The sequence below is a fragment of the Zootoca vivipara genome, chromosome Z2 (genome assembly GCF_965207765.1).
Source record: "Zootoca vivipara chromosome Z2, rZooViv2.hap1.1, whole genome shotgun sequence".
NCBI classification, from domain to species: Eukaryota; Metazoa; Chordata; class Lepidosauria; order Squamata; family Lacertidae; genus Zootoca; species Zootoca vivipara.
Genome location: NC_142585.1, coordinates 9,122,930 through 9,183,877, shown reverse-complemented (window position 1 = coordinate 9,183,877; position 60,948 = coordinate 9,122,930). Strand labels below are relative to the sequence as shown.

Genomic DNA, 60,948 nt, shown 5'->3' with positions numbered 1-60,948 from the left:
AGTACAGCCGAGGAGGCAAAGAGAGAGAGAGAGCGCTTAATCACACCTCCTAAGGATTCAGTGTGTTTTCCCGCGCTCTGGCAGTCGAAGTGTTACACGGCATAAGAGCCCCGTGCCCATTCCGAAACGGAGACTGGGCAGCACGCACGCGCGCCCAGGGGAATCAGCTGCGACTCGTGGTACTACAGTACATGCAACTTTTCTCCTGTCTTTCTTCTCTTTTAGTCGCATGCTGGTTGTGATGTCTAGAGAGGCAGAGCGCTGGAGCGATCCTTCTCTCTCGTTCCTCTCACCGCCTCGTGGTTAGGAGGAGGAGGAGGAGGAGGAGGAGGAAAAAGAAGATGCAGACTTTGGTCTCCCCAGTGGCCAAGGCGATCTTCGTGGCTGTCTTCCTCTTTGCTATCTTACTCATTCTCTGTGTGATCCTCTGGTACATTTGCAGGGACCCAGACCACGGCGACTTCTGAATCGATGAGGGACAGAGGAGCGCCTCGCTTTCTTGCAAGGTAATGACGCGCTGCGCGTCTCCTCCACAAGGGCAGAAGGGCAATTGGCAAGGTGACAAGCAGGGGCATAGGAGCCGGGGCCGAGGGGTCTTCAGCCCCCCTCCATAAAATATTTCACATGAGTCCACCGTGTCATGTGATCGATTATGTAGGACGGGGCCTTACCCCCCATATTTTATTCAAGTTGGCCCAACTGAGCAGGGGGCAACAAGCTCAAATCTTGGACTCCCACAAAAAGTTTTGCATGGATCTATTAACATAGGAGCCAACTCCTAGGGGCCTTCTGCCCGCCCCCCAATAAAATATTTGAGCCCTACCCCACCCCCAAGTTGATGGGTATTGCCATTCAAATGGTGTGTGCGTGCTGTGGCTTGTGATTGATTGTGCAGAGTATGTGTTCAGCGATGTGTTCAGCGATGTGTTCACTGACAGGCAGTTTCTCTCCAGGGTTTCAGAAATGGTCTGTTGGGGACTGAACTTGGGACCTTCTCCATGCAAACATATTACTGCCCCCCCCAATATGTTTGCCATTTTTAATTGAGCCACCTTCTTTACTAAAATAACTTTCAATCCAAACCTCGCTGAAGCTTAAAGGGTAGCATAGCAATATGTGCAGTCTTTTTCTTAGAAAGCCTACTTCATCACATCAGATGCATTGCCTGTGGGAAATGAATGTCACAATGAATTCCTTAGGCTTTAAAGTGCCACTGGTTTTCTTTGCTTTGCTTCCGGAAGGCAAACAACATAATCATTCTTTTTATTCATCTGTGATATCTCTCAGGGGTTAGGAGTGGTGGTGGCCTCAGAGGACTTGATCCCTCTAGCTCACCTTTGCAAACGAGTTCACAGACCCTCTTTCAGACTGCATTGCTTCTGTGTCAAGTGGAACCTGCAAACAAAAAGTTGCAGTGTGGCGTTCTGCTGTTCCAGTAAGTCAGTACCATGTCTTTCTTCAGAATATTCCAGTCATAATTATGTGGTTCACTGGTGTGATTCAGCCACATACTAGCAAATTCAAATTGCACAATTGTAGTTTATTGGGATGTCTTATAACAAACCCACTTCCTCGAAAGATTGGATTTCTTTTTACAATAAGGAAAGTGATGGGGAAATGCGCTGGAAAGTGTGGGATAACACTTGCTTTGATGCAAAGTTATCTAAGTTCCCAAACAAATCATAATCATTAAGTAGCCAATGCTACCTAATCTCACTACAAACAAAGCAAGATGAATGCCCAATAAACTGGTTGTCTGGATGGGACACCATTCCTCATTGGACTGTTTTTTTGGATGTTCCTTTCTCAGGTTTCATTTTTCCTAAGTCTTTTGACTTCCTTTCACTTTTCCCAGTGTGGTTAATTCATCTTCTTTGTGCACGGATGGTACTGTTTAGGCTGTGCAATTGCACTGGCCCCTGAACATTTGAAATAGATGGAGTGATGATTATGTGGCCACACCATCCATCCATTCAGGGACAGGAGCAAAGCAGTTGCTCAGTACCATGTTCCACATCTTCCCATGCTACTGCTTTTGCCCAAAGCCTTTCCAAATTCTCTGTTTCCAAACTCTCTATTTTCCAGGAGCCCTCTCCATATTAACATGTCTTGTTATGAATTCAGAGGCTTCCAGATCACTGAAAAACTGGGTGTTGCCATTTTATTGTTTATACAAAAAAACAATGCAAATAAAGTAACATTCAAACAAACAAAATAACAGAAGATAAAAGGGAAAGTTAAAGGAAGGAAGGAGGACAATGGAAGATTTTGAAGAACAAGCACACTGGATTGATTACTATGATGCATAAATCTCAAGAAAAACTGTTTGTTTGGGCCTGCTATCCATGCTCATGTTGCTTGCCAACCCTACCAAACCACTCAACCAACCACCCCTCTCTTTACACCTCACTCAACTGCCCCATATCCTTACAGCTCTTCTGTGTCCCTCCATCACTGCTTTATTCAAACCTCTGCTGTTGTTTAAAAACTGCAATTTTTAAATTAATTTTTTTAAATTTTCATTCGCTCCCCTCCCCTTCCCCTGACTTCTTACAAATCCAGGATTGTGCTGCAACGCTACATATTTTCTAATGGGCGCTCCCACTTCGCATTGACAGCCTGACATTTGTATGTATATAGGAATATTTATATACTGCTTATAAGCCGAAATGTGTTCTAAGCGGTTTATCCTCTTTCAGTTCTCATTCATATATTGCCAGTTCAAATACAGAAGATTTAAAACCCATTCTTATATGGAAGGTGAAGACTTCTTCCAAGTGGAATGGGTTTAATAACATTCAAGTCTTAATCTGAGCTGAATTTTACCACATCTGGAAATCCTTCCCCTCAGTCTCTCAAGCCTGGTTGCAGTGCCATAATTCTGCTCCTGGATATGACAGTAACAATGGGGGAAAATATTTCTTTTCTTTTTTTTTTAGTGTGTCTGGTCTTTCTTCAGCAAACCTTGGGAATTCTCCCAAACAAGCTGATTCTTCCCTCTTATTTCTAAGTGGTGCTATTTTGGCTACAATCCTTTTGGCACTCATTATCTTAGTTCACTAATAGTGGGAGTGAGAAAGCTTAGTATCCATTCACAGAAGCAGTCATTGGCAATAACACAATATATCTCCCTTTGCCGTGCCAAATTTAACTCTTGTAGAGGAAGAGTAAAGTGCACCATGGTCTTGGTGGGTTGATTAAGGTTGTAAAGGTAAAGGGACCCCTGACCATTAGGTCCAGTCGTGACCGACTCTGGGGTTGCGCGCTCATCTCGCATTACTGGCCGAGGGAGCCGGCGTATAGCTTCCAGGTCATGTGGCCAGCATGACAAAGCCGCTTCTGGCAAACCAGAGCAGCACATGGAAGCGCTGTTTACCTTCCCGCTGTAGCGGTTCCTATTTATCTACTTGCATTTTGACGTGCTTTTGAACTGCTAGGTTGGCAGGAGCTGGGACCAAGCAATGGGAGCTCACCCCGTCACAGGGATTCGAACCGCTGACCTTCTGATCAGCAAGCCCTAGGCTCAGTGGTTTAACCCACAGCGCCACCTGGGTCCCACTGATTAAGGTTGTAGAGTAGACCAATAAACCATGGTATAGCTTTAGGGCCCAGTCAAGACCAATCTCGACTATAAGTGTTAACTAAGGGCTCAACCAGACTTCTTTTGTGCTACATTTCTAGGCACAGGTCTGGACTTTGAAGCTCTGTGTCTAAGAACTTTTTATTCGTCCCAGCTCTTTCTTCAGGAAAACCCACGTTTTATCGCTGAATTGGAGTGAACAGCAACTGGGTTTTCCATGCAAAGCCATTTGCTCTGACTGAGCGGTAAAACACTGTTTTTCTTGGAAAAAGCACCAGGACATTAAAACAACAACAACATGCCATACCCGCCTAACATTTCTCTGAGACATCCCATTGCATAATGATAATTTTATACATCCTACTGGGTTGTCCCAGCCACTCTGGGCAGCTACCAACACATATAAAAGCATAATAAAACATAAAACATTTTTTAAAAACGTCCCTGTACAGGATTGCCATCAGACAGTTCAGGGTTGGATAACTCCATACCCGCCAACATTTCTCTGATGAAAATAGGGACATCCTGCTCCTGCCAACCTAGCAGTTCGAAAGCACGTCAAAGTGCAAGTAGATAAATAGGTACCGCTACAGCAGGAAGGTAAACGGCGTTTCCGTGCGCTGCTCTGGTTCGCCAGAAGCGGCTTAGTCATGCTGGCCACATGACCTGGAAGCTGTACACCAGCTCCCTCGGCCAGTAAAGTGAGATGAGCGCCGCAACCCCAGAGTCGGTCACGACCGGACCTAATGGTCAGGGGTCCCTTTACCTTTACCTTTAAGGAAAAGTGGGACATTCTGGGATTAAATCAGAAACCAGAGTGGCTTCTCCAAATCAGGGATGTCCCTGGAAAATAGGGACACTTTGAGGGTCTGACATGCTAGGACATGGAGTTTTAAAGTGCGGACCAGTGCCTGGGAAACATCGTGCAATAGGAATTCTGGATGAGCCCTTAACGTAGCAAATATGGGAAGACGGTGCTATAATCAGTTGCTGTTTGTGAATGATCGCTGCATTCTTGTGCATGCTGAACTGTTGCACGATACTTTCATTAACTATGCTTGGGTTCTATTGTTTACAACATTTTTCTCGACACCCATTTATTTTATGCTTTTGATCCATATCCTGCCTCCTGCCTCCTGCATGACTTCAGATTCAAGCACAGTCCTGACAAACCCCCTTAATGGAAACACTCATCTACCCAGCAGAGGTTGGTATGTTAGGGCAAATGGGCCGCCAACCTCAGCCTGCCCTTAGCCAGCCCCCACCTGCCGACCTGCCTTACTTGCATCCAGACCAGGGGGTGACCCTAGCTGTCAGTTTCTTCTTCCTTATTCTCAGTGCTGCCCTCATAGAACTCAGGATGAGGATAAAAGGAGAATTAGCGTCCTGTTGTTGGTTCTGGCTCATCTTCCTGGGCTCCCCATCTTAGGCACCACCAGCCCCAATAGGTACCAAGCACCACTACTCAGTTCCTTTGAAATCATTGCATCACCACTGTTCATTCTGTTCAATATAGGAGGTTTTTGTTTGTCATCTGCTGAGCATTTTTTCATTTATTTTTTCCCAAAAGGGTATCTTTTGGCTTTTAAAAATGGTGTTTATCATCTGTCAAGCATCACTAATGCTCTGCCATTTCCTAGGATTTGCATGCATTAGATTTAACATTAATTATGCAAATCTGTTCCCTCCCATACTCTGGTTCTCAGATTATATGTCTGTATGCATTAACACCAAATAAAAAGTTAGGGAAGAAGAGGAAAACTTATTTGTTTGTTTTTTTACAATCACCACCCCACTGCATCTCTCAAAGAGCTTCAGGGTGGTTCTCTCCTTTATTCTTTCTTGTTTTTAGGTTGCTGCTGCAAGGCATTTATTTGTGTTCATTTTTGCTTTTTTGATTGTGTATTTGACAGCACAATCCATATGTTCCCAGAAGTAGTCAGTAGGGCTTGCTCCCTTGTACCTGTATTTAGGATTGCTGCCTCAACCTTAACTGAAATCTGCCTTAAAAAAATAAAAAAGAACGATGTGATATTTAAAGAGAGAGGCAGTGCCGTGTAGTAGAGTGTTGGGCTTGGACCTGAGGCACCAGGGTTCAAATCCCCACTCAACCATGAAGCTTACTGGGTGACCTCAGGGTTGTTGTGGCGAATAAACGAGGAGGAGGAGGAGGAGAATTATGTTTACCACCTTGAGCTCCCTGGCAGAAAGGTGGGATAGAAATGCGAAAAATAAATCTAACAATAACCTGGAGTGGTAGGCTAAGCTAAGGAATAGGGACTGGCTCAAAATTCCCCACTGAAGCTTTCAACTGAGTGGTGACTTGGGCCCAAGCCTGAGTTCAGTGCCATATCATACTATTTCAATGAAACAGAGCCCGTTAAGCTATGAAAGTAAAGAGTAAACGGAGTGGTTTAAAAACAAGAAAAGTCCTGTTGCAGTTTAAAAGGTCTCGCCAAATATTCTCTCAGGGTCAAGGAACCACAGAGGAAGCTTATACCAGCCCCCCACAAGCTTACTTCATTTATAGAATCGTAGAATTGTAGAGTTGGAAGGGACCCCAAGTGTCATCTAGTTCAACTCCTGCAATGCAAGAATCTCAACTAAAGCATCCCTGATAGGTGGCCACCCAACCACTGCTAAAAAGAAGCAGAGTCCACCACCTCTCCTTGGAGTCCATTCCACTGTCAAACAGCTCTTACATACTGTGAGAAGTCCCTTACGTGGACTTGCAATCAGACAAGGAGACACCGAAGTAAGGCTTACCACTTCCTCTTTATTGTAACGCGTTTGCAAAGGCGGGCTCCACGACCTGAGTGGCGAAGAGCCAAGAGCAATGTACAGACATAAGCTTTATATCCATCCCTACTGCTGCCGCCCCTCCTTTAGAGGCTTGGCTTACAATCTACCTGAGTAAGACACATTTCTATACATTAACCAATCTACGCTCGCTATTTTAAAGTTTAACCTTATTAGGAAGCAGGAGCTATACTTCCTTATCTCTACCCTAACTTAGCTGACATAGCACCCTCTATTTTAACTTAGCTGACAGGCATCCTGCCCTAGCATCCTGTCCTATTTTAACTTAGCTGACAGGCATCCTGTCCTAGCATCCTGTCCTATTCTAACTTAGCTGACAGGCATCCTGTCCTATTCTACTGAGTTCGAGACACATCCTGTTTTATCACTCACTCTCACAATCCCTCCTCTTTTTGTATCTCGTCTCGAACTCACACAGTAGTTCGTGGCCTAGTCCACTTTCCTCATCTCCCTCTAGACCTCCTTCTGGCGCACCTGTTGGGAGGGGCTTATAAGCCTGCATTAACATCATTATGTTAACATTAAGATAACTGTCCTATCCATCATTCTTTCCATCATTGACTGTAAGCATTGTAGCAAGCAGGGCATACAAAAGCAGAAAAGGATTAAAGGGTTGCACTTCCCCGTCGAACAATCGGTGGATGCTGCTCCTCTAGTCAAATTTATCCCCTCAGGTCCCTTATAGGTGGGCTGTGTGTGGACTCCCTCCGTATACCAATAATGATAGGAGCCACCACCACCACCCCCACATTGCTGCCCTGGATGTGCTTGAACAGATATTTCCGTTCCTGCAGATAGGACTGTTCCCGTCCATGATTCCCACACCAAACTCCAGCTCTCCCGTTAGGTCCCTGGCCCTTATCTATGGCAGCACAGGCATCAAAGCAAACCACAACCTTGCCCTCTCCCCTCATTGTGTTATGCGCTATATATCCTTGTCGATTCTGGGCTATTTTGAACATGTTACTCCTCTCACTGGCTTTATTGGCGGTCCCGCCCTTGTATCCATATATATATATATATATATACTGGAAGTTATGGGTCCCACAGCCAGGGGCTCATAACACTCTGTCTTATTCCCTTTTACTTTACACCTATGCATCTATAATACTGTGTCTTATTGTGCACACAAGGGTCCAACTGTTGAATACAGTCTGGGGCTACATTATAATACCTCAAGGTCTGTGTGACCTTACTGCCTGTTCGGGTTGCTTGAATGCATTCAGTGCACTGGGGTTCTGATTGAGCGGGGATGGTCGGAAGGAGCAGACAGAACAAAGCCAACATGCCTGGTGGTATTAGGACGCCCCTTCTCCTTCCACATATTCGATCCCTTTCATGCCAACAAAAATAAGTTATCATCCATGTCAACAATCCCGTACATACCACCCCCATCCACCAATACCAATGATTCCAGGGTTCTTCCCACATCCTATTCCCTCTTACTCAGAAAGAATGGGGCCCTTTCGGGGGACAGATACTCCAATGCCTGCCGCACTGTTGGACTCTCTGCCAGCTCACACTGGACCTTTCCTCCTAATGCTATCTTACAATGTTGAAGGATGATGTCTTCTATGAAAACAATGTTACACTTTTCTGTACAATGCACACACAACACACACCCCTCACAATGTGCACAGCAACAGCATTCGAAAAAGCACACACAAGTACAGAACAAACACATTTGCTTTACAGTCTCAGTGTGTCCTGCTGGATCCTGGTTCCTGATTTTGTAAGAGTCACTCTTAGCGGGTTATCTGGACTGGCCGTTGCCGTCCAACTCTCCGGCGGGGCTTTCTTCACCCGGTGGTAGTGGGTCCATCCATGCTCTCTGGTCCGTACTGCTGACTCAGTGGTGAGTAGGACTTGGTATGGGCCCTCCCAACTCGGGGTGAGTTTCTCCGACCGCCACGCTTTTATCAGGACCAGGTCTCCAGGTTGGAAGCTGTGCTGTTGCTCCAAGAGTGGGGGTCTCTGTGCTAGTACGCCTTGCCTGTGAAAGGATAACAGAGACTGGGACAGTGACTGCAAATATTTCCGGGTGAACTGATCCCTAAATTCAATCTGAGGGTTTCCTAGGGGAGCTAGATAGGGGTGGCCCATCATCATTTCAAATGGGGACAGTCCAGTGTCCTTCCGGGGAGCCACCCTCATTCTTAATAAGGCCAGGGGGAGATTCTTTGTCCAGGGCAACCCATTCTCTAGATACAGCTTGGTCAAGTGTTTCTTGATTTCTCCATTTGCCCGTTCCACTTTCCCACTACTCTCAGGATGCCAGGGGGTGTGAAAGTTCCACGTGATTCCCACCGCCCTCATCACCTCTTGCATTGCCAATTGGGTGAAATGGGTCCCCCTATCTGAGTCTATTGCTTCCGTTATCCCATAGCGAGGAAGAATGTGCTCCAGAATGGCTTTTCCAACCACTTGAGCCGTGGCCCTGCGGCTGGGAAAGGCCTCAACCCATCCTGTGAGATGATCCTTAAACACCAACAAATACTTTTGCCCTCCTCTTTCTGGCAACTCAGTAAAATCTACTTGTATCCTTTGGAATGGCCACACCGCTAACAGCCGCCCGCCCCTTTTTAGCTGCTGCACCACACTGCTGACCCATGTCAAGTCTATGGTCCTAAAACTTCATTTTGCTCCTTTCTCTTTCTCTTCAAGCTGACATAGCCTCTGTGCATGTACAGAGTTCATATTTCAGCAAATCTATTGTACCATTTAAAATGCTCTTGGCTAAATCATTATTTGAATAAAGGAAGGGAAAGGTGAGGAATAGATTTTAAAAATAGGGTTAGATTTCAAACAAAAAAACAAAAACCTAGCAAAAAATTTCCAAAGCCAGTTTAAATCCATTTTCCTAGTTTGGAGTCCTAATATAATTTGCTACACTATTTCTTGTTTCTTGCACCAAACAGACATATACACCAGGCAAAGGAAATTGGGATTTATTTTGCCTCCTTTTTCTACAAGTTTTGGGGTACAGATTTCTATTCCAAAATTACACAAATGTGGATTATTATTATTTGTGTGCTCTATTTCTGGTCATTAACAGAAAATCATTCACTCCCTTATGTACAAGTGAAATGACCAGAATTCATATATTTAATAATTACAGCCATGGGCAGACTAAATTCTCTGCCTCCCTTATGCCAAAGCCTAATTATGAATTCGTGTGTGCCTAAACTTTGCAGCTCACAAAAATTGCTGACAACATGGTGAAAACTCTTTGGATACTCATCTCAATGCATGATATACCAACTCCACTTCTTTCTAAACACCATTTCTTAAATTCCATTCCAAACTCTGAAAACCAATGCTTGACCAGATTCAGCCCATTATACTACACCACCAGAATTTAAACTCACTTTTCCTTACTTGCAGACACATTCTCTCTTTCTCCTTCTACCTACCTAGCACCTTCACTGCACATCCAACATACAATCCACCATTTAACTCCCCTACTCAGCAAGAGATTTGTAGGCTTGCAGACACGTTGCCTTCCACCTAGCCATAAACTAACAGAATTGGAAGGGACCTAAGGTCATCCAATCTGACCCTCTAAAACAATGGTTCCCAATCAGGGGTCCGGGGACCCCTGGGGGTCCACGGAGTACACCCAGGTGGTACACGGCCCCATCCCTTGGCTCCCCCCAACTAATTTTTTGTCATTTTTGCATGGTAATAGTACAAATTTTATGGTCTGTTATATCGCTGTGTGGTTTTTCAATAGATTGGCCAGAATCAGTTTTGAAATCTATCGCATTAAAAAAAAACAATTTTTTTTTTTTAAAGCTGCCAATACATAGCAATGTTTCACTCCTCAGGCTGAGGGAAAACAGGGCAGCCAATTGCGAAACCCTGCCTTCCCCTCACACTGACAGATCATCCTCACTTCAAGGCACCATGGCACTACCTTCCCTTCTCACTGAGGCAAAGCAGCCTTTCTTAATCAGCAAGAAAGCAGCAGCAGCCACAGTGGGCATGCATCTTCACTGGCTGCCACCGCTCGCTGCCCTGCTGATGGTGGCTTGAAGTACCGGTACCCCCTCATCCCCTTCCACTCAAACCATGCGGTGGAAGTGACTCTGCTTTCCTCCCCCCCTCATCCGACCTCTGTGGCTGCTCCTTCCCTCAACCCCACTAGGCCTGGCTGATACATTGCCCAGGACCAGCATGAGGGACAGACTGCAACTACGGCTTCACTCAGCGGTGTATCATGGGTGAAACTTCTGCCTCCCGAGTCCCTCTGCACGCAAGCCGGTGTGGGATTGCGGCTGCTCAGCTGGGGAAATGCAAGCTCTGTCCCAGTTCTCCATTGAGAGGCATGCAGTTGCATTCCCCTCAAGTGGGAAGTTTAACCCCCACCTTGCCTCCAGCATGAGCCAGAGGGGGGGGGTGAGGTCTCTGTTAGACTTCCCCCCACCCTCTACCACCGCCTGGTCCATATTTGGGGGGAGCACACATCATGGTTTATCAGGATATCATGATGCTAAGCTGCTGATATACCATGATGTTGAAAACCAGCTATCACCCAGCCCTAGTCTGTTTTTTTTTTTTAGTATCCCTAAAATCCATTGCTTATTAGGAGCTACCCCACATTTTGTTCAAAAACTTGCTTTGCAGAGGTAACTACCATAGAGTTATCAAAAATTTCAAAAGTAGGGGGTCCTCAGTAATTAGCTAATTGGGAACCACTGCTCTAAAATACAGGGTTCACAGCAAGATTTGTGCTACCAGAGAGACACATACATTTAAATACAGACATAAAACTGGGAAAGGAATCCCAGGCTATGCCCTATCATGCAAGCACACAAGTGTACTAGGAAAAAAAGAAGGGGAAGATAAAAATACCAATATTTATATAGAAGCCTTTAACAACCCTTAAGATAAACAGTTCAAGACAGAAGTTACTTCCTTAAACTAAAAAGTCTAAGGAATGCTTATAACACATAAGATACCCAAGTTGGGTGAATTTTCTAGAGAAGAATCATCCTCATTTGCATGGTACGCCTAACGCAAAGGATAGGAGTAACTAAGGGTTAAATAAGCACATACAGAAACTGAGAAGGGGTGAGTACTTTTCACACCAAATGGAGTTCCTAGCAATACTTTCCCCCCTCCCTTTCAGCTTTCCCATGAAAGGAAGCTTACTTGGGAGTAAGTTTACTTATTAGTAAATCCTGGCTGCTCTCACAGAAACTGTAGGAGCCCTTCTGCCCAACTGAACCAAAGCTAAAACTGAACTCAGGTAGACAATTGCTGGCTATGGAGCCTCTACCTTTAATAATATTTTCCTAGAAGGCACGCCGTATTAAAAACATTAGGCTAAATTCACAGCACATTTCAAAGTAGAATAGAACATGACAGTAAATTAGCTCTCTCATAAACTCAATTCCAACTAAACATTCCCCATAAGCTCCAAATTTATTTCCTCTTTAATTGCAAGGGGGGCAATCCCCCTTTCAGAACACAATTTAACACGTACAGGAATTCTTTCCTTTCCTTTCTACCACTTAGAGGAAAACTCTATTTTGGAGCCCTTCTTTTGACAAAACATTTGCACACCTCATTCTTACATTTCCATGTTTAAGATTGATCAGGTCCAACATGGCTTCTTTAAACTAAAATTTTTTAGAGCAAGCTTGCAATTATAACTATTTATGAATATTTATGGATATGCCAAATTTAAACAAATCCCTTGAACATTTTCAGTCTTGAGTACAGCTCTTATTTACTTCAAGAAAAACAGAGATCTCTAACATACAGACTCTCAGGCTGGATTTTTCTCTAATTATTTATGGGTTTCTGTCTGGCCTTTTGACAGAGACACAAAGAACAGACTCACATATACTTAACAAACACACATAACAGACAACATGTAACATATAACCATATATATATATTTTCTTCATTTTAAGTATTCACTGCACTCACACACTCGCACCTGGGTTTCGTGGCCTGGGTGGTCGCCCACGCGCAGGAAACGCACTACTGCCCAGTCCGGTCTCTGCCAAGGCAGAGACCCACACTCAGTTTTGGGTTTCCTCTACGGTCCCCCACTCTTTCACACTCCATGCATATAGGCGCCTCACACAAACAGCCTCCCAACCTAACCTGGTTCCCTTTTACCTTCCCATTTTTATTTTATTTTATTTTTACCTTACGCGTTTTACCTTTACCCTATGGAAGGATGGTTCGGTCACATCTTACCTCTACTGCGTGCCTACTAGACCACTTCCACGAGGCTGATCAGGCCTCTTGCCCCTACCTCTGCTGCGGGGTCCCTTACTCACCCGTCCTGCGGGGTTGAGACAGTCTCTTTCCTTCAGCCGGCTCCATTCCTTGTCACTCCGCTCATCCGCGAAAACAGGCCAACACCTTATTTCCTTAACTACAAAAACACATGTACTCCAAATGCAATACACCCTTCTCCCTTATCTTTCCCTTCTCAGGAAATCACACAATACTCACCCCTTTCAGTCCAGTGCCTCCTTCTCGGTGACTGGTGAACTGGCAGGCGTCCCTGCAGGGCAAAGCAGTCCCTGACTGCAACGGTCCCTGACCGCTTCCTTTCTCTTATTTCCCTTAGACACACTTAAATCGGTTCTCCGTCGTTCAGCCCTCGGGATCTGTCACCACGGGGTCCGGACAGTGGGTCTCTCCGAAAAGAACGGAGTGCCGGCCGACCCTCTTCCGAGATTCCCCGCCGCGCAGACCGTCGAGGGCCCCACGTTGGGCGCCAAAATTGTGAGAAGTCCCTTACGTGGACTTGCAATCAGACAAGGAGACACCGAAGTAAGGCTTACCACTTCCTCTTTATTGTAACGCGTTTGCAAAGGCGGGCTCCACGACCTGAGTGGCGAAGAGCCAAGAGCAATGTACAGACATAAGCTTTATATCCATCCCTACTGCTGCCGCCCCTCCTTTAGAGGCTTGGCTTACAATCTACCTGAGTAAGACACATTTCTATACATTAACCAATCTACGCTCGCTATTTTAAAGTTTAACCTTATTAGGAAGCAGGAGCTATACTTCCTTATCTCTACCCTAACTTAGCTGACATAGCACCCTCTATTTTAACTTAGCTGACAGGCATCCTGTCCTAGCATCCTGTCCTATTTTAACTTAGCTGACAGGCATCCTGTCCTAGCATCCTGTCCTATTCTAACTTAGCTGACAGGCATCCTGTCCTATTCTACTGAGTTCGAGACACATCCTGTTTTATCACTCACTCTCACACATACCCTCCAACATTTCTCCAATGAAAATAGGGACATCCTATTCCATAATAATAATTTTACTATTTCTACTCCGCCCATCTGACAGGGTTGCGCCAGCCACTCCGAGTGACTTCCAACACATATAAAAACATAATAAACCATTAAACATTTTTATAAAGAATCCCTATACAGTCGTACCTCGGTTTATGACCCGCTCGGGTTGCGAACACTTCGGGTTACGAACTCCGCAAACCCAGAAGTGTTTTCGGCGCGCGTGCGTCCCACGCATGCGCAGAAGCGGCACACTGGGTTTGTGACCTTTTCGGGTTACGAACCGCAATCCGGAACGGATTGTGTTCGTAACCCGAGGTACTACTGTACTGCGTTGCCTTCAGACTGGGGGTTAGACAACTCCATATCCTCCAAATTTCTCTGATGAAAATAGGGACATCCTAAGGAAAAGCGGGACATTCCAGGATCAAATCAGAAACTGGGACAGCTTCTGTAAATCTGGAACTCTCCCTGGAAAATAGAGACAGTTGGAGGGTCTGCTACTGTCAGAAAGTTATCCTGATGTTTAGCCAGAATCTCCTTTCTTGTAACTTGAATCCTTTGGTTTTAGTCCTACCCTCTGCAGCTGGAACCTAGTAATTTTGGACCACAAATCTCATCAGCACTGGCTAGCATGCTGAGGCTGAGGCCAATGGGAGTTGTAGTCCAAAACAGGATCCAGATTTGGAAAGGCTGATTATATCATATGTTTGAAGGTGGCCCAAGGCTATAATACTTGTGGTGGTTTTGCTACAACATATTCACAGGCTTAATGCTTCTGAAATTTCATTGACTTTTCAGATTCATTGATGTCAATGATCCAGGGAAGCTGACGAGGTCAGCCATAAACGTTTCTCCTTCAAACAATGATGTGAAATTCCTTTCTGTCATTGTCCATTCAGCTTTGTTTGCAAAGATGTAAGAAGTGACCCAGTCCCACCTGTTAATTTGGAAATAGCTGCATTATGAGTTATACCCAAAGCAGCAGAATTTACAATTGTTTACTATAAGATCATTCACTGACAGTCCAATCCTATCTATGCATGTTGACTCAAAAGCAAATCCTATAATGTTCTATGAGACTTACTCCCAAGAAAGGGGAGTAAACCCTGCACAGCTCCAGAATAGTGTCCCTAAGACAGATGGATGGTGCATTGTTCGCTTCCTTCTGCTAACTCCTGCAGCCATGCTGGTGCCAAACATCTTGTCTGCTTTCCTTTGGACCACATCAGTGAGACCGAGAGGAGGGTCTTGTTGTCAGGGCAGCACAAAACCTCCATATACCCAGGCTTGCACCCCTGAGAGGAGGTACACTCCATTTTCTTTCGAGACAGACAGATACCAACAAAAAAATGTGACATGTAAGATGGAGCAAGCTTGATTTCTCCTGTTCTGGGAAGTTGAACCCAAAGCAATGGCTTCAAGTTACAAGAATGGAGATTTTGACTAAACATCAGAAAGAGCCTTCTGACAGTGAGAACTGTTTGACAGTGGAACAGTCTCCCTCAGAAGGTGGTGGACTCTCCTTTCTTAGAGGTTTTTAAGGAGAGGTTGGATGGCAACTTGTCATGGCTGCTTTAGGGCTACTCTACAATTCTATGATTCTATGAAATAAACACTTATCTCACCAGGAAATGCTGGCTTTTTTGTTTAGAAATTGATCGTTTAGAAATTGCAAAATGTTGGTTGATTCTATAGGACAATAGCCCTCTTCTGTTTGTGATACCCAGGATTGTGTTATTCATGGAATGTTTGCCAAGTCCCAGAAGGCAGAATGTACAAGAAACATAATGTTATAAGATTGGGGTGTTAAGCTGGGTGCCAGACCCCTCTAAGATTTCTCATTATTGAAATAGCCAGGCTAACCCCCTGGTGAGGTGATAAACTGGGTGATGAGCCATTATTGGGGGGGGATTAAGGAGCTTGGTGCAAGATGGCAAATGGGTAGGTGGGGGGCCTCCCTCAACAGATAAAGCCTGAGTTTAGAGAAGATAGTTTGGAGCACTGATGTGACCCAGAAGGAAAGCAGCAAGCTGGTGAGAGAGTCAGAGAGCAATGTTTGACTTCTGTTTGAATCCAGGGCTGAGGCTATGGGAGAAACAAGACCCCTTTAAGGTGTTGATGCTGTGACCCCTCCATTGTAGCCACAGTCTCTGTCGCCCTCATTCCAAAAGAAACCAAACCTTAGGTAAGTGCCTGGAATCCTGGGATCTAGCATGGCTCGGAGACTGGGGGTGGTGTGCAACAACAGGAACATAGGAAGCTGCCTTAAAATGAGTCATACATTTGGTCCATTTAGTTCAGTACTGTCTATACTGACTGCAAGTGGCTTTTCAGGGTTTCAAAGAGGGATCTCTTCCAGCCCTACCTGGAGATGCCGGGCGTCAAATTTGGGACCTTTTGCATGCAAAACGGATGCTCTGCCATTGAGCTAAAGCCCTTTCCTTAAGGGGTACAGCTACAGCATTGTTGTTAACCTGGACAAAACCCAATCACCCAATGTGTCCTTTGCAGGATACAGCATTAGCAAAACTTGTGCTCATTCTTTTTAATTGCCCCACTCCCATGTTATGTATTTATTGTTTATTACAATGACATCCTGCTTTTGCTTCTATGAAACTCAGGGTGGTGTCCATTTATTCATGACCTCCTTGTGCTGCTGCCAATGACTCAAAGATGCATAATAGGACGATGTCGGTAATAACAATGGTGTGTGCAAAACATAAGAATTAATTGGCTTCTGTAGATTATGCATAATATAATTCTGGCAAGGAAAGGCCTAATAAGCAATTATAAAAAGAAGTTATGTTTTTCCCTCCTGTGCTGTTTGCATTATCTTACTGGGACTCTGACTGCATTACAAATCACAGCAGAGTTTAGGTGCCTCTCTTAGCTTTGTTTGTTTTTAAATACACAAAAGTTCCTGTTTAGATTATGTATTTATGCTGGCTGTATTCACAGAAACAGGAGGAAGAGGAGGAGAGTGAGGCAAGATTGCACCTATTGGCCAAAACTCCCCTGCGCATGTTCACAACAACTTCTGAACACAGTGATGCAGTTAGGGTTGGACCCTCAGAGTTTAAGTGCAGGGTCCTGCAGTTCAGGAACCCCCGAAGTGACCACCCAGGGTGTGGCAGGTGATGGGGCATGAAGATGCTGCTGCAAACATGCCAGGGCCCCACAAGACCAGTGTCGCCTCCTTGCTTGCATGCCACAGAAACAGAGCCATGAGCCTGGCACAGGCAGAAGAAAAATGCTGGAATGTGTCTGCATGTTGTGTTTTAATGTATTTTACGACTCCCCCCCCCTCTTGTTGTAAACCGCTTTGAGATAATAAGTGGCCTATAACTTGAATAGATAAAACAATAAATAACAGCACCATCAACTACTACCCTGGAGCATGGTGCTTCTGATTCTGGAGGTAATGTTTTGACACTTTTTCTTTAATATTTGAAAAAAATACACGGAATGTGATTAATAAATAACCACATTATTTGTTTTGTTCTTAAATTCATCTTCTGGTTTTTTCTCTGTGTGTGCCGCTTTTAATCATTTCTATTATATTTTGTCCACTGCCTGGGGACATATGTGGAAGGCAATTAATAAATAACAATAGCAATTCAAAATTCAATTTTTTTTCACAAGTAGCAATGCGTGGCTGAGTCAGGGAAGTTATAATGTCTGATTGTGTGTGTGTGTGTGTGTGTTTTCTTTCTTATATCCTTTTGGAAGCTGCCCAGAGTGGCTGGGGCAAGCCAGTGAGATGGGTGGGGTACATATTATTATTATTATTATTATTATTATTATTATTATTATCTGTCTGCCCTGCTTTGCCGCCTGAGGCAAAACAGGAAGTTGCCATCTCCTACCCTCACTACCAAAGCCTCACTTTCAGGGGTGTGCAGCGACTACTGGAAACTGCAGCAGGGGCAGAGCACCCACAGGAATTCTGCCCTATGGGATTCCGCTGCCTCAGATGGTTCTTATGGGTGGGCCGGCCCTAGGCCAAGTCCAGCTGACATTTTCCACAACGGCCGAGGGTCATGCTCTGTAAGGCGAATTGTGGGTGATAATTATGGCACTTCTAACCAGGGAACTGTGATGATTGCATGCCACCCCCAGCATTTCTCCGATGAAAACAGGGACGCCCTATTCAATTATTATTATTATTATTATTATTATTATTATTATTATTATTATTATTATACCCCACCCATCTGACTGGGTTGTCCTGCCCACTCTGGGCAGTTTCCAACATATATAAAAACATAATAAGAGATTAAACATTAAAAAAAAGAAACTTATACAGGGCTGCCTTCAGATGTCTTCTCAAGGTTGCATAGTTACTTATCTCCTTGGCTCAGGGGTTTGATAACTCCATACCCTCCAACATTTCTCCCGTGAAAATAGGAACATCCTAAGGAACAGCGGGACATTCCCAGATCAAATAAGAAGCCGGAATGGCTTCTGTAAATCCAGGACTGTCCCTGGAAAATAGGGACACTTGGAGGGTCTGTGGTTATGGCTGTTCTAACCAGGCCTGCTTGTTTATTTACCTTTCCATGTACTGGGTTTGGAAAGGTGCTTAGAGCACCACAAAAGTGTACATTTTACACTCCTCATTAAAACCGAAGGAGTCTTGGCTGTGCTTTGCCTTTCAACTTGCACAGAAATACAACTGCTCCACTATGTACGGTAATTTGTTCATTGATATTCCTGTCAGACCCTTTGTTGTAATCACCATTGAACTCTGGGCTGCCAGAATTAGAAGAGCACAGATTTTTGAATTTTCCTTTCCATTCACAGTTTGTTTGGTTACTTAATTTCTCAGACTAAAAAAGCCTATCTAAATTCTAACCACAAGCCAACTGAATTGCCAGCCAGACGGCTTGCCGTCCCTTTACTTAATTTACTCTTGAAAGCTAAATGAGAATGGATTTTTAACCAGAGATACAACCTGACCTATGAGGTACCTGTGCTGTTCCTGAATTGGCAGGCAGGTGCTTAAGCCAAGCTTGTAAAGACCAGGCTTGTAAAGCCTGATGTGTGTGTCTTAGATCTGGCCTTGGAGGAGGATGACAAAAATCAAGGATTCAGAGGTCCGAGTTATTCAGTTTCCTCCTTTCTCGCAAAATTGATCAGGTAGCTGCACCACTTTCATTTCACAGAGACTGCTTAGTATGCACCCTTAGCATTCATTCTAGGAGACTAGAGGCTTGCTTTTTAAAAAGAAAAGAAAGAAAGCTCAGAGTTTGGGATGGGAAGAACCCAAGAAGAGCTATGCTGGCCCAGGGGTGCCACCAGAAGACTGAATGGGTGCCGTAACACCCATGGGCTGGTGACTCCTACTGAATAAACTGGTACCTGTCAGTGATCCAGCTGCAGTATTCTGGAACCAGCTGAACTGTCTCTGTCTGGAAGACCAGGCTGTGGGTGATACCTTCTGATCTAGCAAAGTGGCTTTCAGGTGTTGCTGTGGAGGTTCTATAACGCAGGACGGTTCCCTGGTTCCCCTGTCTGGTGCCCAGGGAGCCTGAAGAAGCAGCCCTCAGGAGGTAATTAATGGAGCAGCTGAATATCATTTAATAATCCTAGGACAAAACGAGAGAGGCTTGCTAATGAATAACTTACACAGAATACTCGCTTCTTAGCCTGGGAAATTGTTACCGTCTTTTGAGATGATGTCTTGCAAAGATTATGTTTGAACCAGGAATATATTATTGAATGCTTTTGCATGTACTTTCCAGGGCTTTGCTCTTGGGAAGCAATCTCTATTTGCGGCGGGGGGGGGGGGGGGGAGAGGGGAGGCAACAGCAAGAGTGCCTTACCATTTAATTATTAGTATGCTAATGAAATGTGGCAAATTTACGCAAATCTGCTTCTCCGCTGAAGCTGTGCCTTTGGCTCAACCTGGGGTGCAGAGGTTTATGAGAATCTTTGCACGCTTCTCCTGCAGTTCTTGAGCTCAGAGCTCATGAATCTTTCAGAAACATTTTTTTTTTTAAGGAAACCACTTTAGGATGTGTCTTAAATAACAAAGACAGCAACGTTTGAGCAGCATGGGTAATGAGTGCCGGTCTTAAAATAAAACAAAAAATTGAGCTGGAAGGATATTCCTTTTTATAGCAAGCAGGGAGGTAACAGGCTGAGGTTGCTGGATCAGACCAATCTGATGGAGCTTCCTGCTTCCTGCAGAAGCCAGTCAAATCATTCTGGGAATCACTGGTATTCTGATCTGGAGCCTTTTCCTCCATGCATCTGCGTAATCCCTTTTAAAAGCTGCCTGTGACCCAACCACATGCTACTCCACTGAGCTAGCAGACCACCCCAAATAAGAAGTTGGCTTACGGAAAGGGTGGGGAACCCCAGGCTTGGGGGATGAATGTGGACAATGAGGTCTCTCCATTCGACCCTTTGAGTCTCTCCAGGTTACATCCCACCCCCAGCTTCACACCCTCACTTAGGGTTTTTTTCCTGGCTGAAATGCGACCTTGGCTCTGATACGGCCAAGGACAGCTCTACTAAAGCTTCAGCTTCAGGGCCCCTAATCCCAGAGGGGCCCTAGAAGCAACTTTAGTCCACATTGCTTAAAGTTTTGGGGTCTAGTAGACCCAATTTGAGGAATCTTTAATGCTCCATTATTGGAGGCAGCTTACTTCTGAGGACTGGTTCCTAGGGATTACAAGTGGGGGAAATGCTGTTGTGCTCAGGTCCTGTTTACATGCTCCTCATAGACATCTGGTTGTCCACTATGAAAGAAGGATGCTAGACTAGGTGGTCCTCTGGCCAACATAACTCTTCCCATCCTGTGTTTGGCCTTTGGGTTCATGCACTTCAAGGGGGAAATAAGATGCGAATTCTTCTGTTGCACTACCCATATCAAGGACCAAGGTTTGGATTTGTAGCAATGGTGCCAAGCTGGCCCTACTATTGGGTGAAATAAGGCAATTGCACCAGGCTGCACAATTCCTGGGCCCTACTCGGCAGAATAAGCAGGAATGTCTTCATGCAGCAATGCCCTAATTTGAAGTATCAGTGCTTCTTGTGGGGTGTTAGGACCATAGTGGGATGTGTCTTGACACCTGAGATACTCCCTGACTGCAGAGTGGAAGGGGAAAACTCCAGTTCTTCTCTGTTCAATTTGTTTCAGAGATGGTGCTTACATTATGGGGGGAACAAATGTGGCCCTTAATGAAACCCACAAACCCTCCCCCTAATTTTGGTCAAAATCACACCCCCTTTCCTTCTAAAAAAAGGGATACTGGAACCCATCTCCCCATTCAAACGGCTGCCTTTTATCAACTAGTAAAAGCCAAGGCCCATTTAGTCCAGCCTCTGGGAAGCCTACAAGCAGGGTACCTGCTGAGCCCAACATCCGGTTCCCAGGAACTGGTATTATTTGATCAAAATCCTTTGCTGGATGCAGCATGAGGCAAACCTGTAAGATCTTGCCTTCCTCTCCTGAGACACAATTGCCTACAAATCAAACCCCCTTCAATGACACGTATGGAAGGCTACAAGTCATAGTTAAATATGAGAGCACATTATGGAGAGAAGGCCTGTTTCTTGGGGCATTGGTGTCACCTGGTGGACAATGCTGGTATGAGGAAAAATGTGTTTCACCTAGGGGGTTTCTGGCTGGCTGCTTCCAAACCCAGATACTGTAGTGCAAAGAGGGCCTGAGGGACTGGAAGACTCTGTTTTACCTTTTTTTATTGGTGGTCTATTTTTTATTTTTAATGCTCGAATTAGTTGTTTTAATTGATTTTACCAAAATTTTTGTTTTATTCTTTTTTCTTTTCTTTTCTTCTTTAAGCCTCCTTTCAGCAACTCCTGGAGCCAAGCTGGTGCCAAGCGTCTTGGTCTTCTTTCCTTTGGACCACTCCAGTGAGGATGAGGGGTTTGTGTGTCTTGATGTCTTGGAAGTCCAGGACCTCTATGCATGCTGCCAAGGCTTGTGCCCCAGGAAGGCCACTGCAGTACTGCTAATGCAGTGGTTTGATTTCACCTGGGAAGGCGCCATGGACGTAGTGAGGATTTTTTGTTGGGGGGGGGCAGGACTTTTGTTAGCGGGGGGTACGGCCGACTTTACTGGTTGGTTAGTTAAGTATTTCTGTTTTTTTACTTCATGGTGGGCAGCTGCCACCCCCCGCCATGCCCAGGGTTGGATTTAGGTTTGATGAGGCCCTCACCTACTGAAGGTAATTTGCCCCTTTATACACCCAGCTGTCCTTTGTCAACAACAAATTGTTGGTGTTTTTTGTGTTGAATATTTGCTATATGTTAATTTATGGACCTAATTGGTATCTAAAGCCATTTGCACATAACAAAATGTGTATTTTTCCCCCAAAGTAATTGTTGAACTGAAATACAATTAGGGAGAAGTATATTAATAGTATATTATAGCCCTAAGCTATAGCTTGTTTAGCTTATATGTAAACCCAGCACTGGCTTTGCCCATGGGAGGCGCATTCCATTGCCTCTTGAGGCAGCCGGATGCCAACAACAAAATATAGCTTAAGAGATATGTTTAAGCACCACTGTTCTCTTGATCTCTTTTAACAGATGTTAACATTGCAGTATTAAGTTGCTATAACCCATGGGGAAGGGTGAGCAAGAAATCTAGTAACAGTTAAAAGTACTACCTATTAATGGGAAGAAGCAGCAGCAATAAATGGGCACAGGTAGGAACCCAGGTGGCACTGTGGGTTAAACCACAGAGTCTAGGGCTTGCTGATCAGAAGGTCGGTGGTTCGAATCCCTGCAATGGGGTGAGCTCCCGTTGCTCGGTCCCAGCTCCTGCCCACCTAGCAGTTCGAAATCACATCAAAGTGCAAGTAGATAAATAGGGACCGCTCTGGCGGGAACGTAAACGGCGTTTCCGTGTGCTGCTGTGATTCGCCAGAAGCAGCTTTGTCATGCTGGTCATATGACCCGGAAGCTGTCTGTGGACAAATGCCAGCTCCCTCGGCCTCATAGCTGTCAACTTTCGGATTTGAAAATAAGGGGTCAGGAGCCTTACCTGTCCACTTTCGGATTTGAAATAAGGGATCAGCAGCCTCACCTGTCCTGGGGACAGTCTACGGTATAACAATCCAGGATAGCAGCGGGAAACAGCGCTGGAATAAGGGAATTTCCAGCAAAAAAAAGGGAAAGTTGACAGCTGTGGCTTGGAATAAGGGAGTTTCCCGCAAAAAAGGGACGGTTGGCAGCTATGCTCGGCCTATAGAGCGAGATGAGCGCCGCGACCCCAGAGTCGGACACGACAGGACCTGATGGTCAGGGGCCCCTTTACCTTTTCCTTAGGAATGGGATAGAGGAGGTGGTTAAACAGGACTTTTAAAAGGGTGACCTACATCATGGGCAGCTTGATCCTGCACTTCTACACTCCCTAGTGAGTCCTGTTGAATTCAATGGGACTTACTCCTAAGAAGGTTTGTATCACGCTGTGCAGGGCTTCTATCCAGCTTTAGAAGCTGCATGCACGATACTTTTATTAACCCCCCCTCCCGCAGTTGATGATCAGTGCAAAAAGGCCGCATTTCATTAGCTTGACCCCAATTAAAGCCACCCAGATGTTCGTCCAACATCTGCTCGCAATGCAACTCGTAAATGCCAAGGAGAACAACGGCGCTGACTCCCAGGGCAGCGCGTAATAGGACGGCGACCTCGCAGTTCGATCCTATGCTCTGCGCGCCGAGGATCGGCAGAAAGGCGCAGGAACCTCAGCTGCGCCATCTCCCGGCCGCCGGCCGCCTAGCCGCTTCTTCCAGATCGCAGGAGGCACCTCCAGAGCCCAGCCTCTTGCGGGGTGGAGCTTCGGAACGCCGCCCCGCGCCCGCTTCCTCCCGTCGGATCGAAGTGGGAGGATCCCGGCAATCCCCATTGCTCCCCTGGTCTCTTTCTGGAAAGAGAGCACAGCTCAGCGCAGCGGCTCCCCGGAGATGGGGCTGGAGTGGCGCGCGCGCGTCGCCGCTGCGTTCTGGCTCCTTTGCGCTGCTGGAGCCGTCGGGGCAGGAAGACCGCCCTCAGGTGCCGCTGGAAAGCTGGGCGGGCAAAAGAGGAAGTTTAGCGGGGTTGGAGGGCGTGATCGTGGAGGGGGCGATCCGAGGCGTCACACGCGGCTGTTGGGGAATGCCCAGAAGCAGAACCTGCCGCTTGCAGATAGATGGGGAGCTGGTAATTCGGGACTGGTACGAGCTTGGGAGCTCGGGATGCTAGCAGTGCCTCTCCACCCCCACCCCCGCAAAAAGAAACCCCAAAACCTGGCTGTCCCTAAAGATATTTTGTACTGAACTGCAACCCCTATCGTTCCTGACCGTTGACGGTGTCCACTGGTGTAGATGGGAGTTGCAGTCCGGTAATTTCTGGAGGGCACCAGGTTGGGAAATCTGCTTGTGAGGAGGTTTCCGGGTGCATCGCTATATGGTGGCTGTTGCAGGGAAAGTGCAAACCAGGTGAGCAGAAGGATCCAGGTCAGTTATTTAATTTCATATTAGCTCAATTGCGAAGATATTTAGGATGGTTTGGAGGTCATCCTCTGAGTGCGCACACACTACGTTGTCATCAGCATACTGAAGCTCTATGGAGGAAGTTACGGTAACCTTACTCTTTCAGCCTGTTCAGATTGAAGAGCTTTCCATCTGTTCGATATATGATTTCTACTCTGGTGGGGAGTTTCCCTTTGACAAAGTGTAGGATCATGGCAATGAAAATGATGAATAGAGTAGGGGCAATAACATAATCCGGTTTAACGCCTGAATGGTTCACTTTGAGAGCCATTGTTATCTGCGATTGTTGCTGTCATATTATCACGGAGGAGCCGAATGGTGTTCACAAATTTATCTGGGCAGTCAAAATTGGCCTCCACAGTCACTTACTTACAGGCTCACTTTTAAAACCGTGTTTATGGAAGACAATCTTACTTGGCTACAAGTGATCACCAAAGAAGAAGAAGAACTCAATTGGCAGAGGTCTTTGTGGGATTTCTGCCTTGTATACCAAAATGACTTGACCTGCTTTGGTTCTCTGCTTGGCCTGGCCCTGGTAACCCCATGCTAAGATGAAATTAGCTTCTGGTTATTAGGTTCTTCTATCCCAATTCCTAATTTGATGCAGTAGTTGCAGGAGTAACCAATATAAAGAATGGAGGCACCTCAATCCCTATAGAAGCTTTTGCCTTGAGCTTCCTTGCACAGTTTTTGTGGATGAGTGCAGATGTGGAGGAGAATGATTATTGGGGTGGTGGTGGTGGTGGTGTTCATTCTTTTTCAAGCCTCTGCAAGATAGTCAATGCATATTTCATGTTTTGATCTGCACACAGGCCCGGCTCTAGGTGTAGTCCCGGTGGCGCGGGGCGCCAGGGCGCCGGGCCGGCAGGGGGGGCGCAATGCGGCGAAGCTGTGCTGCGAGGGCGGGGGCGCCGGAGCGATCTCTGCGCCTCAATGCCAGGGCGCCCGACCTGCTTGAGACGGCCCTGTCTGCACACCAGCTGATCTCAGCCCGATCTCTGCAATTCAATATGGGAATACCAAGGGCTGATTTCTATCTTAATTTTTTTAGAGTCTCTGTGCTCCCCCCCCCCCCCGGCAGTCTCAAAGCAGCCTACAAAACAAAGCAATCAGTTTTGGTAAAGAATATAGGTTTATTAAATTTCTCCCTGCCTTCAAACAAAAAGTGCCCAAGGTGGCTTCCAAAAAATGTAGTTAAAAATACAATACAAAATACTTGTTACCAGGAAATGAAATGAAACTTCTGCAAACTTGCTAGATCAAACAATATTACATGATTCCTAAAAGCAAATACAGATGGAATGGGTTACAGGTAGGTAGCTGTGTTGGTCTGCCACCAAAAAATAAATAAAAATAAAATAGAAAAATTCCTTCCAGTAGCACCTTAGAGACCAACTAAGTTTGTCATTAGTATGAGCTTTTGTGTGCATGCACACTTCTTCAGATACAGATGGTATGAGGTGAGCTTCCTTGGCTAATGCATGCAGCAACCTTTTTACCAGGTGTAATCGGGGAACCAGACCTGAATATGCTCAGTCAGCGTATAAAATAAGATAAGATTATAATAATGCTGAAAATGTGTTATTTAAGCTCAGTGCATTACATTGCAATGGCACCATTTATTTCTTCAATCCTTTTGTAAGAATGCCTAAATATCCCTTAAGTTAGTTTGATGGTGTTAATCCCTTTAAAATGGTATTATTGTACATGGGGCATTGATCTGCTGCTAATTTTTCTAACAGGGTTAAGCAGTTAAAATTAGCCACTGATAAGTTCCACTCTGAGGCATTGACTGAAGGTGCTAACACTTTCCTATTAACTCTTTGGCTTTCAAGATGGCATGAACGTCCTTTTCATCATCGCTGACGATCTGCGGCCTGCGTTGGGCTCTTACGGCGACACATTAGTGAGATCTCCCAACATTGATCAGTTGGCTTCGCGCAGTGTTGTGTTCCAAAATGCTTTTGCACAAGTAAGCAATTCAACGTTATGTAAACTTTTACCACTCCCTCTGTTTCTGGTGCTCAGGTTGTGAGTGCCGTCACTTTGTGTAGACAAAATGTCTACTAATTCATGTGTTGGTAATCTCACGTTTCTCTACTGAAGACAATCTGCAGGGCTATTCACAGTTTTCTCCCTTTTTCTTATGGCAAGTACTGACTAATCCCAAAGGATTAGACGTAGTCATGGAGAATGGAGTTATCCAAGGCTGTTCATGATTTATGCTGCAATGTGCCTTCGTACAAACTGGCTGCGCAAAGGAAAATGTGTCACTTGATGCTTAAATATCAGTTCATTGTGATGTCAGGTAGGAAGCCGTCCCTGTCTGTCAAAGTTAGGCCATAGGGTGGGCGGGTAGGGAAGGCAGGGGTCTGGCCTCTCCATGGGATTGGTTCAGAGATGGTTTGCCACTGAATAGCAATTGCTGGAGTGGGAGAGGCTATTACTGTCATGTCCTTGCGGTGTCTTATCAACCAACAAAGCAGGATGTTGGATGTGGCGACAGATCCAGCATGGTTCTTTGTATGTTCCTGCTTCAAACTGATAATGAAAGCCACTTGCTGAGGGACTGCATGCTGTCCTATGAATCTGCTTGCTCAGATTAGTAGTACCAAAGAGCTACATTACACTGAAGTGGACTGTTTGCCCTTAGAACCCAGTGTTGTCCACTCTGACTCACAGCAGCCCTTGGCCTTATTTCATGCCAGTGGCAAATGAAGGAAAAACTGGGAGGAAAAGGGATGGCAGAGAGAAAGAGAGTGAAGCCCTGGCTGCTTATGGTTCTTTCTCCCATTCACAGTCAGCCTCTAGGTTCCAACAGTTTCTCCTTGACAGAACGTGTTCCTCACCAGAAAACAGTTTCTGTGTCCTTTGGCCTTTGCCTGGGCGATCAGGGACTGAACCAAAGACTTCTTGCATTCAAAGCATGTGCTCTGCCAGTGGTCCAGGGTTGCAGGAGGTCAAAGACTTGTTGCTATTTCTGCAGGAGAGTTTCGATGTCTCCAACATCCCTGAGCCACTCAGCATCAAAGGGATGATTTTTGGCCTCTGTCTGCTCCAAAGGGAAGCATTTAAGAACACCAAAAGCACAAGGGGCTTCCATTCCAAGAGAATGGTGAGCAAGTCTTGTTGCATATAATGCAACTTCAAGGAAAGCACAACTTAAGTCACTCTGAAAGAAGCTACTCAAGTCCTCCAAACCATTTGCCTATGCACATGCATAGAAAACAGCTGAAAGACAATGTATGGGATCTGTGTGGATCATTACAATCCACCCCTCATTGTAAAAACTTCATTATATACACTTAGTAGGGGGTGCAGCTGGGGTGGAGCTGCAACTATCATGAGGGGATCCTGCCCTTCTGAATTTGCCACCGCACTATTGTCTACCACTGAGCTATGGCCTTCCTCTCCTTTTCCCCCCAGCAAGCTGTCTGTGCCCCAAGCAGAGTGTCATTCCTCACTGGGCGGAGACCTGACACCACCAGGCTCTATGATTTTCATTCCTACTGGAGGTTGCATGCGGGAAATTATACCACGTTGCCGCAGTACTTCCAGGAAAATGGCTACATCACCCTCTCTGTAGGGAAGGTGTTTCACCCAGGTAAGCTCTGAATTCGAAGGATGAGATCTCTGCAGAAGCAGCTTTTCTGTAAGCCCAGTGGCTTTTAGAATTTGGAGAATTAATTTGAAAGATTCCCCCACCTCACTCCCGGACATTTATGCCGCTGCTTCTGTTTTCAGGGGTTTCATCAAACCATAACGATGACTATCCGTACAGCTGGACCACCCCTGCTTTTCATCCCTCATCCGAAAAATACGAAAACACAAAGGTGAATGGATGCTATGGCTAATTATTTCTGCCATTATTAACTGGGCTGCACTGTTGGTGTGCGTGGTTGATTCGCAGAGATATGGAGGCTACAGTGCTGTGCCTAGTTAATTTGGGAATTATCTTAATTGAACTTAGTGAGAGACTGCCTTCTAAATAGGTGTGTATGGTTTGTGCTGTTGGACAAATCTTGCTCTCAAGGACTTTGTATTCTAAAGCCAGTAGTACAAATTTTTTATTTAAACCAAACTAGACTTTAATTTTTGTTGGCTTTAGCCAACAATAATTTTTTTTTTGATTTATTTATAACCAGCATTCACATACCCATTGTCGCTTGGGAATTCTAAGAAACAAAGAAACATCAGTTCAGTTTCTAAGTCAGTGGTTAAAATCAGTGGTTAAAATCAGATTGAATTGTTCAATCAGCCACCTTGATTTAAAATGGCATCCAGTTGCATCCAAACATACCGGTCGATAAAAAACATCCTTCTCCTTGAACCCAGGAACCATCGTAAAAAAAATGATGACAATATCTTAAGGAGTTCAAATGCATAGCGAACAAACAACTTTCCAAAATATATAGTAGATTTGTTATAGTGTGTTTATCATTTAAATGTTGTACTGTGCATTATCATTTTTAATGGTTTTAAACTACATAGAGAATTCTTGTTATATGTGTGGTATAAAAATGGAAAAAAGGAATGAAATGATAAGTAAGTAAAGAAAAATAATTTGTATTCTGCCTCTCCCTGAAACATAAATTTATGTTCAAAGTAGTATACAAATTCAAGTCTAATCTAACTGTAAAGTAGAAATATGTTGGAATGAGACGAGGATAAGAAGGGGTGTATGTGTACAATTGCAGCTACAGTTATATAAAGTTTGGAGGTAGCTAGGAATGAAAATTAAGAAGATAAGCCAAAGTCCATGGGGAAAGGGTAGATTTTGAGGACGGCTTTGAAGAAAGAGGGGAGATGAGATATATGGGAAGATGACTTTGACAGGTTGCCGGGACATATTTTTGTTTACTCGCGGAACCATTTAGAAAGTCTTCATACATGAGTAGCAGCAGTCAAAGTGGTGTGGGCAGGGGGAGATGAAGGCCCAAAAGACCCTCCCAGCTGCGCAAGCTACCCATAAGCAATTCACCTTGGGGGTGGCTGGTGCCAGACGTTCAACAGGGAACATGCTTACATTCCATGGGAGGACCACTAACAGTGACTCTGCTGAAGACCTAAGGGATGAGGCAGGCATATCAGGGTATCAGGAGATCCTTAAGGTATCCCATTCCCAAGTTGCTAAGGACTTTGTGAATCAATACAATAGGCTTGTGTTGATTTCACTGGGACTTTTTGCCTTGAGATTTGCTTTTGATCCCAGTGCCCCTCTCAGGAGACTGTTTTCTTCTTCTAAAGGTTTGCAGAGGGAAAGATGGAGAACTTCACACCAACCTTATCTGCCCAGTGGATGTTTCAGAGATGCCTGAGGGGACCTTGCCAGATATCCAGAGCACCGAGGAAGCGATTCGTTTATTGAACATTGTGAAGGAAAGTGAGAGCAAGTTCTTCCTTGCTGTTGGGTACCACAAACCCCATATTCCATTCAGGTACCCCCAGGTAAGGAAGCCTGAATAGAAGAGCCTGCCTGAAAGAAATGCACAGTCCTAGACAGTTGTTCTAGATCAATGAAAATCACATGGGGTTTGGCATTTGGTTGGTCAAAAGTGGTTTGGTTGCTTGACCCTCTAGATCAGGCATCCCCAAACTTCCGCCCTCCAGATGTTTTGGCCTACAACTCCCATGATCCCTAGCTAACAGGACCAGTGGTCGGGGAAGATGGGAATTGTAGTCCAAAACATCTGGAGGGCCAAAGTTTGGGGATGCCTGCTCTAGATCCAAGTATGGGAAACTGTGAGTTGGACAACCAATGGTGACTTATCTCTCCCATTTGACCACCCAAATCAATGCTAGTGAAACTAAACGTGCTACTGTTGGCAATGCAACAGGGGAAATTCCTGAAATTTCTACAACTTGTAGAGAGACTATGCCCCTGCAGACAGAGGCAAATAGAATCAGTTGTGCATGTTCTTTTGCACTGCCCCTGGCATCCGACAATTTGATCAGTTGGTTGTTAGTAGCGAGTAGCATGCAGAGGAATGGAAAGTAGCTTTCCTTACCGTGTTTCTCCAAAAATAAGACACTGTCTTATATTTATTTTTCCTTAAAAAAACACAAAAAAACACGGTGGCTTATTTTCAGGGGATGTCTTATTTTTTATATTAAGTATGGTACAGTTTAACCTAAAATGTTAAACCGCCTATCACTATGGCTTATTTTTGGGGTATGACTTATTTTTGGGGTATGGCTTATTTTTGGGGTATGGCCTTTTTTGGGGTATGGCTTATTTTTGGGGTATGGCTTATTTTCGGAGAAACACGGCATGTTTACTCAGGATGGGGATAAGATGGAGATATTAGCTAGGTTTCTGCAACATGAAGTGAGGATCTGTGAATGTAATACAACATTAACTCAAGTGTTAGATGCAGGTTTTGATGAGTGATTTTATGGTATGTGCCAATAAAGGTTTGAGAATTTGAATTTGTGTAGGGAACTGGATCCGGTCAATGGGTTGGATCCTTATCTTCCCCACACCCACAGGGACCAATTTTCATAGGTGGGTGATGCCGTCAGTGGCTCCCATGGGTGGAGTTGCCATCTAGATGGGGTTCTTCAAAGTTCTCCATAGTCACAATACGGCTGCTGCCACATGCCAAACAGTCTGTGGCCTGGTTGTAAGAACCACTGAAGAACAGCACTAGAAAACCTGCAGCCTATTTTTGCTTGCAAGCCTTGAAATGGCTCTCCTGAAATCTCTGCTCCAGGAATTTCTCAAATTATACCCCTTGGAAAACATCACACTGGCCCCAGATCCTGATGTTCCTAAAGGGCTCCCTTCTGTGGCCTACAATCCCTGGACGGACATCAGGCATAGGGAGGATGTTGCAGCACTGAACATCAGCTTCCCTTATGGGCCAATTCCAGAAGACTTCCAGGTAGGTGACGGATTCCCTTTCACTGCACTTAGCTGAAGTGCAAGTCAATGATCTAGCCGTTCTCTGCTCCAGGTTTTGCAGGTCCCTTGGGCAAGGTGCCATCACTTCTCTGAAGTCTCTCAGCCCCACCCACTTCACAGGGTGTCTGTTGTGGGGGAGGAAGAGAAAGGAGATTGTTAGCGCTTTGAGACTCCTTCGGGTAGTGATAAAGCGGGATATCACATCCAAACTACTCTTCTTCTTCTTCTTCTTCTTCTTCTTCTTCTTCTTCCTCCTCCTCTTCCTCCTCCTCTTCCTCTTCCTCTTCCTCTTCCTCTTCCTCTTCCTCTTCCTCATCACTGCTTCCACCTATTTCCTTGCAAGGTATAGAGCTGCTGAGCAAGCAGGCAGCGACACCCACCTCTCCTGTTCACCAGCACGGTTGTCTGGACCAGAGTGAGAAGTAGCGGCTCATGCAGTGCTGGTCAGGAGGAGGCCCAGGCGGGGGGCGTTCTTGTCAGTAGCTCCCTTGCTGGGCTGCTGGCCGAAGCATGCAGATCCTTAGTGCTGGTCCTGGATCTCATTCTTATATGGGAGTAGGGAACTTGGGGAATCCTTAGCTTTTGGGGTTTGCTTTATGGCAGAACATTTTAGACTAGTGAGCACGCTTCAGATTTGGGGGGAATGTGGGCGGCACCAGTCACAAAGTACTGCCATGGTGGCGGCAGCGGTAGGTGGGCATGTGACATAACACCAGACAGGGACCGTGGCATAACACAAAATTAGAGAGACATCCACCCTACAACAGCCTTATGCTTGGCATGGGAAAGTCAGCTACGACCTGGTTGGTTCTTATTTTTTATTTTTTTTATTGAGGATTTTCTTGGTTTATAAAGGTAATGCAGTGTCTCATTTTTCCCCCATTGTTAGAGATCACATAATATTGATCACAAGAACACACAGAGCCTCTGTTGTGATCTAATAATAGAAAAAAGCTCCTTATTACTACTGGGATGGAGCCACTTGTGTCCCTTCCAGATATTGCGGGACTACAACTCCTATCAGCCCCAGCCTGCATGGCCAATGGTGAAGGATGATGGGAACTGTAGTCCAACACCGTTTAGTAGGTCACAACTTCCCCAACCCTGTTATAATAAGTTGGGCAAGTAGGTTGCAAGTAGGTCTTCAGTGTGAAAAATACCCCGAGTCCTTATAGATCAGGGGTGTCAAACTCAAATTCATCGGGGGCCGCATCAGCAGTTTGGTCACCCTCAAAGGGCCGGTTGTATCTGTAGGACTATGTGTCCACTCTTTATTATCATAAATTGTTGTCACTGCATTCAATTATTACTGTTTTTTTGTAATAATGTAAGTAATAACTAGCTCTGAAAGCAGAAACATAGTCAGAATAATGGCAAGTAGATATTCAAATGTACAATTATTGTACAATTTATTGAAAAATGATTTTTGGTAACTGCACTGGGTGGTGGAGGCTCGCTAGGGTTTCATGCAGGACCTTTGCAGAGCTACTAGTACCTGGAGATCTGGGGTCCTTCTGCATGCAGGACAGATGTTCTGCCAGTGAGCCACCACCCTTCACCAAAGGGACTGGCTGAGGTTGACTCACTGGAGCTGCTCTCCTGGTTCCAGGGTTTAAGGGCCAGAAGTATAAAGCAGCATCCTATGTTTCGGGGGAGGGGGAGGGGAGGGGAGGGAGGAAGGAAGGAAGGAAGAAAAGAGGGAGGGGAAGGGAGAGAGGAAGGAAGGAAAGAGGGGAGAGAAAGAAGAGTAGGAAATAAGGAAGGGAATAAAGAAGGAAAGAAAAAGAAAGAGGGAGAGAAGACGGAAAGGGAGAAAGAAGGAAGGAAGTAGAGGGAAAGAAAGAATAAGAATGAGGGAGAGGAAGAAAGATGGGAAGGATAGAAGGAAGGAAGGAAGGAAGGAAGGAAGAGAAAAGAGGGAGCAGGAGGGAGAGAGGAAGGAAAGAGGTGAGAGAAAGAAGAGTAGGAAAGAAGGAATAAAGAAGGAAAGAAAAAGAAAGAGGGAGAGAAGACAGAGATAAAGAAGGAAGGAAGGAGAGGGAAAGAAAGAATAAGAACGAGAGAGGAAGAAAGAGTGCCAGAAAAGAGTGTGAAGGGACCCAGAGGCAAAAAGCATTTCCCGTGCAGCGTGAGGCAGCGGGTGTCCGTTTTAGGAGAAGTGCGTAAAGCCTCAGAGTTGCACGTTCGTGAGGCTGAGCCGCGGCAGGAGGAGGAGGAGGTGAGGCAAGAGGAGGAGGAGGAGGCGGCGGCTTGCCGGGTCGGTGCCCGGCAGCGCTGTGCGGAGAGTCCCGAGCCTCTGGGACGCAGCAGTGCTCTGTAGCACTTTGAATCCTCCTCCTCCTCCACGTGGCTGGGTGCTTTGTCTGTGCTTCAGCAGCAGCAGCCGTTTCCAGGCGCCGAGCCATGGCAGGAGGAGGATTCAAAGTGCTACAGAGCACTGCTGCGTTGCAGAGGCTCGGGCCTCTCCGTGCGGCGCTGCTCCGGCCGCCTTTCTACCCCCCCCCCCAGCCGCAGCTGTTTGTCGGCACTTTGTCGGCGCGGCGCTTCAGCAGCAAGGTCCCGCTGTTGGGTCCCGTTGGCTGGGGCGCTCGGCGGGCCAAGTGACGAGGTCTGGCGGGTCGGATTTGGCCCCCGGGCCTTGTGTTTGACACCCGTGTTATAGATGCTTAATTGATAGTCCTTATAGATAGTCCTTGGATGCTTTTTTTCTAAAAAAAATTGCAGCGGCAGATTCGTCAAAGCTACTTTGCATCTGTCTCTTATGTGGATACGCTGGTTGGGAGGTTGCTAAGTGCCCTAGATGACCTGGAGCTGTCCCACAACACAATCGTAGTGTTTACTGCAGACCATGGTAAGTCGTGTTGTTGACATATTAATGCAGAGCTTTCCAGACACTGTGTTGTGACACTTTAGTGTGTTGGCTGCAGTGTGTAGCTGTGTTGCATGAATGCTCTTCCTGGGGCTGGAAAATGGCCTATAGGGGGGAAATGGGAGTTCCCAAGGGTTCCTCACCAATCAGGTAAGTGGCCGTTTAACAAGCTTGTTTTTATGGGTTCTGAGATAGTTGCTTGAAAAACCTTAGCATCTGCTTTACCAATGATCATTCGTGTCTCCCTACCCCTCCAACACATAGATGATGCTCTTCCTTCAGTGTTTCTTGATCTTGTCTAGGCTGGTCACTTGGCGAACATGGCGAATGGGCGAAATACAGCAACTTTGATATCGCGACCCGGGTGCCACTGATGTTCTACGTTCCAGGAATGACAGCCCCCACCTCTCACCTGGGAGAGAAGATTTTTCCTTTCATCGATCCCTTCACACAGGTTGCAAGCCCTGTTGCACAAGGTAAATCTTCAGAGTTTAATTAATAATGTAAATATTCGGCCTGCAACATTTAATTGATTATTTGGTTGTCTCATTTTAAAACAAGCGAATCAGCAAACCATTTGGGCAGCTAAGAAGGTGCCCTGCTTAACTGAACACATTACACACATTAATGTTTTAAAATATTTTTTTTCTGCAAAGCACTGTAGGTGTTAAGTGCCATCTTCAGAGGCATTTCACTTCCTTTCACAGGAAGGAATCCCTATTCCGAGATGATGCTTTGTGTTTTGTTTCAAAATTATTATTTTACTTATGCACATTTATGCTTCTTTAATTGTTTTACTTAATGACAACACAACCTTATATGTTTTTCTACTCATCCATAGCTGTTGTGTGTGCCGTTTTAAATACTGGATTTTTTTTTACTGTCCTTCTAAAAGTGTCGTAATTACTCAAAGCAATGCCATATAAAAATCCAGTATTAAAACCTAGCAGAACAGAGCCATAAAAGGCTCACAAAATCCCATAACTACAATCCAAAAGCACTAGCAGCAACACAGTTCAGTTAATGATAGCATATTAAATACCTGGGTTGCTTTTTGAAAAAAATAAAATTTGTTTCAACTTTTTAAATACCACAATGGCACATTGCCAGTATGTAAGCAAAACACATGATACAGAAATGCTTAAACATTTGGACACACACACACACACACCGACTGTTGTTAGTATCTCTTAAAATCCTCCATCCCACCCAATTCCCCCATCCCCAAATGCATTAAAAAAAGGTAAAGGACCCCTGACAGTTAAGTCCAGTCGTGGACGAATCTGGGGTTGCGATGTTCATCTCGCTTTACTGGCCAAGGGAGCCGATGTTTGTCCACAGACAGTTTTTCTGGGTCATGTGGCCAGCATGACCAAGCCGCTTCTGGTGAAACCAGAGCAATGCACGGAAATGCCGTTTACCTTCCCGCTGGAGCGGTACCTATTTATCTACTTGTACTGGCGTGCTTTTGAACTGCTAGGTTGGCAGGAGCTGGGACCGAGCAACGGGAGCTCACCCTGTCGCGGGGATTCGAACCGCTGACCCTCCGATCGGCAAGCCCAAGGCTCAGTGGTTTACACCACAGTGCCACCCTCCCAAATACGTTAGATGACTGGAAAACATGAATGTGACACCAGTAACAATATAAAAGCAACCCTTTAGAAATGGCTTTCCCTTTTCACATCATTATTTGAAGTGAAGTGGCCCAATTTCTAGGAAATTGACATTTCCTCTCTGTTTTGCCTCCCGCTACTATGATCTGTTCAGTTAACTTGCCCAGAATTGCAATGACCCAGGACTGACATAATCACTGAGTTTACTGGACATCCATAATTAGGTCCCTCAGGTTTTTATGGGAATAAGTCTTGTTGTACTTCTGAGCTGAGAGATGCAACTCATTGATTTTTTGCGGAATGCTCAGATAGTAATAGAAACACTTATTCTGCTAGTACTAATTTAGCAGGAGCAAGGCTTACTCCTTAGGCAATAGGCATGGCTTTTATTTCTTTTTGCAGTATTTAATTAATCCAAAGCAGCTGGACGTGATCTGCTGAACTCTTTGGATGCTCTTTGACCTTTCCCTTAATGCTTCCTCCCTCCTCCGATCTAGGCAAACCCAGAGAAATTGTTGAGCTGGTGTCCCTCTTCCCAACGCTTGCTGAGCTCGCTGGATTAAAAATCCTCCCTGTATGTCCCCAGCCTTCATTTCACGTCTCCCTGTGTACTGAGGGGCAAAGCTTGCTGCGTTATTTCCCATCCATCCATGGAGGCCAAGAAAACAACGGCAAAGGAGCGAAGGGCTCGGATCCCCCGGTTGCCTTCAGCCAGTATCCCCGCCCAGGAGACACTCCAGATTGGAACTCTGATCTGCCACTGCTTAAGGACATAAAAGTGATGGGTTATTCCATACGTACTGCTGACTACAGGTGTACGCTGTGGCTTGGGTTCAACCCCAGCAACTTCACGGTGAATCTGAATGACGTCCACGGAGGGGAGCTGTATTTCACAGCGAGTGATCCCAGTCAAGACCATAACAAGTACAGAAGCGTCATGCATGGCTCCTTGGCCAAAAAGCTTTGCAACGTCTTGGAGCGCTGAATTTGGGGTTTGCTTCCTCTTCTGTAAGACATTGCTGCTCATCTAGTAGAAGGCATACAGACATTTGCATTATACGCAAAGACGGGGTCTTCAATTGTAGCTGTCCTTGGAGCCAAATCTGAAATGTGCTGTGTTCTTGTGTACCCCCCCCCCAAGTATTCTTAAATTCTTAATAAAGATCCCCCCCTTTACTATGACCATTGAGCTATTGAGTGACATCTTCTCTCAACTCGACTAGTAGTCTTTTAAAGGCATCTAAGCTAGCGGACACCATTTACATTTTATGGCAGTGAATTCTGCAAATCCATCTTTATATTAAAAACTTCTTTCCATAAACACCTTGTATGTCTTTCCTGTCCAAGATTTGATGCCATGTGTGAAGCAGCATTGTAAAGGAGGTGGCAGTAGTAGTAGTAGTAGTAGTAGTAGGGAGGCTTTTATGAAAAGGTAAATAAAACACATGCACACAAACCTTCTTTTCTTTCCCTTGAAAAGGGAAATGGCCCGTCAGTTTCCTTGGGTGACTGAATGCCAGTTGCTGGGGAACGCGAGTGAGGAGGGTCCTGTTGCTCTCAGGTCCTGCTTGTAGGCTTCCCATAGGATGTTGGACTACTGTACAAGGGCCTTTGCCTTGATGCAGAAGGGCTCTCACATTTCTATAACCCCAAGCTCTAGTACAATGGGAGAGTGAAATGAGCCTCTTTCTGTCTGCTTTCTGTGGTGCACACCTTGCATAGTTTTATAAAACACTCTCGTGTCATCTTTCCTGGTCACTTTTAAAAAACACACACACACACACACGAAACGGCCAGTGCTTTAACCTATTCATGTAAGGAAGGTGTTCCAGTAAGGTGTTCCTATTCATGTAAGGAAGGTGTTCATGTAAGGAAGGTGTTCCAGAAGCTAACACTTTTCTTATGAATGGGACCTGCAATAAAATGTTGCAGCATGGCATGCTTCTGGTCAGGGTCTAGCGGACCACACCTTCTATCAGGACACTCCAATACATTTCCCCCTGTCCACCCCCATATTTAGCATTCTGTGCCTCCTGAGTTTGCTGGGGGGTTTTTTGGAGGGGGTTCTCTTTAGTTTTTTCTATGACTTTTTTGCTACAAATATAGGGTTCCCCCAAACCCATTGATTCCTGCTCCTTGTGTGTGCTTTCATTTTGGCTACTGTTAGTTTTTTTAGGGGGGGGACGGGCATGGCAAAAGTCCCAGGATACGTTCCATCTCAGAGAAAAAGCATTCCAGTCAAAACCATGCACAATGTACATGTACGGTATCTTTGCTCACTGAGTTCTGTTCCACACCTGGGTCTCGAAGGCTCCATTTGCAGATGAAATACAAACCAAGGGTAGTCCATGAACTGTGTTCAAATACAGGAGCGAGATACATCAAGCTCCCCCTCTTTTCTAGAGAGAACTAATCACACACCCTTTGTGCAGTAGCCTTGATGGCTCCAAGACATTCCAGGTAAGTAAGCTGGGGAGTCGGCCCAATATATGGGGAAGCAACCTGTAGAGTCTGTTTGATATTTACCCTCAGACAAATAAGTTGCTTGGGGATATTGATATCGTTCTGGGCACATCTGATTCTGGGCTCGTCTCTAGCTGTTCAAGGCCCACGAGTTGTTTGCTTTAGGACTGAACCCCACCTTAGACTTGGGGCTGCCCTTTAGGACTTGGATGCACCCTTTTTGAAAAGCATCCACAGACCTTCCCTCTAACTTCTCGGTTCCACTGAAATCTCATCTCCTTTCTGTAGTAGTAGTACTACTTGTGGGGCATCCGTCTGTCTCGAGAGGCAATAGAGTATGCCATGGGCAGCGTTTGCCCAATATCAACTACCTGTTTGCACTGGCTCACGATCGGTCTTTCTTGGTGGTGGTTCCCTATGTGTAAAATGCCCTCCCTGGTAAGATACGCCTGTCTCCACTTTATTAATTTCTGGAGGAATTCAAACACTACCTTGTTTACCTGCGTATTTGATGATGGAAAGTTTCTGTTTGGAGCAACCTTGACATTATTAGCTGTGATTGTTTTTGTTTTTATTGTATTGTTTTATGGCTCCTTTGGGAGGAAGGGTGCTGTATATCAGGCACCCCCAAACTGTGGCCCTCCAGATGTTTTGGCCTACAACTCCCATGATCCCTAGCTAAGATGACCAGTGTTCAGGGATGATGGGAATTGCAGTCCAAAACATCTGGAGGGCCGAAGTTTGGGGATGCCTGCTGTATATAATCTGAAATAATAGCAAATATTGTTAATAATACTTATGCACAGAACTTCATCTTCACCCCCAGGAAAGTGGTGCTTGTTTGCTTCTCGGGGGGTTCCTCTTCTGTTTGGTTACGACTAATGTTCTGTACACAACAGCCCATAAAGAAATGCTAAAGGCATAAGTGATGCCATTAATTTGAGTTTTAAGCTTCAGGAAGGCTGAAGTGGCTGGTTTGGCCTTTTCAAATCCTGAATTCACTGAAGAGGAAGCAGGAATGGTTATGGTACCGTTCAGTTCTAAGACACATGAAGCTCAGCCCTCTTGCATGCTCATTCTGAAATCGAAGTCCAGCTGTGCTCAACAGTACTTACTCCCAAGTAAGTACGCAAAAAGAACTGCAGCTTTGGGGTTTAACCCAGGGAGGAGGAATTTCCCAGACTCTGTGGGACTTTGCTCCCATTGGCCTCATGCCACTGCTGATGGAAGTCCGACATTTGGAGGACCCCACGTTCCTCCCTAGTTTAGCCCCGCAGTACTGCTGAATTCTCTGCCCATGGAGGATAGGGCTACATATAACTGTGAGGTACAATAGTTAATAAGAACTTCTAGGTTCAGAGGCAGTGTGTGTAAACACACACATACAAAAGTCTGCTGCCTTCATGCCTTGCTTGTGGGCTTCCCAGAAGCAGCTGCCTGGTCATTGTGATAAACAGGATATTGGAATGAATAGACTTTGGGTCTCCACAAATAGGGGTGGCTCGTACGTTTTAATTTGTTGGTGAGGACCAGCCAGATTTTCTGGGAGTGGCTGCAATCTCTGCAAGGGTTTTCATGAGAACACCAGATCATAAGATGACCAAATGGCCCCTCTAGTCCAGCATCCTGTTCTCACCAAGCAATGCCTTTTGGGAAGTCTGCAAGCAGAGATCCCTTTCCTGCTGTTTCCAATAACCGGTATCCAGATTCATGCTGCCTTCAATTGCAGACATTTCATTCCTTGGAGGCGCTGCTTTGCTTCACTGAAGTCCTAACGTGGACACCCTTGTGCTTAATTTCATCGAGATTTGTATTTCTGTAACTGGATTTGATTCACAAAGGAACATGAAGAAATGCGATTCTCCACCAGAGGACAGCAGCCCCTCAGCACATAATTCAGATGATGGTTTTCACTACCTTTAATACGGTGAGCAAAAAAAGCATTTTTTCTCCTCAAACCTCTGTTTTCTCAAGGTAGGTTCATGTATACAACAACCATCCCTGACCAGGTGCCTTCTAGTTGTTTTGAGCTACAAATGCTACTATTCCTGATCATTAGCCATGATTGCTGGGACCATGGGATTGAGGGCACCTGAAACACCAGGAAGGTACCAAGTTAGAGAAGGCTGATGTCTAAGCAACTGCCTGGTTGTTTGTAGCATGGGACTAAGGAACCTGTTATCCTCCAGATCAGGCATCCCCAAACTGCGGCCCTCCAGATGTTTTGGCCTACAACTCCCATGATCCCTAGCTAACAGGACCAGTGGTCGGGGAAGATGAGAATTGTAGTCCAAAACATCTGGAGGGCCGAAGTTTGGGGATACCTGCTCCAGATGATTGTCAGACCACGATTCCCATCATCCCTGTCCATTGACCACACTGACTGAGGCTGTTTGGAGTTTGAGTTCAGGCTGCAGGTTTCATCCCATATGGGGCAGCTTCATATTCCTGCATATTCTTACATTGCAGGGGGTTGGGCTAGTAGATGGTCCTTGGGGTCCCTTCCAACTCTATGCAACACCTGGAGGGCCACAACCCCCCCCCACTTTACTGTATATAACAAGTGACAAAATTCATCCAGGTGATCATACAAGAAAATGTTTATAAAGCGGAAGAGAGCTTGTGCTCTCTCCCTTTTGGGCCATTAATGTACTGCAGCTGCATAACATAACAAATGTAACTCACAATAAAAGTAATGATACCATTTGAGTACACACAGTGTTATCACCATCATTATCACCATTATCACTGTTATTATCTTTATTATCTGAAACTCCCAGCCGTCTCTCCTGTTTCTCCCACAGAGCCAGAGTCAGCCTCCAAATATCTTGCCTGCATTTCCAGCCATTTGCAAGAGTGTCTTTAGGCAGAGAAAATTCAGATAAATGGGATTTGCTGCTGCATTGTCCTTATTTGTTTTACAGAGATCCACCCTCTGTCTTGGTTTCATGCTTCAGACTTTGCAGCCAAGGGACCATCTCTGCCTGAAGGTGTTGAGCTCAGGGTATATCACATTTTATCCTCAAAACAACCTTGTGAGGTTGGTCAGAGTAAGAGCTATGTAGGGTAGCTATATATACACTAGCAGTGAGAAAGATAATGGCCTGCTTTGAACAACAACAACAACAACAACAACAACAACAACAACAACAACAACAAACCCATTATGGTACTGACTGTCAAGGGATTTTTAAAATCTAAATGATTACAGTGGTACCTTGCAAGACGAATGCCTCGCGCAACGAAAAATTCACAAGACGAAAGCATTTTTTGATGTTTTTGCTGACTCGCAAGACGAAGTTTTCTATGGCCACGCTTCGCAAGACGAAGTTTTTCAGCGGTTTTGTTTTGCTGCGGCAAACTGTACTTCACAAGATGAAATTACCACAAGACGAAGCGACTCGCGGAACAAATTACTTTCGTCTTGCGAGGCACCACTGTATTGGGAATTTATAGTGTGAGGTTTTGATGATTTGCAGTTCTGAAAACGTATAGAATTATAGAACTGTAGAGTTGGATGGGACCCCAAGGGTCATCTAGTCCAGCCCCCTGCAATGCAGGAATCTTTTGCCCAACATGGGGCTCAAACCATGACCCTGAGATTAAAATTCTCATATGGTCTACCAACTGAGTTATATAGGTTAAACTTAAATTTGGATTGTCTTGTTTGGTTTTTGTGATTAATAAAAACATTGACTGGGTTAGACTAAGAGAAAGTAACTGATTATTTGGAACCCATGTCTTAATCCCTCTCCATATTTAACACATGCTGTTGGTTGCCGCTTTGATTTCATGTGTCCTAAGATTTCCACAAACCATCTGGCAACTGTGCTAACTTCTGCTTATTCCTCCTGGTAGTTTACACAGCAGAGTTTTGCAGGCAGAATCACAGGGTCAGAGTGAGAAACTGAAGCCAACTAATGAAAAAAAATATGCACAGAAAAGGATCTTGCACCTACGTATTTATAAAAATCCTGATCTGTTTATGAGTCACTCTGTACTGTTGCCACTTTGATGTGTTTCGGGTGCCAAGCCGCTTTGTATAAAATGAAGTTCTGTGTTTACTCATTCACTATAATAGGGGATCTAAAACAGTACCCCCTCCCCACTTTTGGCCAAAGTGGGTGGAATTTACTGGCACAGGATCCTCTCCAGAGTGGACTGAGCCTGACAAATTGCAGACAAATAGATCCAGTGGTTGTTTTTTTTAATTGGGGAAGTAAAAGGGATTTACTTTTCTCTATTTTCTCTTCAGTATTCTGCAGGCAGCGTTTTGGACAGGCTCACATGGACACAGAGAAGCACAGAGATATACAGCAAACACAGCACAGAAACACAGGAATCTGACTCAGGAAGCAGTGTGCATTTACTGTACTGACATTGTGATTTGACCTGGGAGACACCCTCACAAACAACAAACAAACTGTTTACCTTGTTATGTGACCCACACACATATCCAGTAGGAACTCCTTTTTTTTTTTTACTTTGGGTGGTAGCTGATGCCAATCCTACTCAGAGTAGACTCACATAAATTAATAGACATGATTAACTCATGTGCATTAATTTCAGCAGGTCTGCCTTGAGTAGTGCTAACGTGGGCTGAAGTCTTTTGCCATGTCTCCCACAACACGGGATGTGCTTGTAACCACTTCACCCAGGAGTAGAAGGATTCTCAAGTTTTGGAGCACTGCTGCTGTCGCATGTTCATTAATAGGAACTTCTTCCTTTTCTTCTTGTTTCCCCAGAAAGAAATAATTTTTAAAAACGTGGTCAGGAAGGATGGAAGTTTGAGCGTGGCAGCGTTCCAGCTCTGCCTGTGCCGTGGTAAGCAACGTATTCTTCAGGTCAAGATGGTCTGCAATAACAAACAAGGCAGCACAGTGAGAGCAATAAAAGCAGACAGCTTGGAGAGAGAGAGAGAGAGCAGGAGAGGGAGAGAAATGCAAAGCAAGTGTCATAAAATAAATGAGATGCTGCCATTGACCCTCTTCCCCAGGACGGCTTTGCAACAGCTGGAGCGCAAGGCATACGTCTGCATCAGCAGGATATGCTACCTGTCTGGCAGGTTAGGAACAGCTACACTGGAGACTCTTGAGTTAAGCGGGAGGCAAAGGCAAAGGCAAAAAAGAAAAAAAAGTAAGAGTCAACAAACAGGCTTCAGTTAATAAAAAAGCAGCATGTGAGTGAGATGAGCTCCAATCTCTGCTTTCTGAAATCACAGTAGCTCTTCTATTCTTTCCTGTGTAAAACAAAAACGAAAAAAACCCAACATGTCCAAGATTGATTGCCCTGCCCCTTTGAGCTTGCTTTTTAAATAAAATAAATAAATTATTGTTCCTCTAACAGAGGGGTCTTGGATGTGGCAGAGGATGCTGCTGCTTTTAGAGTTCTGGGACATTTTTTACAGCTTGCAAGCTGTAGTTAGGGCTTTATTATATGCCTGCTGTTCATCCTGGCACGACTTACATGAAAAATGCAGCTGTAGCTCCTTTTTAAATAAATAAATAGAAAATCTTTTTTTCTGTGTGGGATAGGCAGAGTGTTTTAAATCAATAGCGCCTGTTTGTGTGGACCTTGCAGTGTAAACTCACGAAGGAGTTGAAATATCGTGGAGTTGGTGGTGGACAAAGTGGGACTCCCACCACACAAGCCTGCACTTGTTACTGTAAAGAGCAGAAGAAGATTGGATTGGATTAAGAGGATTAAGAGTGCAATCCTACACTTGGATCATAGTCAGGCCAATGGCCCATCTAGTCCAGCATTCTGTTCCAGATGCCTGTGGAAAACCTGCAATCAGGATCCGAGCACAACATTCTGGGCATGCAGGACTGGTGCATAAGTGTGGAATAAGCGATGGCATTGCCAATTCCTTTGTGGGGCTCTCTCTGCATGCCAGGGATTACTTATTCGTCCACTCTGGATGCATTCAGTGTATTTCATTCCCCTGCACTTTAAAATTAGTTTGATCTTCTGCCAAGGGAATGGCTTCCCCTCTTGAATATTCCACAGCAAGACGGATGTGATCCTGTGCGCAGGGGAAACCTTCATTACGAGGAGCTGTGGGAAACGTGTGGCTTTGCCTTTGCCGCCTCCATTGGAACCTTGTTTCAGAAACGTAATCAAGGGCAGGGATGAGGAAGACAAACAGATTAGCTGATTGAACTGGATGGTCTAATCATTTTCTCATCACTGGCTTTCGGTTCCTCTTTGCTATAATAGGATTAGCGTGTGTTCAGGCTATTGATCATTGCGGAAGTTTGGTCAGGAGGAAAGCCTGTGATGGTTTTTGTTTAAAATGCGTCCTGAATAGGCTGCCGCTTCCATCTTCTGTACGATCTGGAGCGTCCCATCTTCAGTTTGCCACCACCAGTTAGAAAACAGGGTGGGGAGGTGGGGGAGGAACCTGTGGCCTCCCAGATGTGCTTGGGTCCCAACTCTCATCAATCCCATCCAGTGTAGCCAATGGCCAAGGGTGATTGGATTTGCAGCCCAACCACCACCCCATTGCTGTGCTAAACAAACCTTAAGTAGTAGCAAGGCTAGGAAAGTGGTCTTGGAGAGCGGAAGGCGATCATAGTAGACAGTCCAGTGGCCAAAGGCCTTAGGTTAAGTCAGTCTATTGGGCCATCCAGCTCAGAACTGTCTACTCTGGGGGGTTGTCAACATGGTGTGCCTTCACTCCTATGATGAGCAGGGTCTTTTGTTCCTCTCCAAGCCATACTACTTGAGACCCATTTTTAAACAAAAGGCAAGAGGTACTTCCAATGAAACAAGCCAGTGCTCAAGATTCCAGCCAGCCAGTGAGCCAAGTCCTTTCCCAAGAAACTCCACTCCATCCATCTCTCTCCACCCAGCTTCCTATCGAGCCCAACAACAGTCAGTCAACATTCTGCTGCCACTGAGCATGCTCCAGTTGTTTAGGAGTCTCCCAGGCCTGTCACATGACTGGGTGGTGCCTTTTTTGCTGCATAAATAATGGCACCTACACCCTGAACATCAGGGGGGGGGAATGGGAAAGGTGCCAGGAATTGAAACTGGGACATTTTACATGCAGAGCAGATGCCCACAAGATTGAGCTGTGTGGGTTCTTATAGCATCCTATGCAGTGCAAAATCAGTTGCAAAACCAGACCTGCTTTTAATTTTTAAAAGTTGTCTCTTTCTTCTCTTTCTCCCTCTACTTTCCCTCTCCTGCCCCCTACCCCCTCTCATTAGCCTCCATCAGACTGCAAGTCCTGAGCTAAAAAAGTCACATGTTGTAGCTAGTGGCCTTGGATGTGTACAACCAGGGGTGGGTTTGGGGCTGTGCGAGTGGTGCACACCCACTGGGCTCTGAGCTGAGAGGGTGCCCTCTTTCGGCCTTGCACATGGTAAAACCACTGTGTAAAACCACCCTCTATGCTCATCAAAAGACGTATCTAGTCTGTTCAACTGATGGAATGTGTACAAGCGGGCTTCACCACAGAATAACATTTATTTATTAAATTAATCATTATTTGTTTAATTAGCTTTTATATGCTTTTATAGTGTTTTAATTGATTTTAGACTGTATTTTTTGTTTTAATGGATATTTTCTATTGCACATAGCATACGCCACTTGGATATTTTTTAAAAATATCAGGTGGTTTAGAAGTGCTTTGAAATGAATAAACAAGCTAAATAAAATGGAATATAGTTTAATGGTGACGCCATATATAGGAGCAGCATACCATTGAACCCCCCAGATGCTGAGGAAAAACAGTCACCTATTGTGAGGTATTAGACAGGAATGTGGCTGTTTGCTGCTGGAAACAGAACTCTGGGCTGATGGTGATATTCCCATAAATCAAGTCATATTCATTTCCATGACCCTTTTCTTCAATTAACATACCCAGAATAGGGTGCACAGCTAAATACAAAGATGTGAATGTTCCATAACAACATGCCAAGTTTATGACACAATAAATAATAAAAAGTAACAAAATCACAAATCCGCAATTGGCCACGAAGCTCACTGGGTGACTTTGGGCCAGCCGCTGCTTCTCAGCCTAACCTACCTCACAGGGTTGTTGTGGGGATTAAATGAGAAAGTGTGTGGGGGGGAGGGAGAGAACCATGCACGGCGCCTTGACCTCCTTGTAGAAAATGCGTGGGATATAAATGCAATGAATGACTAATGATAAATAAATTGCAAGTCGCAAAATAATTAAACTAACAGAATCTTCTTGCACATCCTGTACAGGTCATTGAGGGTGCTGGGGATTCGTAGCTGTGTGAAGACAGAACTACAGTTCTTTGAGGGAATCTGTGTGCTCTAAACCAGTGGTGTCCAAACTTTTTTCAAAGAGGGCCAGATTTGATAAAGTGTTGACCTTTTTTAGGATTGAAGTTGTTGAGCTTCTTCTATGATTGAGGTTTGAGGTTGTTAAGTTTTTTTTTAGGATTTTACCCCAGGAAATTAACTGCCACAGGGGCCAGATTAAACCTACCGCCCCCCCCCCCCCGATATGGACTTTGGGCATGCCTGCTCTAAATTTATGGGCTGGATGTGAAGGAGAGTCAAGGGCTAACAGCAGTTCCTTGCAACTGCCGTTCCCCATGCTGGGCCTAGGAAAGTGTCTCCGGGTATCTGGTGAAACCCCTGCAAAGTAGTTTGGGGGTTGAAGAGGAAATGTTGCAACACATAGCCTTGCCCACTAGAGGTCTCTAAGACAACAGAAAACACCTAGCACATCACCGCTCCCAAACCAGTGAATATTTGCCTCATTAATGCCCTTCAGCTTTATTTGACAGTCAGTAGGAAGACTAGCCTTGTCTACTGTCACATTCATTCACAGAACGTATTGCCTGATTTGCCAGAGGTATGATGCGAAGGGAGGCTGAATTTGTACGATTACAAATTCACCTTCGTTGCAGAATCCCAGAAGGAACAGCGCCCACAGAAGCAAGACACCCAGCACTTCAGCTGTGCTGTGAAAAAGAATTGCAATTTAATTCAATCCCAACACATACCTCGTTTTTCTATGGATGGTCGTAACGACAGCAAATCAGAACATCCAAATTTTAAAGTCAGCCTTATTTTTTAATTATTTAAGCGCCGAACTATGCATTATGACAGAATCATGTGAGTTTACCTCGAAGTGTTTCTCCAGATAGGTCTTTATTGTGGGATTAGTGCTTCTCAAGCATGCAAGATTTTTCTTGCGGCATTACAACAACAGTTTGGCATCAAAATGCCAGCCCATAATTACACTCCCCCTTGAACTCAGAGTAACCCTTTCCAGGGAAAGTCTAGTCAGTTTAACAACCACCACCACCTGTTTCCAATGACTCATTTTGCAAACTAGGAACTCAGCTACATTCATAAAGATAAAGTGCTTTACATGTGTAATAACACTTTGACACCAGATGGCGCTGTGGGGTTCCATTTTTTGCCAATGGGTTTTTCCTGTGTGTTTATACTGTGTTTATCTGAATTGCTTCTTTGATGTGTCTAGATCAGGGGTCAGCAGACTTTGTCAGCTGGGTGCCAGTCCACTGACCCGCAGACCTTTGGGGGACTGGACTATATTTTGAAATATATATATGCTGCACAAATAACCCAGAGATGCATTTCAAATAAAAGCACACATGTAAAGACACGCTGATTCCAGGACTGACTGCAGGCCGGATTTAGAAGGAGATTGGGCCAGATCTGGCCCCCAGGCCTTAGTTTGCCTACCCATGGGCTAGATCAGGGGGCCAGTCTGGCGCAGCACAATTTCTGGCATCTGGGCATGTGCAGAAGCAATTTCCGGAGCCGCGGAAGAGAGTCCCCGCGCCGTGCTGTGCCGGTTTAGAACAGTGCGTGGGGACTCGCCGAACAGGCAGTTTGGTTTGGGGGCAGCTCGTGGGCCGGTTAAATGGCCTCCGTGGGCCACTTCCGGCCCATGGGCCTCAGGTTGGGTACCATGGTCTAGATCCAGCCTAGGCCGCTGTCTGGAAGTACTTCTGCCTCTTTGAAGATTTGCAAATAGAAGCCAACATTTAGAGCAGGGTTGGAGTGGGGAGGGGGTTGGGGTAGGTCTCTGCTTTGGTTTGAGTCTGTGGTGCAGAAATTAATTAATGGTTATCACTTTCATTTTGTGTGTTGTGCATCTTTTTTTAAAGGCTACATTCAGATGACATTTTATTTCGAAGTCCCGATGTTGATGTCTGCATCTTGTATGATCTTTCGCATGACACAAATGCCATCTAGCATAAGTTTAGTGCTCACTTCCATGTTAATTGTCTCCAGGGGAAAAAAAAAATCTGTTCACAGCTAACTAACAGGAGTTTGGTGCTGTAATTTCACATGGCGAAATCTAGAGTGATCTCCTGGCATATGATTATTTCCAACCATTTAAAACTTAGTGTAATATACAACGTAAACAGAATGTTAGAAGTCAGGGGAAAAGCACTAACACTGAAACCAGGAAAACGAATGCAATAAACTCCACCTCTGATTGCAGCTTTAGGGCTTAACCACATTTCTTCTTGTCCCACTGCTTCTCTCTCCCTCCCCCTTTAAAGCTCAGCCTGAGCAAACAGCAATTGGATTTTCTGCAGACTGCCGCTTGTTCCGATTAGAGCTAAAGAGTGGGGAAAGGGGCGAGAAATAGGGAAAGCAGCTCAGGCCTATGCCTAGCAAGTGTAGGTCAAGTGAAAAATCGCACAGATTTGTGCTTTCCAGGTACGGGACAAGCAGGAGGGTGTACAAACTCATTGTTTCTTTCATTTATACCCCACATTTATCCATCATGGAATCCAATCCATGACTGAATCCAAGGTTGTCAGTCACCCTTCTGGGCACCGACCGCATTGAGACTTGGGATGGATCTACACTGACCTATTTAACATTGTTAGAACAATATTAGAGATGTCGTTCTAAGATGTCACAGGGCAGACTTGTAAATAAAAACACACACACACCCCGTCAAAACACTGCTCTCCCTTCTGCTGGTTGCTGGTTGCTCTGCAGCGCCCCTTGGTGCCACATTTTAATAACACATTATGAACGTTAAAAGTAGGACGACATGAGTCCATGTACAGTACGTTATCAAAACCTTTCCTTTCCTTTCCTTTCCTTTAACCTTTCCTTAATGTTAAAACGTGTAGACCTGTCCCAGCTTAGATTCAGCAGGCAGCAACCTTCAGACCATACCCTTTGCACCCATATGTTCCCCCTAATGGGATAGATTACAGCTTGTAATTGGAGTTTGCAAGTTGTGCTGAGCTTTCTAATTCTAGCTAACTAACTAGCTGGGGAGATAAAAAGATCTAAAGGGTGACCTCTCTCAAGAGGGTCCAAAGGAGAAGTGTTAAGGGAAATGGTAGTGAGAGCTTGCAACCTGTGCATATCAAAGCAAAGGTCAGCGCAGGGGGAGAGCAGTGAGACAGCATGGGGATTGGAGATTTTCTTCCCTATCAGTTTTAACCCCATGCAAACCCCTTTCAGCAAGCTGAATTGCATCCTGCACTTCCAACATAAACACACATACACAGAAACTGCCTGCAGCAAAATTATTGGAGGGCTCCTGTACGGTGTCCCAGTTAGCCAGTCATCCAGGCCCTCTTTAAGACATTCCATTCCAGCCTCCCCCTTTCCTGTTCTTTCCCCCAAGAGTTGGTGGGTATTCTGTGCTAAATGAGTATGAGTATGGGATATTTTCTTGATTTTTCATGCTCTCTCTGTCCCCCCATCCAGTCTTCTTTCCAAGCCACCTAAGTTGGTGGCCACCATCACCTCATGACGGAGGGAATTCCATAGTTTAACTATGCGCTGCGTGAAGAAGGACTTTATTTTATTGATCTTCCAACATTGAGCTTCATTGGCTGTCCATGAGTTCCATGCATAGCTTTATGGACATCTATCATGTCACCTGCCAAGGCATTTCCCCCCGAAACTAAAAATAAGCCAGGTGCCACGTGCCAAGATTCAAAAGGAACTTGTCTGTTCAACTCTTGGCCATCTTTGGAATCTCCATGTAGAGAGACAGCATGCCACAAAATAATAGTTTCCAGGGAGCAAGAGTGTAAGGAGGTTATTGCCCCCTATGCCCTGCTGGTGGGCTTCCCAGAAATGTCTCGTGGGTCATTGTGGGGAATGGGATGGTTTTTGGCCTGATAGAGTAGGACTCTTTATTCCTGTGTTTTCCCTCTCCTCTTGCCTGCCTGCCTGCCTTTTTGCTGGCATCAAGGCTTCAGCCAACAAGTAACTCTGCAGTTTTGCACAGCCTTCACAATTCATTCTACTCATGGCATTTGGCAGGAGGTCTGCTGGCAGAATGCAAGTTATTTGGTTCAGAATGAACTCCTGTAGCCAGAACATTTGTAGCGGCGCAGCCTAATTTGTACACTGTGGGAAATGAAGAACTGTTAACACAGTGCATAATAGCAAAAACAACAATAACCAGAAAACAAAAACCCAAATCAAAGCAAAAGAAAAGAAAAATGACCCAAATCAAGTAATCTAATGCATTTAAATTTTTGAATTATTTCAACAATTTAAGCAAAATGTTTTAACAGTCCTTTAAAAGTAGTGACTGCGGCCCTCAAGGGCTCCTTACCTGGTGTGACGACCCGTGTCCCACTCTCTCCTACTATCACTGCGACACAGGAATCCAGAGGGGAAAACACCCACCCTCTGCTCCTGCCGCCTCAAAAATCAACCCCTTTTACTGATGGGTTTCTAAGTAAGGAGAGCCTTCCAGCCTACGTGGCCTGGTACCTTAAGAAACTCTAGGCTGTCCCCCAGGAATAACCTCTTGCCTCCTGTAAAGGGTCTCCCTCAGTTGGATTCCCCCACTGTAGAAGTTTGCCCTAGGCACTCTGGCAACTTCTTGGCACCTCAGGTTACCCTTCTAAGCCTCCTCCGTGTAACTTCAGGACACAAACCACCACCTCCCTGCCTGAGGTGAGTTTGGCCCTCTCTTGAGTCACCACGGCTGTGAGTCCTGGTACCTCGCTGGAAAAATACAAACGGACCTCTTGTTGGCAAAAACAGAGATGAAGTTTTATTGTGTTAAAAACATAAGTGATTCTTTAACGTGTCATTTATTAATTAGCTTTGTTCCAGTTGTACAAAATAAACTCAGTCAAACATTTAACTTTAAGTTTTCCTAGCCTCTTAACTGTCTTCATATAAGCCACCACATAACATCACACCACACCTTCCTCCCTCTCCCTCCTAACTGACCAAACCGACACTCCCTCCTTTCAAACCGGGCACAGTCCCGCCCCCATCAGAGTTCTATGTCCGTCAGGCTGGAGGTGGGTTAACTCTTTGCCAGCCGGGCAGGAATAAACATTTCAAAAGTGCTTCAATTTGTCACATATCTCCCCCACCACAAAGACATTGCGTCGGCTTGCTCTTAACTAACTAGAGCAATGCCAAAGCAATGGGCTTGGGGTCCAAAATACTTCAAGGCATTCTATAACATTCATATTACAAAGTCAACTAAATTAACATCTCATAAACTTGTACACAGATAAACCATGTTTGGCTTGTGTCAGATTATAACGCCTAAGCACAAATGTTCTGCTAGGGTTATCACCGTTTCATATAATCATTTGCACCATTCTATACCTCTCAAAAATACCTGGATAAAGCGTCCGCTATGATGTTTTCCTTCCCACCTATGTGCTTACCCTGTGTCTATTACATGAGTTGCTAGGCTGGTCCTCCCTGGGATGTTTGAGAAGATCTGAGCAAACTGAGCAAGGACTAATTTTAACTGCTCCTTTTGCTCTGGGGTCAGACTTTCATCGAATGACACCTCTGCTAGAGTTGTGCCCTTACTTAGCTCTCCCCATCCAGTTAGATGAATTCCTTGCGTCACCTTCCCCTTTACTTGCAACACCAACTTATTTCTGTCAAAATAAGGCTTAAGTAAATTTACATGAAAATTTTTACATCGGTTCCCTTCCTCATCTAACTCTACCAAATAGTTCACCGCTGATATCCTCTCGACCACTTTGAAGGGACCGTCCCACGACATCTCCAACTTCTTTCGACGTCTTGTTCTTAACACGAGCACACTGTCACCAGGCTGGAAAGTTCTGTCTCTTGCGTGTGCATCATACCACTGCTTCTGTCGACGCTGTGCCTGCTGCAAGTTGTGAGCAGCTTGCTCCCGTAGCTCTTGAAGGTCGCTCTGCAGCTCCTGTAGATACGTCACAACATCAGGGCTGTCGATCTGCTCCTCCCCTGACCACGCTGCTTTCATCAAGTCTAGGGGTCCTCGTGGCTGTCGTCCAAATAGGAGTTCAAAAGGACTGAACCCTGTGCTCTCCTGCGGCACTTTGCGATAACCAAATAGGAAGTGTTGCAGCCTCTCATCCCAGTCGTTAGGATGATTGATGGAATAGGTTTTTAGCATCCGGCTCAGGGTCGAATTAAATTTCTCCGTCAAGCCATTCGACTGTGGATGATAAGCCGTAGTTTTAACATGCTTAATCCCACAAAGAGTTAAAAGCTCTTCCATGGTCTTGGACGTGAAGGATGTCCCTAAATCTGTTATAATTTCTTTGGGGAATCCCAGCCTTAGGAACACCGACATGAGGGCTTTTGCTACAGTCTTTGAGTCAATGTCCTTTAGAGGTATTGCTTCTGGATAGCGCGTAGCATAATCCACGAGGCATAAAATAAACTTATTCCCCCTTTTTGTAACTCTGGAGATAGGCCCGAGGATGTCCACTCCTACTCTGGAAAAGGGCTCAGTAATTACGGGAATAGACTGTAACAAGCCTCGCGTTTTGTCCGCTCTTTTGCCTGCTTTTTGGCAGATCACACAGGACTTGCAATACTCTTTGATGTCTTTGCCCATCCCAGGCCAGTAAAATCTTGCTTGGATTCTATCACTAGTCTTTCTAATGCCTAGATGCGCTGCTGAGGGTGCGTCGTGTGCCATTTGTAGCACTTGCAACCGGTAAGCTCTTGGCAACACTAACTGTTTCTTCCTTTCCCAAACAGCAGCAGTTTTCCTCCTCCTAGAAATTCTATACAGTCTTCCCTCAATGGTGGTAAATAAGCAGGGGTTCTCCACAGTTACTTCGGCAGTAGGACTTTGTGCTTTACCCCACAGCTCTCTTATAGTTTCATCCTCTTTTTGATCCCTCAAGAATTGGGCACCGTGCTCCTGGACCACTGGCACGCTAATCAGCCCTTCATCCTCACCAGGCTCTATGGGTGACTCTATAACTGCAGGAGGATTACTCTCAGTGACTTGAGACTGTGACCTAGTTATCACTTGAATACGGTGCTTCTGACTAGCTAGGTCATTCCCTATTAAAAAGGGTACCTCCAATTCATTTAGGATTCCTACTCTCCATTTGCCACAAAATCCTTTGTAGGTAATATCAACTTCAGCTAATGGTACTTCAAAATGTGGGCCCCATATGCCTTTTAAACTATAGGACTGACCCTTGAGGTACTGCTCCTTTGGAACAAATTGTGATTTGACCAGTGAGACTTCTGCTCCTGTGTCCCTCAAACCTAAAAAAGACTGACCATTTAATTCAATTGGCTCCATGTAATCTTGGTTGCACTCCTGCTCAGCCCTCCAGACCTGCAAGACCTTAGAAGTAGTCTCAGCTGGACTGTCTGCTTTCTCTGAACCTTCTGTCTGAGGCGAGCTATTTTCCTGTGACTGCATTACCAGTTTTACTTGTTTAGCTGCAGTAGGTGTAGTTTGCGACTTAACCAGCAGGGGGCACCTGGCACGTACATGGCCCTCACGATTACAGAAAAAACAAGTGATTTTCTTAGAACCTGTCTTGTCAGAAACTGATTCCCTGACAGGAAAATTTTCTTGCCTGTCTTTATTTTCTCTGTTTCTCCATGGATTACCCTTCTGTGAGTGTTTTGGGAATGCTACTTCATTGAAATCTCCTTGTAGTTCGTCTAAGACCTCAGCAACCTGTGCCACAGTTTTCAGTTTTTTATCCCTCAAGAACCAACGTAAATTGCTAGGGATTTGCTTAAAAAATTGTTCTAAACAAATTAATTGTTTTAACTCATCAAAGTCCTTCACTCCACTCCCTTGAATCCATCTGTCAAGTAATTTATCTAAGCGGCTAGCTAGTTGGGCATAAGTCTCTTTATGTTCCTTTTTTGCCTCACGAAAAGCCTTTCTGCTTTGTTCAGCCGTGAGTCCACATCGAACCCTGACCCTTTGCTTAAATACTTGGTAACTTGACAGCTCTTCTTCCCTCAGGTCAGCATAAATTTCACTTAGTATCCCACAAATTTGAGGTCTTAAATAAAGCATCCAGTTCTCCTCAGGTATTTGAAATTCCACACAAACGCGTTCGAAGGTAAATAGAAACGATTCGACATTATCGTCTTTTCCAAATTTGGGGAACCTTTTTAAATTAATTGCGATATTATCATTATTAACTGGGCTACTAGTTAATTCTGATCGCAAACGTATCTCTTCAAGCTTCATTCTGTCCTGTTCTAATTGTGCCCTTATCCTCTCTGACTGCATTCTCTCCTCAGCTTCAATTCTAGCTTTTTCCCTCTCACTTTCAGATGCTATCTTTTCCCTCTCAGCTTCAATTCTGGCTTTTTCTCTCTCACTTTCAATTCTGGCTTTTTCTCTCTCACTTTCAATTCTGGCTTTTTCTCTCTCACTTTCAATTCTGGCTTTTTCCCTCTCACTTTCAATTCTGGCTTTTTCCCTCTCACTTTCAGCTTCAATCCTAGCTCTCTCTCTCTCACTTTCAATTCTGGCTTTTTCCCTCTCACTTTCAGCTGCTATCTTTTCCCTCTCAGCTTCAATTCGGGCCATCTCAATTCGTAGTTTCATCAGTTCTACCTCAGAACCTGGGCTTCCCTCAGCCCCTTCCGTTCTTTCATCTCCTTTTGCCTCTCTGGGTTTTCTTACGTGAGTCATTTTCCTCACAGGAAAATCCTGACAGACTCAAACCAAACTAGGCGCGTGAGCTTTTAATTTCGATCACGACGCTGCCACCAAAAATGTGACGACCCGTGTCCCACTCTCTCCTACTATCACTGCGACACAGGAATCCAGAGGGGAAAACACCCACCCTCTGCTCCTGCCGCCTCAAAAATCAACCCCTTTTACTGATGGGTTTCTAAGTAAGGAGAGCCTTCCAGCCTACGTGGCCTGGTACCTTAAGAAACTCTAGGCTGTCCCCCAGGAATAACCTCTTGCCTCCTGTAAAGGGTCTCCCTCAGTTGGATTCCCCCACTGTAGAAGTTTGCCCTAGGCACTCTGGCAACTTCTTGGCACCTCAGGTTACCCTTCTAAGCCTCCTCCGTGTAACTTCAGGACACAAACCACCACCTCCCTGCCTGAGGTGAGTTTGGCCCTCTCTTGAGTCACCACGGCTGTGAGTCCTGGTACCTCGCTGGAAAAATACAAACGGACCTCTTGTTGGCAAAAACAGAGATGAAGTTTTATTGTGTTAAAAACATAAGTGATTCTTTAACGTGTCATTTATTAATTAGCTTTGTTCCAGTTGTACAAAATAAACTCAGTCAAACATTTAACTTTAAGTTTTCCTAGCCTCTTAACTGTCTTCATATAAGCCACCACATAACATCACACCACACCTTCCTCCCTCTCCCTCCTAACTGACCAAACCGACACTCCCTCCTTTCAAACCGGGCACAGTCCCGCCCCCATCAGAGTTCTATGTCCGTCAGGCTGGAGGTGGGTTAACTCTTTGCCAGCCGGGCAGGAATAAACATTTCAAAAGTGCTTCAATTTGTCACACCTGGCCCCTGGAATTCTCCCCAGGCCTCAGCACCCACCAGCTCTGCTCTGCACTGCAGGTGTTTTTTTCTCAATCTGGAATGTGCCTTTGAACTCTGATAATGTCCCTTGCTCCCCTGGATGGAGGATAGAAAGGGGTTGTGTGAATGTGTGTAGACATCAGCCTACTGTACAAAGTTAGAATTTACATTCAGCACCTGTCTTACTTTGCCTCCGGACCTGCCCACTTTCTAGCACATGACCTTCAGAAAGTTGTCCGGAGGTGAATGCAACCTTTGGCCTGAAACAAAGGACCCCTACAATTGTTTGTCATTCATCCCAGTGTTGTCATCTGTCCCAGAGCCCTTGTATTCTTTAGCTAGGCTACTTTAAGTTGGTAGCAGATGTATTTCTTGATGGTAGATGTTCTTTGCTTATATCTTCATACTGAATACAGCTTGATACCTGGGGTATTATCAGATGTGTCCAGCCCTAAACAAAAGGATGCCCCAGGTGAGGTATATCTTTGGTACCCCTTTATTTGTTCATCTTTTTGATGCCTTTACTGCTTATGAAACCCACCCTTCAACTTTCATATGCACGAATAGCATGCTTGATTTAACTCCATCATACAAGGTGGTAAATTTGTATACATGGATCTTATTGCAATTGCTCACATTGCATTTCCCCAGAAAATAAACAACACATTTGCTGCATCAGTCAATATCACTGCAGAGATGGACTTGAATTGTAAACCAGGCCCTTGGCCAAGCGTCCGCCCACCAGATTCCTCCAGAGAGGAGGCAGTCACAACTTCCTGGAAAAAAGCATGAGCAAGCAGGGGCCTTGTGGCGAGTGCACATGTAGACACACATACAGGCACACTCTCCCCTATGGCGGCCCAATCAGCACAGTCAGCATCCCGTTCACACAGCTCTCTTTCATCTCTCTGTGTTGACTGCAGTGGCCACAGTCTGCCCTCAGCCCTCTTCTTACAGATCTCTCAGCTACCTGCAGGTACAGCAGATGTCATCAGTCATCAGCATCGTCAGAGATGCTGGACACACTCAGAATTTAGGCACATTTGCTCCACTGCAAAGTTCCAGATGATGGTGGAGGTGGGCAGCGGCGGCGAGAGAAGAGGCACATAAACAAAATCAGTAACAATAATATTAATAATATTGCACCTGAAGTAATAAAAAACACCGAACAGGAAGTTGTGCAGTGGTCATGGACACAACCTGTTGAGCATCCAGCTAGATGATTTCAATAAAAAGCCTAGGGGAACAGATGACAGCTGGAAGCAGTCAAGGGCTGCCTGAGCATTTCTTGTCCTTGGTATGCTCCTGGGTGTAGGAGTCCAGGTTAACTTCTTTGCAGGACTGGGTTGCACTATATTGCGTGACGAGGATGCCCGAAATCCCCCCAAATAACTCACACCAGGACACTTAATTTTGGTTTGGGTTTTTGGCATTATTTTGGCCACAACTTTATTTAATTACAATTATTTAGTTCAGTGTTGGCTTAGGCTTTTGGTTAAACCATCTGTCCCCCGCTTTGGGACGGGACCAATTTCCATCTGCCCGTAGGGGCAGGACCATTTCCATCTGACCACTTGGGTCAGGACCATCACCATCTGTTCAATTTGGACAGGACCAGCTCTGACTTTCCCACGTGTAAAGGGAAGTCAAGTAAACACCCAATGGGAGAGGAGGTAGCTGTGCCCAGACATTCCCCCCTCTTGTCCATGAGTGTTCCCCAAGGCTCAGTCTCTGTAAAGAGGCCCCCCCAGCCCCGCCATTTAGCAGGGATGTAAGGACGAGAGACAAAGCCCCAGGATTCCTTTAACGGAATACTTCTATATGGAGCAATGTTAAGAAGAGGGTTGGCATGTAGATGCCACACCCCTCCTCCAACAAATTAATTAACCAAAAGCCTAACCACCAACCTAACAAGTTGTGACGATTTGCTTAGCAGTAGGCAAAAACCAAATGGCAAGGCCAATCAGCCAGATGGCAAAATTCCTACTGGGCCCCTGAATACAGGCAACCCCTAGAAAGGCAAAGCAATGTCAGGCTAACACCTTAAAATAAGCGGCGGGTGGGAGGGAGATTCAAAACCAGCACGAGTGACCAAATTCAAACGATGCCAGGAATAAATAGAGGGCCCATTAGCCAATCAGAATTACACATTCATTCATGCACGCCCCCTAAGCACACTGTCTTGCAGATCCCCAGCACCCACCCAAACCAGGAGGATTTCTACATCCCTTCCGCAACCCGCATTATCTTTGATTAGATAATGCACTTTCTGCATAGATCTTCTTGGCTTTGGAAACCATCTTAGACTGGGACTTGATCTTATTGTAGTCTTCACATGCCTGCCATAACTCCAGGTTCTCCTCACTGAATTCAGTGTGCAGGAAGGCATGGAAGGCGGCCAGACCATATTTATGCTGAAGCAATTTTTCCAGGGCCTCTCCCCACTTGAGAGCTTCTTCAGGAGATGGCTTGAGGGACGTGAGGGCTTTGTCCGCCTTGCTGGCTGGAGGGGCTCCAGGAGATTTGTTCCGCCTTTGGAAGATCCCCAGCTAGGTCTTCATGTCTTTGGCCCTCTCCAGATACAATTCGGCTACCCCCCATGTGGAGAGATGCATCTGCATCCATTGAGACCTCAGAGGAAGCGAAGGCCCCCCCACCCTTCCCTTCCCCGGACCCTTTCCCTTTTTGTCACCCTCTGAGCCTCCATCAAAGGAGGGCCCCAGGAGAGGGACTCAGATTGATATTATCTTTATTAAATAAATTTGCATAGTGCCCTTCATCTAAAGATCACAGGGCAGTTCACAACATAAAAATACAAAATGAAGACTTAAAATACACGCTAAAAAAAGAAACAAACCAATAACCCCCATCCCACCAACATCACAGAATGTTTAGTCAGCCAAAGGCTATATAGAAACATTTTCTCCTGACACCTAAAGATATGTAACAAAGGTGCTAGGTGAGCCTCCCTGGGAAGAGCATCCCACAAATGGGGAGCCACTGCAAAAAAGACCACCCTCCGGACATTTAATGGAGGGGGCATGTGAAGAAGGGCCTCAAATCGAGATCTAAGGCGCTAGTTAGGTTCATATCAAGAGGGGTAAACAGAATATATTGTGAACTGCAGCCCTCCCTTCAGTACATAAGGTAAAGGTAAAGGGACCCCTGACCATTAGGTCCGGTCGTGACCGACTCTGGGGTTGTGGCGTTCATCTCACGTTATTGGCCGAGGGAGCTGGCATACAGCTTCCAGGTCATGTGGCCAGCATGACAAAGCCACTTCTGGCGAACCAGAGCAGCACACGGAAACGCCCACGGAAACAGCACACGGAAAGTACATACACCCACCCCATTTAGGATTCTATGCTTTGTGTGGCCAGTTAAGAGTGGGCCTAACCCACCTGAGTGTAAGTTTTTATAAACTCAGTAGGACTTGCTTCTGAGTTACATCATGTAGGATTGGACTGTGTGCCTAACAGTGGGATTCTTCTATTACATAGAAGAGTGTTTGTTTGTCAAGTGGAATAGCTGGAGACTGTCCCTTACTCCTGTTATTATGCTATCTCTCTAGAATGATATTATTATAGTTTACAGCCTGTGAAAATTGGCACCAGGCCAGCAAGAAGGCAAAGAGGGGAACTCTCCCTGTAATAATTTTCATACATCTGGCATCATTATAAATATTTGATGGTGTAAACAACAAATAGCTCTTTGTGGAAATATTTTTCCTCCCTTTGGCTGCAAGACGACAGCTTTCTCCTTTGCATTTTTATGGGTTTCTTCTTAAAAAATGGCAAGCACAATTTTGTGTACCCGTGTTTCAGGGTTGAATAATGAAATGCTGGAATTAAGACACTGATAAATAGACCGTTTAGGACAGAGAGGGGCCTGTGTTATCTATCAGATCAGAAAGCATTCACACATTTCCCGATCAGTAAAAATTGCTCATTTTTACCAACATTTTGCTAACAAAGAACTTGAGCTATGCAACATCACAGTTATGTAATAGCTCTGGAAGCAAGTACTAGAGGAATGACAGTTATTCAAACATCTGTCATAACTATAAATGAAGATTTTCTTTATTTAAAAAAATCACTTCGCATTTTGATGCAAACCTTCCTAATTTGCACTTCCCAAAACCACACATAAACCAAAATACAGCCCTCCTTCAAAGGTTGCGCTACTCTGAATTTTGTGATGTAGTTCAATCTAATGATGTGTACAACAATGTATAATCAATGTGAATCTTGCATTAAATGTATATTCTGTGGAAGGCTAGGCTGGCCGCTTTTCTGCTTTCCTTTTCCTGGCAGGCAAAATGTTTTTCTTCTAGCAGGTCTTTGCCCACTGACTGGCTATTGTGGCAGAGTCTTGTGCTGCACTTCCCTCACCTTTTCTTTTGTCTGCTTTTAAATAGTTTTAAATGTTTCCAGTGCAGTTTCTATTGGGTTACAGTACTTAATTGTTTTCTGGGGGCCTTTTTTGGAAAAAATATTTATATTTGCCGTGTGTTTTTAGTTGTATCTGTATTAATTTATGCCAGCAGTAGAGCGTATGTTATTGTTGCCTGGGGCGAATGCCTGGGGTGTGCCCCTAAGGGGGTCAGGCCTGCAGGCAGCCCACTGTGCCTTGAGGTCTGGGGTGTTTAGTGGGGTGTTTGTGGTGGAGGTCTGGTTTTTGGTGGCGGCGACAGGGGTGTGGGTTGGCTAGTGGGGTGTTTGCGGCGTTTTTTGGACTCTCCGTATCTCCCGTCGTCTGGCTTTGAGGGGTAATGGCCGTTTCGGTGATTATAGCATGTTGGGTGTGTGTGACGTCACCCTGCCCTCAGAGACTTTCTTTCTTTCTTTCTTTCTTTCTTTCTTTCTTTCTTTCTTTCTTTCTTTCTTTCTTTCAGAGACTTTCTTTCTTTCTTTCTTTCTATTGGATGATGTTGGAGTCTTCAGACGTTCTGCTGGTGATGTCTAATTTGGGCGGCACTTTTTGTGTTTAATCATTATTTTAGGTGTGAAAGGTGTGGTTTTTGATAATTTTTTTTATGCTAGATCCCTCCCTGAAGGGCAAGGTACGCTTTGTCCTAATTTGATGCAATTTGGTTCAGCAGTTATGGTGAAAGGCTGTTACATCCGCGCGTGCAATGCCTACATTTTTATATAT

At 45.2% G+C, this 60,948-nt stretch overlaps 1 protein-coding gene, 1 long non-coding RNA gene and 1 pseudogene across 4 annotated transcripts; 2 read left to right on the top strand and 1 right to left on the bottom strand.

The window, feature by feature from the left end:
• The first annotated feature begins 209 nt into the window (after positions 1 to 209).
• LOC148686552 (uncharacterized) lies at positions 210 to 17,300 on the top strand. The gene is made up of 3 exons (XR_015948637.1): positions 210 to 506; positions 15,755 to 15,862; positions 16,636 to 17,300. It is a non-coding gene; the product is annotated as an uncharacterized LOC148686552 (long non-coding RNA).
• A 6,184-nt stretch (positions 17,301 to 23,484) lies between these two features.
• IDS (iduronate 2-sulfatase) lies at positions 23,485 to 36,753 on the top strand. 3 transcript variants are annotated; one of them, XM_035113760.3, is made up of 9 exons: positions 23,485 to 23,706; positions 26,021 to 26,157; positions 27,612 to 27,789; positions 27,930 to 28,018; positions 29,433 to 29,633; positions 30,899 to 31,069; positions 33,814 to 33,940; positions 34,261 to 34,434; positions 36,069 to 36,753. In XM_035113760.3, the coding sequence occupies exons 1-9, from the start codon at positions 23,619 to 23,621 to the stop codon at positions 36,554 to 36,556; spliced, it is 1,653 nt and encodes a 550-aa protein (XP_034969651.2). In that variant the 5' UTR covers positions 23,485 to 23,618; the 3' UTR covers positions 36,557 to 36,753. The 3 variants fall into 3 exon arrangements, with proteins under 3 accessions (XP_034969651.2, XP_060126185.1, XP_088520575.1); XM_060270202.2 differs by having other exon boundaries at positions 23,562 to 24,131; XM_088664449.1 differs by lacking the exon at positions 23,485 to 23,706 and adding an exon at positions 25,417 to 25,497.
• A 20,307-nt stretch (positions 36,754 to 57,060) lies between these two features.
• On the bottom strand, positions 57,061 to 58,358 carry LOC118084266 (regulator of G protein signaling 3 pseudogene; annotated as a pseudogene).
• Positions 58,359 to 60,948: the final 2,590 nt, after the last annotated feature.

Bases quoted from the DNA above. Each gene is read 5' to 3' on its own strand.
- IDS (XM_035113760.3), top strand. From the start codon at position 23,619: ATGGGGCTGGAGTGGCGCGCGCGCGTCGCCGCTGCGTTCTGGCTCCTT. The intron at 26,158-27,611 runs GTAAGCAATTCA...TTTTCCCCCCAG, and splicing joins TCCAAAATGCTTTTGCACAA to CAAGCTGTCTGTGCCCCAAG. The intron at 29,634-30,898 runs GTAAGGAAGCCT...TCTCTGCTCCAG, and splicing joins TTCCATTCAGGTACCCCCAG to GAATTTCTCAAATTATACCC.